The sequence below is a fragment of the Rattus rattus genome, chromosome 8 (genome assembly GCF_011064425.1).
Source record: "Rattus rattus isolate New Zealand chromosome 8, Rrattus_CSIRO_v1, whole genome shotgun sequence".
Taxonomy (NCBI): Eukaryota; Metazoa; Chordata; class Mammalia; order Rodentia; family Muridae; genus Rattus; species Rattus rattus.
Genome location: NC_046161.1, coordinates 58,989,951 through 59,061,172, shown reverse-complemented (window position 1 = coordinate 59,061,172; position 71,222 = coordinate 58,989,951). Strand labels below are relative to the sequence as shown.

Sequence of the window (71,222 nt, the reverse complement as noted above, 5' to 3'; positions counted from 1 at the left end):
TTCCAGTGACAAACGCCAATTTTGGTCCTACATAGAAGTTTCCAGATTTCCTTGCCGTCCTAGCCATGCGAATCTCAGTCTGGTCCATCTGTCTGCACTCCTTGTGAGAGTGCTTTGCCTTCTCATAGATGAGCTTCTTCCTTGCCTTTCGAGGTGTCTTCAGGGCAAACTCCCTCAGGAGCCTCGCCTGCAACGCTGCGAAATTCCTTCCCTTTTTCTTAAGGGTTTCTAGCAAACTTCTTTTTCTTCTCTGATACAGCCTCCATGGTTCCAGCCGGAAAAGGAGAGCAAGCTGGGAATCTTTTTTTTTTTTTTTTTTTTTTTTTAATTTTAGTTTTTTTTTTTTATTTTTCGTTTTTTTTTCCCTTTCCCGGTTTCCGGGCAACCTTCCCCCTAATCCCTCCTCCTCCCCTTCTTTATGGGTGTTCCCCTCCCCATCCTCCCTCCATTGTCGCCCACTCCCCCAACAACCACGTTCACTGGGGGTTCAGTCTTAGCAGGACCAAGGGCTTCCCCTTCCACTGGTGATCTTACTAGAATATTCATTGCTACCTATGAGGTCAGAGTCCAGGGTCAGTCCATGTATAGTCTTTAGGTAGTGGCTTAGTCCCTGGAAGCTCTGGTTGCTTGGCATTGTTGTACATATGGCGTCTCAAGCCCCTTCAAGCTCTTCCAGTCCTTTCTCTGATTCCTTCAACGGGGGTCCCATTCTCAGTTCAGTGGTTTGCTGCTGGCATTCACCTATGTATTTGCCATATTCTGGCTGTGTCTCTCAGGAGAGATCTACATCTGGCTCCTGTCGGCCTGTACTTCTTTGCTTCATCCATCTTGTCTAATTGGATGGCTGTATATGTATGGGCCACATGTGGGGCAGGCTCTGAATGGGTGTTCCTTCTGTGTCTGTTTTAATCTTTGCCTCTCTATTCCCTGCCAAGGGTATTCTTGTTCCCCTTTTAAAGAAGGAGTGAAGCATTCACATTTTGATCATCCGTCTTGAGTTTCATTTGTTCTATGCATCTAGGGTAATTCAAGCATTTGGGCTAATAGCCACTTATCAATGAGTGCATACCATGTGTGTTTTTCTGTGATTGGGTTACCTCACTCAGGATGATATTTTCCAGTTCCAACCATTTGCCTACGAATTTCATAAAGTCATTGTTTTTGATAGCAAGCTGGGAATCTTAACTGATGTCTACCATCTCAATGTATATGTATGTTGTTATATGTATACATTCACATCACCACAAATGCAAACGTGAGAAAAATGAGGCTGGAATGATGGCTCAGTTAAGAGCACTTGCTGCTTTTGCAGAGGACCCAGCCCCCATGTGGCAGCTTACAATCACCTGTAATGACCCAGTGTCCTCTTCTGGCTTCCATGGGCATTGGGCGTACACGGGTGCAAGGAGGCCCTCGCACACATACAACAAAATTAACGTTTTTAAGAGAAAGTTATCCTAAACCCTATGAAATAACACACACATAAAAGCTTACAATATAAATAAGAAGATGGCAACGATTAAGTGTCATGCTCAAACCTACATTTAAAATCTCCTGCCTTTGGCTGTAGGGAATGTGGTTGCTGTCAGTTTCTAGCCGTTCATGACTTTAGGTTACACCTTGGCATTCTAAAAAGACACTGAGAGTTATACAGTTCAAAGAGGATAAATTTTTTGTTAAGTGGATTATATCTCAATAAAGCTATGGGGGTGTGTGTGCAGTATATACCCGTGTGCACATGTATGCAGCTGCACTTCCCATGCAGGTCCATGTGGATGCCAGGGGCTGATGTTGGGTGTCTTCACCAATTGCGTCTCTGCTTATTTTTAAACACAGGATCACCACTCCCTGAAATGGAAGGCAAACAATTAAGATATGTGACTTCTGAGAGAGACTTTTCTAAGAAATTACCATTTAGGGGAATTTTATTATCTGTTGAGAAAAAAAAAATTGACTTGAGGTCTCAATAAGATGACTAAGGGATGATCATGCTGGAGAGATGGTGTGGTGATTATGAGCCCTCCATGCTCTTGGGGAAGACCTGGCTTTGGCTCCCAGTGCCCACACAGAGGCTCACCACCATCTGTAACTCCAGCTCCCGTGACGTCCTCTCCTGATCTCTTTGGGCACCAGGTATGCACATGGCACACAGACATAGATGTAGGCCAAACTCTCATCCATGTAGAGTAAATAAACTTGAAACGCTTTTTGAATATTAAATACATGACTTAGTAATAAAACTCTGTAGACAGCACAGCTTCGCACCCTTCTAATCACCCTTCACTGCCAACTTCAGAGTACTTAAGATTTTTGAGTTGAATTATGCATGCCTTTGTCTTCCTCAGACTATAAGTGAAAAAAAATGAATGAAAAATTTAATGGTTACTACTGAAATATTTATAGGCAGGAGGAGATTATGTCTGGGATTCGTTTCAAGAAGCAATGGGCAGGGCACGTCGCTGAGAGTGGGTGCCGTGGGCTTGGCCACATGTTTATGTTTTGGAGGGCTGGCAGTTAGGGGCTCATTATTTTATTCTGTCTACTATGCTATATTTAAATTTGCTGGATCAGGTGGTGCACATTTTAAATCCTAGCACTAGGGAGGCAGAGGCAGAGGCAGGCAGATCTGAGTTCATGGCCAACTTGGTCTACGTAGCAAGTTCCAGGTCAGCCAAAGCTACACAGTGAGATCCTATCTCAAAAAAATAAATAAATAAATAAAATCAACCAACTAACTAAATTAGTTAAATTTCCCACAATAAAGTGTTGTTGTTTTTCTTAAACTGGCTGATTGCGAGTATTTAAAAAGATATATGTATGACACAGCCATGGGGAGGCACTGCTCTAACCCTAGCCTTTGGGAAATTGGAGGATCAGAAGCTTAAGGCTATCTTTGGTTACATAACAAATTCAAGGCCACATGAGATGCTGTCTCAAAATAACAACACTATGTATATTTATTCTATATCTATCAGTAAATCAATACCTTTTTAAATGAGTGTGTGATGCCCACAGAGTCCAGGAGAGGGAGTTGTACCCCCTGGAAATGGGGTAACAGATGGTTGGGGTGCTAGGAACTGAACTCAGATCCTCTAGAAGAGCAACAAGTGACAACCACCGAGCCATTTCTTCAGCCTATTTTTCTCTTTAAAATAATAATTAATAATAATATAATCATCATTTATCTGATAACCATTGTTAAATATCAAATTATTAAATAATGGTTAAATCATTTACTATTAATAGCAGAAATTAATAATATTAATATTTATTTAATAGGATAACTGTTTAATATTAGTGTGTGTGTGTGTGTGTGTGTGTGTGTGTCTTAGCTCATTTGTGCTTCCCCCAAAGATATTTCTATGTAACATGTATTGAGGCTGGTTAGATGGGGTTTAGCAGTTAAGAGAGCACAATGTTCCCAGTACTCACATCAGCTGTCTAACAACCTGTAATTTAAGCATCAGAGGATCCAACAGTCTCTTCTGGGCTCCAAGGGCACCTGCTTTCACACTTGCAAGCACACACACTCACACACATATATACAATTAATATGTGTGTATGTATATATATATATATATACACATATATATATATATATATTAAAGAGACTGTCTATAAGATTATGTCACTCAGATTACCCAAGATACAATCCACAGACCACATGAAGCTTAAGAAGAAGGACGACCAAAATGCGGATGCTTCAGTCCTTCTTAGAAGGGGGAACAAAACTATTCACAGGAAGAGATATAAAGACAAAGTTTGGAGCAGAGACTGAAGGAAGGCCATTCAGATACTGCCCAACCTGGGGATCCAGCCCATATACATACAGCCACCAAACCCAGATAATATTGCTGATGGCAAGAAGTGCATGCTGACAGGAGCCTGATATAGTGTATGTCTCCTGAGAGACTCTGCCAGAGCATGACAAATACAGAGGCGAATGCTAGCAGCCAACCATTGAACTGAGAATGAAATCCCCATTAGAGGAGTTAGGGAAAGGATTGAAGGAGCTGAAGGGGTTTGCAACCCATAAGAACAACAATACCAACCAACCAGAGCTCCCAAGGACTAAACCACCATTCAAAGACTACACATGGACAGACCCATGGCTCCAGCTGCATATGTAGCAGAGGATGGACTTGTTGGGCATCAATGGGAGGAGAAGCCCTTGGTCCTGCCAAGGTTGGACCCCCCAGTGTAGAGGAATGTCAGGGTGGGGAAGCAGGAAGGGGTGGATGGATGGGTGGGGAACACCCTCAGAGGAAGGGAGGGGAGGGGTAAAAGGAGGGGAGAGGGAGGGAGGGGAGAAGGGGGGGGAAGGGGAAGGGATATGGACAGGAAACCAGGAAAAGGGATAACATTTGAAATGCAAATAAAAAAACCTAATAAAAAAAGACTATGTCACATTGTTAAAACTATGTGTGGAAGAAAAAGGAAGATATCAGAAAGTAGGAGAATATAAAATATAAAAAGGCCAAATAAAAAGTCATATACAGCTGGGCACTGGTGGAACAGGCCTTTACTCCCGGCACTTGAGGGACAGAGGCAGGCGGATCTCTGAGTTCAAGGTCAGCCTGGTCTATAGAGAAAGTTCCAGGATAGCCAGGGCTAACAGAAAAAACCTGTCTTGAAAAACAAATGGAAGGGAGGAAGGAAGGAAGGAAGGAAGGAAGGAAGGAAGGAAGGAAGGAAGGAAGGAAGGAATAAATATAGATAGGAAAAAAGATATCATGGTCATGAACCAAATGTTCAGAGGTAGAGTGGGCTTTCTTGAGGGACTCACAAAGGATATTAGTATCCTTTAGTTCTCAGCTTTCTCTCTGTTGTGCCCTGTGTCTTCAAAGGTAACAGTTTTTGAAGGCTGTTGTGGAACGTGGAGCGCTGAGCACAACAGCTGCCATCTTTATTAACTCAGCTGTGCCTGAGAGCATGGCAATGGGGCCTGTGTACTGCTGACTGTACCACACAGGAAGAAGGTGTTGACAGAGTCATTGAACCTTCTTCTGAGTTTCCAGCCACCCCTTGGAGTCATTGGTATGCAGTTCTGTCCCAGTTTCATGGAGCCTAAGAATCCAGGAAAGTGGTAGAGTATATGGGCTAGAGGAGGCTACTTGAAACTATGGGGAAGCCATCATCCATACTGGGTGAAGATTTTACAGTGCAGCTGCTTTGGGGTACCCACCCTCCTGTCATAGTCTTCATCTGTGTGCTGTGAGCATGGCTCAGTAAAGCATTGGCTCCCCAGAAAGAAGATTTGTGGACTTGAGCTTTGGTTCGTTATTGAGACTTCGTCAGGACAAGGCAGACATTATTTATGTCTTTTCAGAAAGGAATTCTCACAAGGACATTATGTAAAGTGGCATAAGCCAGACGTAAAGGTAAAAATATCGTATGATCTAATTTGTATGAGGTACCTAGAATCTATCTGTCGAAGGCACAAAGATAAACAGCAGAGCAGTTGTTGCCAGGGTCTGGAGGGAGGGGAGAATGAGGTGTTGAGTAATGTGGATACAGTTTACTTTAAGATGGAAAAACTGTAGAGTAGAATGCACAGTTTAAAAAGGTAGCTAAGAAACTGGGTGTCCAGCTGGAGAGATGGCTCAGCGGTTAAGAGCACTGACCGCTCTTCCTGAGGTCCTGAGTTCAATTCTCAGCAACCACATGGTGGCTCACAACCATCTGTAATGGGATCCGAAGTCTCTTCTGGTGTATGAAGACAGCTATAGTATACTCACATACATTAAAATAAATAAATAAATCTTAAAAAAAAAACCGGGTGTCATATGACGTTTCACACCTATAATCTCAGTACAAAGAAGGCCGAGGCAGTAGAATAACAAATCCAAGGTCATCCTGGACTGCACAGGAAGGGGAAAGCCAGCCTGGAATATGTGAGACTGTTTTAGTTAGGGTTCCAATTACTGCAGCAAAACACCATGACCAAAAAGCAAGTTGGGGGGAAAAGGGTTTATTCAGCTTACATTTCCACAGCATTGTTCATCATCAAAGGAAGTCAGGACAGGAACTCAAACAGAGCAGGATCCCGGTGACAAGAGCTGAGGCAGAGGCCGTGGTGGGATGCTGCTTACTGGCTTGCTCAGCCTGCTTTCTTATAGAATCCAGGGCCACCAGCCCAGGATTGCCACTATCCACAATAGGCTGGGTCCTCCCCCACTAATCATTAATTGAGAAAATGCCTTAGAGCTGGATCTCATGGAGGCATTTCCTTAACTGAGATTACTTCCTTTCTGATAACTCTAGCTTGCTTCAAGTTAACGTAAAACTGGCCAGTAGAGAGAAGTACTTCGAAGACACAGCTGACAGAGTGCGTGTTTAGCATATAAAACCCCTGGGTTCTATCTGAAGAAAAGCTAAGGTGGACATTTTTTGTATATTTTACCATAATTTAAAAAATGTGAGTTGGTAAGATGTCTCAGCAAATAAAAGCTCTTGACGCTAAGCCTAACGTGGTGGTTTGAATGAGAAATGCACACACGCATACACACACACACACACACACACACACACACACACACACACACACACACACACACACCTTTGTCTGTGTATTTAAACAGTTGGTCCCTGGCAGAGGTGCTGTTTGGGGTCACTACAGGTCCACTGGGAGGTTGAGCCTTGCTGAAGGAAGAACTTCTCTGGGGATGGGCTTTGAGGATTTATATAGCCTTATCCCATTCCAATTAGCTCGTTCTGATTCTTGTGTGTGGTTGGAGATGTACTATTTCTTAGCTTCTTGATCCAGCCGCCTGCTGCCATGCCTTCCCAGCCATTATGGACTATTATGAGACTGTAAGCCACAATGAACTCTTTCCTCCAGAAGTTGTGGTTGGTCATGGTGTTTCATCACAACAACAAAAGCACTAATACAGGAGATAATCCAATGTCGCTCATGGCTGACTCCAGCGGGAGCCTGTTCCAGCTGTGGCTGTAGCTCTGGGCTATCTCTGTGGCTGTAGCTGTGTGTGTATCACTCTTGAGGAATTGCTCGCTCCGTAGTCCCTGACTTCTTGCTGACTGGATCATAGCAGTATGGCTATCGGTGTTCTGTTGACATCACATTCTAGGAATTTATTGGACACTTGTTGGAGAAAAAAATTGTTTGTCTCAATAATTGAGCATATTAGAAATGTGGGCTGAGGGTATTAGATTTTCAATAATGTAAGGGACACCTTTTAAGTGTGCATTAATGTAGATTTTGATTTTATTTTAAAATTATTTTTTATTATTTTTAGTTTGTGTGTGTGTGTGTGTGTGTGTGTGTGTGTGTGTGTGTGTGTTCAGGTGTCTATTGGAAACTGGAGTAATAAGTGGCTTTAAGCCACCAAACATGGGCACTGGGACTGAACTCTGATCTTCTGGAAGAGCAATTTTAATAACCGTGCCCTCTCTTCATCCCAATATTAATGGGGTGTAGAATTTTTAAAAATATGTATAATAATTTTGAACCTTGACTCTAATTCCATCTTACGTGGGTATGAACTGGTTTCTGTTACATTAATATAAACTACACTTCAAGACATGGAACTGTGGGTAAGCTGAGAGAAAATGGCCCTTGGTTACTTTTGGATTGTTTCCAAGAGTTAAGCTCCCTTTCAGAAAACCAGATCTTCTGCCACAGACACTTGTGGTGTTTGAATCATAGATTTGGTTGCAATTCACACTGCATAATACAATTCACACTGCATATTCCAGTGTCTGTGAAATCAGGACGTATCCTCCAATCAATGATACTGCAGATTCTGTGAACTACAGTACTGGTCTGCTTGAAGCTCTCTCCTAAATTCCTCATGGGCTTGCTTGCTCCCTTCTTCTGCCTTCTTTTTTGCCTTTCTCCTTTTTTCCTCCTTCCTTCCTTCCTTCCTTCCTTCCTTCCTTCCTTCCTTTCTTTCTTTTTCTTTTGAGACACATTCTCATTGTTTAGACCATGCTGGCCTAGAATTCAGAGCTGCCTGCTTCTGTCTTTTGGCTGGAATTAAAGGCCATGTCACAATCCAAGACATCCTGCTCTGGATTCTTGTAACTGTCTCCTGCACCCTCCTTTGTTCCTCTAAAATCTGTTGTCCTTAGAGCAGCCACACTTTCCCTTTTGATACATAAATCAGAAAAACAGATCATGCCACTCCCGTGCTCAAAATGTGATGTTTTACCATTCAGTCCTTTTACCTCCTCTGATCCATCTCCTACTTCTGCTTTTATTTATACTACTGCCTCCTGTCTGCCTTCTGGTCCATGCACAGAGCACACATTTGATAGACCAACTTCTGCTTAGAGTCCCTTTCTTTTAATTAAAGATTACTACTATTACTAGTATTGCGTTGCTATTGTTGTGTGTATGTGTACTCTTGCTCACATGGGTGCCTGAACCACACCACACTTGGGGAAGAAAGGGGATAACTACTACATGATCGGGCTTTTGTAGTAAAGGCTAGGACCTTTACCCACTGAGTTATCTCATTGGCCCTTATGTCTTAGAGTCTTTGCACTGTCTATTGTCTGTTCCTGGATACTTTCCCCTGGACACTCTACATGATTAGTTCCTTCTCCTCTTTCAGTCTTTGTTCCAATATACTTTCTAGTGAGCTCTGCTGCTTTGACCACTCTTTTGAGCATGTATGTATGGTCAGGGGTGTGTGTGTGTGTGTGTGTGTGTGTGTGTGTGCGCGTGCGCGCATGCACGCGTGTGTAGTACTTTTGTGCCCAGGATGTAGATCAGTCAGTAGACTGCATGCACTTGCTTGCAGCTCATCTGTTGGCATCTACTTCCTCAGGACTCCATCTTATACAGCAGACCAGGTGAAAGCCTGGCCTGGTGGCACTGAGCGACTACTAGACTCTTGGACTTCCCACTCACAGCTGCCCAATTCTTCATGCTCTAGCTTTTGGCAATCCTGTCTCTATAATTTATCTACTCTATATACCTCACTCACTCAAGTGGAACCTAGCTCTTTGAAGAGTCTGGAATTTCACTCAGAGGAGTGAAAGAGAACAAGTCTAGCAGTTTGAATGCTTGCTTTGGGGGTATATACCTGAGAGAAAAATGGTTGAATCACCTGATAATTATTTAACGTGTGTGCAGCTATATGTATCTGTGTATGTGCATGTATGTCTACAGGCCGGAAGTCAACAGTGGGCGTCTTCCTCATTTGCTTTTCTACTTTGTTCGGTGAGACAGTGTAGTCTCTGAGAAAGTGGAGCTCACCAATTAAGCCAGACTGGCCAACAAGTAAGTTCCAGGGATTCTCCTGCCTCCGTCTCTCCAGAGCTGAGATTACAGGTACATAGCTATAACATGGGCTCAGGGGCTACGGACTCAGGACCTCATGTGTGCAAGCACTGTAGCCATTCTTACAGGCCTTTAACTTTGTAAGAAAGGAAACTTGTTGGGCAGTGGCGGTGCGTGCCTTTCATTCAAGCACTCTGAGAGACAGAGGCAGGCAGATCTCTAAATTTGAGGCCAGCCTGGTTTATAGAACGAGTTCTAAGGCAGCCAAGGTTATACAAAGAAACTCTGTTTCAAAAAGCAGGAAAAAAAAAAAAAGAAAAAGAAAGGAAAGAGAGAAAAAGAAGAAAGAAAGGAAAAGAAAGCATTGCACGGTTTTCCTTAAGCAAAGCAGGAGGCTTTCAAGGCTTTCAAGTCATCCCATGGCTCCATCCTTTCCCACACTCTCGAGGCTTTTTGCCTTTAAAACGTTAACAGCCATTCTAACCGCGTGAAGGAGCAACTCTTTTGGCTCTGATTTGCATTTGAAGCCATTTACAGATCTTTAAATGACTTCAAGTCCTTTGCCTCCCTTTTAAACCAGGCTGTTTGTCACTTTAGTTTTGCCAGTAGAAGTGTATGCTCTATACTCTCTTATGTTCTTCCTCTTAGTTTTTCTTTGGTTTCTTTCATTCATTCATTCATTCATTCATTCATTCATTCATTCATTCACAGAATGAGTTCCCCTCTATTTTTGGTTGTCACGGAACTTGGCGTAGATAAGGTTACCCTCGAACTCACAGACATTTGCCTGACGCTGCGTCCTGAGCGCTGGGACCACGTTTAGCTCTTGTTTTTTAAATTTTAGAAAGTATTTATGATTAGCGTACGCACTTGGTGTGGGTGCACATGTCACGGCATGCAGTCATACCAAAGGACAACTCTGTGCAGTGATTTATTCCCTCTGCCTTTATGTACATTCCGGGATTGAACTCAGGCCTTCAATGTGGCAAGTGCCTTTGCCTGCTGAACCATCTCAGTGACTCTGGTTTGTTTTTTGTTAAATCACATTAACTTCTTTGTGTGTGTGTATGTGTGTATGCGTGCACGCGCGCGCGTGCGTGCCTGTGGGTGCACACGCACATGCGTGTCAGCCATGCTGTGCGTGTGAAGGTCAGAGGACAGCTATGTGGAGTTGGTTCTCTCCTTCTACCGTGTGGGTGCCAGGATCCAACTCAGCCTATCGGGTTTAGACAGCATCTTCATCCACAGACCATCTTGATGGTCTTGTGCCTTAGCTAGCTTCACTGGTCAAGTTGACAGAGCCTAGAGTCACCTGAGAGGAGACCCTCAGTTGAGGAATTGCCTAGATCAGGTTGGCTTGTGGACATTCCTGTAGGGGATCGTCTTGACTGTTAATTGATATAAGATGGGGAAGCCCATAGTGAGCAACACCATCCCTTGGCAAGTAATCCTTAACTGTCTAAGAAAGCTATCAGGGTAGGAGAGAAATCTAGCTGAGCATAATAAGTTGCTCTTTGAGCCATCCAGCTAGCAAGTAGCATTCTCCTGCTGTACATCCTGGCTGTGAAATCAGTTTCTTGGGTAGAAGTAACACAGTCTAGGAGAGCAAACAAGCTTGCCTTCCACTTCTTGACCTGAGTTCCTGCCTTTAGTTCCCTTAATAATGGACTGTGATCTGGAATTGTAAGCTGAAATAAATGCTTTCCTTCACCACCCTGCTTTTGGTAAGAGTGTTTCAGCAGAGGCTGGAGAGATGACTCAGTGGTTAAGAACACTTGTTGCTCTGCCAGAGGACACAAGATGGACCCCAGTACCCACATAGTGGCTCACAACCATCTCACAGTTCCAGGGGAGCAGGTCCTTCTTCTAAAATGGACTTCTTGGGGACTAGGCACACATGCAGAGAACAGACATACAGCCTGGCAAAGCACTCATACACATAAACTAAATAATTCTGAAAAAAGAAAAAGAGAGACAACTGTTACAAAAGAAGCTCCAAATTATTCTGTTTTTTTTTTTACAATATAGAAAAAGTATGATTGAGCGACATAGTTTAAATAATAAACTGCATATAATAGATACATTTTAAGCTTTATATATCTCTTACCAATAAGTATATCATCTTTTCTTTACCTAGACTGACTAGGGTTATAGTAGTCCTCAACTTAAGGATTTTTCTGATCTTGCATTCAATGTCACTTTAAAATACTCTCAATAAAAATATTAGAAATATAGAAGATAGATTTTTTTTTACCCCTTGGTGGGCCGGACAGTTGGCTCATCAGGCAAAGGTACCTGTACTAGACCGAGTTGGGTCCCTGGGACACAAGAACCAAGTCTCACGGTTGATCTCTGATTTCCACGAGGCGGTATGCGCCTACATCCATCTATGCTAGTGTGCATATGCACATGTGCACACACAAAATTAAAATGTAATAAAACAATTTCATGCTGTCAGAAGCTCTGCTAACTCCTGTCCCTCTCATTTTTTTCTTGGAATGGAGCATACACATGTCATCTCATTCTGGAGGACAAGACAAAAGCAGAAGTTACAGGCTAGCCTGAGACACAGGAAACCTTGTTTCAAAAAAAAAAAAAAACCTAAAAGAAACAATGGAACAAAAAGTCATATCATAGGGGGTTAGAAAGATATTCAGTGGTTAAAGAGCACTTACTGCTCTTGCAGAGGACCTGTTGGTTTTTTCGTTGTTGTTGTTTGTTTTTTTCTTTTTTTAAGATTTACTTATTATATATAAGTACACTGTAGCTGTCTTCAGACACACCAGAAGAGGGCCTCAGATTTCATTACAGATGGTTGTGAGCCACCATGTGGTTGCTGGGAACTGAACTGAGGACCTCTGGAAGAGCAGTCAATACTCTTAACCACTGAGCCATCTCTCTAGCCCCAGGTTTTGATTCCTACCAGCTATGTAGGGTGGTTCACAATCACTTATGACTGAGCTCCAGAATCTATAGTCAACTCATTGGGCACCTGCACTTGTGTACATACACATATACACACACATTTAAAAATTAAATATTTTTAAAGTTATTATTATTATTATTATTATTATTATTATTATTATTTCTATGTGAATGACTGTTTTTGCCAGCATGCATATCTATGCACCCAAAGGCCAGAAGCCAGAAGAGGGCATTAGATCCCCTAAAACTGGAGTTGCAGCCATGTGCTCCTACACATGGCGCCTGAGACAAGATAGAAAGGGACAGTTATGGGGACCTGGGGAGGCAGAAGGGCTGCCATTCTAGAGTCTGACTGAAGTCTCTCTCTCTAGCTAATAATGAACAATTCCAATGCAATTAACCCTTGCTGTGAAGGTCGCCAATGTGGAGGTGATAGTCTTTATTATTGTGGAGACACTGTAGATTTATTAAGGGAAAGTAAGAAAGAGAAAGAATGCTTCCTCCTTTTAAAACTATATTTTTATTTTGTGTGTGTGTGTGTGTGTGTGTGTGTGTGTGTGTGTGTGTGTGTTGTAGGAGTCAAAGGACAGCTTTTAGGAATCAGTTCTTTCCTCCTAGGTCTCTAGGATTGAGCTCAGCCCTTCAGGCCTGGTGGCAGGTGCCTTTACCTGCTGAGCTGTCATGAAGGAGATGCACAACACCTCTGAGACAGAATCTCAACAGAGGGGCCTAGAACTTGCAATCTTTCTGCCTCAACCTCATGAGTGCTGGCTTCACAGGTGCTGCCATCCCCAGCTGTAGGGATGGCCTTTATTGTGTTATGTTTTTCCTGTTTTGTGACCCTGGCTGGCCAGGAACTCACTATGGAGACTAGGCTGGCCTTGAATTACAGAAATACTTGCCTCTGCCTCCCAAGTGGGATTGAAAACATGTGTAGCCACACCTGGGCTAGCGATGGTCTTTACAACCTTTCCTTTACAGAGAGAATGTTAAACAGCAGTGGACTATCCTTAAGGACTAAGACTTGATTAAGTATGGCCACACTCTTCCACCAGATCTCATAAACAAGGCTAAAGCTTTGTTTACCATGAAAACATCCCAAGTTCCTCTGTAACCCTTCTTTGTGACCTTGGATTTTACCCTCTCAGTTGAGTTTATACTCACCAAATAGGAGCAGCCTCAGATTCCTCAGCAGATCTCTATTTTTTTAAAAGAGTTCTCTCTGAGACGTTCCTAGTCGTGCTCTTGGCCACACCTTTCCTTCTGAGACCCTCACTTCCTTTCAAGCATAGAGCTTAAACTCTATATTAAAATCTCTTCTAACAAATTCTGATTGTCTCATATTGGCTCATCCTGAAAGGTTTTTCTGCAGCAAAGCCAAGAGTCAGCTTTTCTCTGAATCCTAATAGATAAGGGAACTCCTCAGACAGCTGGTGGCAGTGTGGAAGAACGTCTAGTCCCTGCTGACAATCCTCCTTTCCAACTTTGGAAAGACCGTAAGGACTACCCTGAGCCTATTCAGATAATCAAAGATAATATTCCTGCTTAAGGTCAGTTGATTAGCAATTTGAATTCCATCTGAAGGCTGAATTCCTTTTTCATGACCAAACATCTGCTTCCTAGGAATTATTAGGTGACTATGCCTCTGTGTGAGGAAGTGGGAGTGGGAGGGGGCGGAGGAGGACAGCAGGGCTAGCCTGGGCTACATTCTGCGAGTGAAACCACCTCAAACAACAATAAGAACAAAACAACTCTGAGGAGACGCTGTGGCAAATTTCTTGAGTCTTTAACACTGATATTTGCTAGAATGGAAATTGTCATTCTTCTTCCGTTAAAATTTATTTAATCGGGCTTAGTTCGAAGGCCAGAAAATAGGACTCAAGATCCTGATGAATCCTTATGAGGAGGGTGGGCGAAGTTCTCTTAATGACATCTGGAGATAGTGTGAGAGATTTCTGGAGAGATTGAGTGGGTGAGGAGAGCGTATCCTTAACTGAAGCTGAGGGTATAAAATTCCAGCAAAAGGAATCAAGGAACAAACTTCCTTCAAGGCTAAGAAAGAACTAAGAGTTTAATTACTAGGTCTCCATGTAGCAGACACTACTGAATTGAAAAGATTGATTAGTGCAGTCTTCATAGGTAAAGGCTATATGTGGTTCAATCCAAAAGCGGATATAACGAGGTTATTCTATTATTTGTTATGAACTAATATAGTCAAAATGAATTAAGAGAAAAAAAGAGCAGGTTCCACCGAGATTTGAACTCGGATCGCTGGATTCAGAGTCCAGAGTGCTAACCATTACACCATGGAACCAGCACGAAGGCAGCATAGCCTTCGGGTTTCTAATACTAACAAAACTCCGCCCCCAACCGGAAGTCAGGCCTGCTCCTCTCTTCCCTGAATGTTGGGTGAAAAACAAGCCAAAGGCTCTAAGGAGCGTCTTAAGATTGTTTTTCCTGTAAGAGTTCCCAAGCCGTGTGAGAATGTGGAGTCTACTTCAGCGAATTCCACCCTGCATAGCTCATGGGCGGGGTGCCTTTTCTCCGGAAGTACTTTCTGTGAGGGGCTGGGGCCTTTAGGAAGTGACGCAGACAGGGCGGGGCTCTTCACCGGGTCCGGCCGCTCAAGCTCTTCGCTCGGGTTACCCCTGCAGCGACGCCCCCTGGTCCCGCCGCCGTTACCACCGCCGCTCCCGCCCCTCAGCTCCTCGGCCGCGCCATGGGCACCCGCGACGACGAGTACGACTACCTCTTTAAAGGTGAGGCCGTGGACCACCGATAGCCCATTTGGGGCTGGAGACACTCCCGGGGGACCCGCGCAAGGCCAGCCCTGCCCAGGACAGAGTCCGCCTGGGCGCTTCCTTCCTGCCGCCCCGACGGGGGTCCCGCCGCTCGTCCGGGTTCCCGCGCCCTTGGGAGGCCTGTCAGGCCGCGGCGCCCCTCGCTGTGTGTCCTCCCGGATGGCTGCGCTCCTCACGGCGGTGCAGTTCCTTCGGGCGTCTCGAGCCCCTCCTCTTGGATGCTTGCTGCTGGTCTCACATCCCCCTCTGACAGGCCCCTGCCTTTGCTAAGTACCTATATTGGGACGCCCACTGTCTCTATGGGTTTTTGTATTTTCTTTTCTGTTCGTTTCCCTTTCCTTCCCTCCTCGTGAGCCTTTCCTGGGATTCGGCCAGATTGCCCGTCCCAGGGCCCCCACCCCCATCCCCGCAGACCTCGAGGTCAGTACCCGCGGACTGTCCCCTCCTTCCCCACAGACGGGCAACTCTGAGTCTCTCCTCTTCTCGTAATGTTTAGCGCTCCGGTGCAACCTGGCTTGTGGGAGGGAGAGAAGGGGAGGGTAAGAGGGGCTGTCCATCACTCCTGGCGTTCGTGCACTTGTCGCAGTGTCCAGGCAGGCAGATGACTTCCCACCTCGCGGGTTTTTTTTTTTGTTTTTGTTTTTTTGTTTTTTACCCCTTTCCTTCTCTTGTCCCTGCCCAGCTAATCAGACCGGGATAACTCTTTTATTTGGCTTACGAGAAGGGGCTGCGGATGGGTGGTGGCTGTTATCCCTGCCAGACCTGAAGGCCCAGTTTCTGAACAGGAAAGGTTGTGCGCTGCACAAATACTAGCTAGCTTATCACTGTGGACTGGTTGCTTCCTGCTGCAATACTGGGAGGATCCAACAGGAAGGGAAGAACCCTGGTTGGCCACATACCTTTCCCAAACGGTGGGAGAGGGTTATAGTGGTAGCGTGCTCTTTTAGTCAAATCAAGAATTTATTACAGGGTGGGGGGAAATGTGGAGCCGGCAGACGAGAACATGGATGTAAATAGAGACTTGCTTATTGGTCGAGTCTGCGAAGAGGCCGAAGTGAAAGGATACAGTTCTCAGTGAAAAGAGAGTACAGTGAACGCTTTCTGTTGATGAATGCCTTCTCACTTTCGCAGTCTTGCTCTGCTCCTGAATTAGAAGGGCGGCCATCAGTAATTTGTTGAACAAAGATCATTACCAGAGAGGAAGAAGCCCTTGCTAGCAAAGCTTTACTGTGTAGGGTGGAGTTTCAAGAGTGTTAAGTGTGGTGAGTGTTCCTGACTTTGCCACTGGGTGCTAAGAATGATTGACTAAGTGAAGAAGCAGGAAACATTTCCAAATACTTTACAAGTCTTGGCATATTAGCTGCTGGTACACCCTTATCATTATTTACTCCTCGAAATATGCTATTTATAGGGTAAGTACCTTCAGTGTCTACCCTTACTACCATCTTGGAAAGAAATGTATAGATAAGAAGGTACCAAACTTTAAAAATACAACTAGAAAAGCAGGGTGTGGTGGTACAGGCTTTTAAAATCTCAGCATTGGGGAGGAAGAGGCAGGCAGTTCAGTCCAACCTGGTCTACAGAGTGAGTTTCAGGATAGCCAGGGCTACATAGTGAGTCCCTGTCTTTAAATAAATAAATAAATCAAAATTAAAACAAATAGGCCTGGGATGTTTATTTAAGGCATCTGAGATTATGTGAAATTACCTAAATCCTAAGGTTTAGTCAGTCAAGGGAGGCTTATTTTTAAGTACTTTGTAATGGCATTTGGTATGCGAAGGTTGGTTATAGAAAGCTGTTTATTTTTCCCTAAGAATGTTAATTGATCCTAGATTGACTGGAGGAATTAAAGTTTAATTTTTAGATTAGACCATCCTTTGAACAATGAGAAAACACAGGGGTTTTATGTTTCTTTGCCTTGTGACCTTGGAAAAGTTAACTTTTTTTTTACATTTTACCTTTTGAGATTATGATATAATTATACTATTTCTCCCTACTCAACTTTTTGAGCCTTGGTTTCCTCAGTAAAGGAAATACTGTGAAACTTTTTGGGGAATGAGATAATAAAATTTAGCTCTTGCGAGGACTCAGTAAATGGGTATGAGTGAAGTGACAGTTCTTGTCAGACTTTTGAGCCATAAATCTTTATAAAAATTTAAAAATTGTATTTATTGATTTGTGTATGCTAATGTGTACTATAGCACATGTGTGGGTAAGAGAACACATTTTGGAAGTCAGTTTTTTCTTCTACCTAGACAGTCTCAGGGATCCAATTCGGGTCATCAGCTTGGTAGCAAGCATCTTTACCCACTGAGCCACCTCACTAAATAGTAAATCTTTTTAAATTAAGGAACATGTAAGTTGTAATAAAGACGCACAGAACCTAGGAACTTCTGAATTATTTCATGTCTATGTGGGTTCTGGTTTTATTTTTTGTATACTTTGCCATGTGAGACTGGGTGTTTAAAAATTCTGCTGAGATGAGTTTCCACTTTTTAGAAACTGCTACAGGATATGAGTCACTCTATTTTTTATTTCAACACTGATTACTTAGCCAATTTTTTACTTATACAATTATTTTAAATGATTTCGTTCTACAGAGATTTACTCCCTGAGATGAACCATAGCATTTCTACCTTTGGGAAGACTAATCTAGCACACTTAGAGTTAAGGAAACTGGGGTTTGTACATGGAACATGAGCGTGTTTATTATGTGGAGTGGATTAGTCTAACTGGGAATGTAATGTGGGCAGATGAGGACAATGCTAAATTATGAATTCTTGAAGATTAATTTTTACTTATGCTTTGCAGTGAGACTTTGGGAGTTTTATTTCTTAGAAGCATGGCTGTTTAAAACCTGTTAACCTTGTACATAAACCAGTGTGGTTAAGGTGCTGTGGGGCACAAGTGAGATAGCTGAGTAGCAGGACAGTCAAAGTGGCACAGCAGGGTGCAGAGTCTCCCTCTCCTGGCTTTCTCTCTTGAGTCTCATTGAAGTCCAGGCCTCATGAGTCATCAGCTGATCGTCAGTAGCACCGTCTTGAAGTTGAAGCTTGGTACTTTTCTTTCACAACTTTGGTTTAGCAACTCAGATTCTGATGAATCTGGAAAAACTTATCTAGACTTCAGCCTTATTGATGCATTTTATTTTAAAGACTTGGTGAGGGTTGGACTGTGAATGTGGTTGAGAATAAAAATCTTCCAAGCTTTTGAAAGCCAGTGTGAAAATAGTGATTTCAGTTGGTAAATTTTAAAGCTAATATTCTGTAGGTGAAGTGAGAAGTTAAATTTTAGTCCAGAAATAAGCGTACTAGAGAAATATAAAACTAAATGTGGGCTTAGCTTGGTGGCTTATGCCTGTGATCACACAGTACTTGGGAGGCTGAGGCAAGTGGATAGCCATGATTTTGAAGTCAGCTTGGGCTATAGAATGAGACTATGTTTCAGAAACAACAACAAAAACAGTAGCAAAATTACTTAAATGTGGTTAAAGATAGAAACTAAATTAAATATAAATATATATATATATATATACACAGACATACTCTGCTTTTACAGTATTTAACGTTTTGATATTTGTGGTGTGTATAGTATATAAAGCATGTATGTAAACAAATTAATATTATTAGGTTGAGCTTCAGTAGATGAGGCTAAGTTTTGTGGGGGCATTATATTTAGGAATTATATTGCCATTCAGTTTATAGATATTGTTATGTCCATTCAGCCTAGGATATTAGTAATGGATATATAAAAATTTACTGGAACTTCCTTTAATTTCTTTTTGCATTTATTTATTTACTTATCTATGTGACTATTTGAATGTTGGGGGGTGTGCTATGGTGAGTGTGGAGGTCAGAAGTCTGTCCTTTCTTTCTACCACCAAGTTTGGCAGCAAACTTATCTGCTGAGCTATCTTTCTGGCCCAGAAATTGATTTCTTCAGTTGTTGGATATGAATGCACAGTATCCCACACTTTTGAAAAACAAGGGGCTGGTAGTAAATAATAACTCAGTGATAAATCATGTGCTTAGCATTGGCTTTAGGTTTTTAGATTCCCAGCGCCACTGGTGTATATGTGTGTTGTGGGGGGGGGGCAATTAAATGTTGTCATCTTAATGAAAGTATTTTTGCCTTGAAATTGTTTAATTTTGAGTCCACAAAGGTCTATTAAGGTTTTTTTTGTTTTTTTTTTTTAAGATTCATTACCAATGACCAGTGAATTCTCTTTTGTTTGTTAGATAATTCCAGCCAACCAGCCAGCCAGCCATCAGCCAGCCAGCCATTGAACCTAAATAGATCACTTCTTGCTTTGGTTAGAAAAAAGAAAGAGCTCCCCTTATCATGTCACATTTCCGTATCTTTTTTTTCATCCTTACAAAACTGGAATCTTCAGTCATTTAAGACATCCTTTTCCTTTGACAAGTTGCTAGTCTTTGGAAATTTTGTCAGTAACTAGTTGATATAACTATTTTATACTATTAGAACATTTGTGAATTTTGAATTGTTTACAAACTATTGCTATTTTTTAAGTAATAAAATTAATTGGTGTCATGGTGGGGGGTTGTTCACTTAGTATGGTATAAAGATTTGACCTTGATGAGATGGCAAATTTAGTCATTAGTTAAAAGTAGAGGTCAAAACATGAGGCAGGGAGCTGCAGCGATGGCTCAGCGATTAGGAACACTCGCTACTGTTGCAGAGAGAACCTTCATTCAGTCCCAAGCACCACAACCATTCTTAACCCCAGTTCCAGGTGACATGACAGGCATGACTGTAAAGTACATACATGCACGTAGGCAAAACATTCGTACACATGAAATAAAATGAAAAACAAACCCAAAATGTAAGGATGGCTAATATTTTAAAACAAAACAGCATGACTTAGTACTGGAGCTTCTGTAGGAAGTGTACACTGATTTCTGAAGGTGTTTCCCACCAAAAGATGGTGTCACCCACGTGCCATGCTCACCTTTGCTTTTTGACTTCAAATTGTGAGTGGTTTCTGAAGTACTATTTGAATTGAAGTGTCTGTGAATTAATTAGATGTCTTCTAATCTCTGGTTTTTCCTTCTGCACTATTTCATACCTCAAGTGAGTGAGTGTTGATGCTAGTGTGTGACCAGAAGTGATTCAAAGGAGATTTCCAGTCTCCTTCCTCCCAAAGTCTCATTTATTTAAGTTTTTTTGGAGGTGGGGGGAATGGGCTCATGCCATGGCGTTTATGCATAGAAGTCTAAGACAATTGAAGGAATTGATTTTCTCCTTTTTACTGTGTGGATTCATGGGATTGAACTCAGGTCTTTAGGCTTGGCAGTAATTGCCTCCACCAGTGAACCATCTTTCTAGCCTAAGTTTCTGTATTCTTGGAGTGACTGAGGATTACTATTTAGGAAAGGTGTAGGAAGTTTTGGCTGAAGCCCAGAGTGGGTTCTTGGCTGGGACCCTCTCCCTGCTCACACCCAGGAGTTGTGATCTGACCATCTAACTTCTTATACTAAGAAACAACAGTGAATGTATCTTATTAATAAGGAGGCTCTATTAATGTTGCTGGGATTCAGCTTCATACCTAGTAGTGGTGTTCGGAAACCAGCCTCTAATAATTCTGTAAATTCAGAATACATTGTTTCTGTTTTCATGACCTTGACATCATTTTTCCTGGTATCCAGTAAAAGCATTTAATGTCTGTTTGCTAGGGTACTCTCTCTGACTGACTACAAAGACAGAATTATCTTCTTTGTTACATGGAGTCACTGCTGCTGGGATTTCTTGCTGAATCAGCTGGTAAAGGAAGCCAGAAAGATAAGCATTTGATAATGCATGACTGTTCTAGGGATAGCTGTGAGTACCGTGACAAGAAAGGTGTGCTCTCTTTTTCCTTTGGCTAGAGTGCAGTCAGCCTCCTTTCTACACACACCACCAAATCCCAGTCTTTTGAGTAAAACATGACTTATTAGTCTGTGGCCTTAACCTTGCATGTTGATTTTCTAGTCTGATGCCTAAATCAATTAACTAGTTAAAAAGCATTACTAGTCAACCGTAGAAATAAATACAGTGTTCGCTAAAATACCAACAAAAAATTAATGCAGGGAAAATGTTATCTGTTCAGATTCTATAAACCTCCAACCCCATTTTGATCTTTAGATTTATGTTTTAACCCAACTTGTCTGAAGTTGGGCATGATGGCACACACCTATAATCTTAGCATTGTGGAAGCTGAGGTAAGAGAGTTTTGTGAGTTCTAGACCAACCTAGGTTCCAGATTGAAACCCTCTCTTAAAACAAACAACTTGTTTCTCAGTTTTCTGTTTTACCCAGCCCCCACCACCACTCTCCCCTCTCCCTGAGAGACAGTGTTTCTCTGTGTAGCCCTACCTGTCTTAGAACTTACACCTGTAGACCATACTGGCTTCAAATTCAGAGATCCACCTGCCCCTGCCCTTGCCCTTGCCCTTGCCCTTGCCCTTGCCCTTGCCCTTGCCCCTGCCCCCCTGCCCCTGCCCTGCCCCTGCCCTGCCCCCTGCCCCTGCCCCCCTAAGATTAGAGGTATGTGCCACTGGCTGGCTCTGTTTCTTTTTTGTTTGTTTGTTTTGTTTTTTTTTTTGATATAGGGTCTCACTTTATAGCTCTTATTGGCCTAGAACTCACAAAGATCTGCCAACCTCTGCCTTCTAAAGTAAGTACACTTCTTTTTTTTTTTTTTTCTATTTTTCTTTTTGGGAGCTGGGGACTGAACCCAGGGCCTTGCGCTTGGTAGGCAAGCGCTCTACCACTGAGCTAAATCCCCAACCCCCAGTAAGTACACTTCTAAAAGAAGTACACCATGCCTGACTCTGAAATTTTTCTGTGTGTGGGTGATTTGGTCTGCAGTTATGTCTGTTAACTTCTTGTATGCAGTATGGGCAGAGACCAAAAAAGGTCATCAGATTCTGGAACTGAATTACAAACTGTTGTCTGGAGTTAAAGTATTGTAAGCTACCTCTGGGTACAAGGACTCAAACCTTGGTCCTCTGAAAGAACAGCCAGTGTTCATAACCATTGAGCCATCTCTCTAGCCCATGAAATCCCCCCTCCCTTTTAAAACATTTCTTAATTACATTTATTAGAACTGGAGAGGTGACTTAGTGGCTAGGAACTGGCTGGAACAGTTTCCAGCACCTATATTTGGCTGTTCACTACTATCTGTAACTAATTCCAGCTTTCTTCTCTTCTGGCCCATACACATAGCATACATACTCATGTTTATAAACATAGAAAATTATATTCATTCACTTGTGTGAGTTCTGTAGTAGTATATATTTAATCTCAGTTGGGGATTTCTACCCCACCCTAGATCATTTAATTCCCAGATAAAAGACACAAAACTTGTATATTATAATAAGCCTTTAATGCACTAGCGCTGGGCAGATATCTACCCTCTATACAATTAAAATCTACTTCCCTGTTAATAACCTTGAGTTATAACTTGCCATGTTCCATCTAGGCAGCTCTTAACTCCAAGTGGTCAGCCCTCATGGCCATGTTTACATGACTCACCTATCATGTGCCATGTTCTCTCACCTAGTGGTCTCTCCTCAGACCCCAAATAGAACCATAACTCTGCCTCTCTTCTTCCCAACTATAAGCTATAGGCATCGTTATTCACCAATCAGGGATAACTTGTGTTTGGGGGGGGGGGCGCAAGGTCACATAGCATTGCTTGGGTCTATACCTTGTCCCTGGGGGTAACCAGTGCCAGTATTTAGTATTACAAAACATAGCAACAGACCAAACCTCAACTGAGTTCTGTGCTCAAGTGGAGACTAGGGCAACTTTTGGAGTAGGCTCTCTTCCACTGTGTGGGTCCTGGATATGGAACTCTGTAGTCCTCAGGTTTGGTGGCAAGTGCCTTTACTTGCTTGCTAAGTCATCTCACCAGCTCTAGTGGAAGAGTTTCAAAGTAGTCACACTTGAGGTGAGAAGTTATTTGTAAATAAACTGCCTTCTATAAAATTCACAGGAAGTATAATCAAAATTCATTTTGAAAATTTTTTCAAGTCCTAAGTGAAAGTGTTTGCCCTCCTTGCTTTGGCTTTGACTCAGTATGTCAGAATGTGAGCTTCTTAGGGCTCCTGTTTGTCTGCAGAGAGGTGGGGTGCCCCTGTGCTTTCTGCCAGTCTGTGAACTGTAACTATTAAAGATGACTATAGTTTCTATGAGCAGAGCAGCAAAGCTTGGACGTCTCATGCCTCATGTTTTAAGTGTGTTTCGGCTCTCTATCCCCCCAGTTTTTACTGACAGTAGTAGAACATACACACTTTCCTACTCGATGCACTCGCTGACATCACACGTTGTTATTTACTTTTCAGAATGCTTTCTAAGGTAGTGAGGTTGGTATAAGTTAAAGGTAATTGGTGTTTGCATCGGTGCCTACAGTGTCCTATGATAAAAATGGCATAATTGCATTTTTAAGGGCTGGGAATATAGCTTGATTTGTCAGGCTTTTACCTACCTTACATGAGTAGGGCACTGGGTTTGAGTTCCTAAATAGGAAAAAAATAAAGAGGGGGATTTTTTTTTAGATTGGGTGCTATATCTGATCTGTGCTAAATAGATGAAATGTGAAAGTCATTATGAAGACAGTAATAGATTAAGAAGAGTAAGTGATTGGTTTTAATTGATTGGTCATGGATGTAAACTATTAAGCATTATGCTTCTTTAAAAATCTTTGGTTTGTTTATTTTGAAGCCAAACATCCTATTAAAAGCATGTTAGTATTCTGAATGTGCTTGCCTTCATCCAACTTATATTATTATTATTTTTTTTTTTTGTCTTCTTAGTTGTCCTTATTGGAGATTCTGGTGTTGGGAAGAGTAACCTCCTGTCTCGATTTACTCGGAATGAGTTTAATCTGGAAAGCAAGAGTACCATTGGAGTAGAATTTGCAACAAGAAGCATCCAGGTTGATGGGAAAACAATAAAGGCACAGATATGGGACACAGCAGGGCAGGAGCGGTACAGGGCTATAACGTCTGCGTAAGTTCATGGTTTTCAGTTCTGGGTAGGTTGGTATCAAGTGAATTGCTAACCTTTTTTAGGTATTGGGAAGGAACAGTGGTCTTCCCTTAACCTTACAAGATGTTCCACCTGCCTTCAACCACAGATTGTATTGAACCCTATATGTTTCTCTCTTTTTTTTAAAATTCATTTTATTTTTATTCATGTTTTGCCTGCATATGTGTATGTGTACCATGTTCATGCTTAGTATTCATGGAGGTAAGAAGATGGAATCAGACCCATTGAAAATATAGTACTTTCCAATGGCTGCGAGCCGCTGTGTGGGTGCTAGAATACAACCTGGGTCCTCTACAGTGACAGCGAGTACTCTTAGCTGCTGAGCCATCTTTGCAGCATCCTGTATCTTTTCTCTTAATAGACCCTTTTTTCTTTGTCATGTCCTAATTGCTTTTGGGGGCCATTATTAAATAAACTAAGGATTATTTGAACACAGAAAAGACCATAAATACTGGGAGGGCTACAAAGTGACTTTAACAGGCAGGTAGTTTATATAGTGTGGGTACATTGGAAAAAAGAATGAGTCATGTGCTGGCCTGGATAAAGGGGAACACTGAGGAGTTTTGTCACAATACTTAAAATGGTGGCAATTTAAAGCTTATGAATTATATATTTCTGGAGTTTTTCATTTAATATTTTTGGCCTGTGGACTACTAGGTATAAAACCTCATATAAGAGATGACTACTGTCTACCATATCTGGGGTGTGTGTGTGTGTGCACACGCGCGCATGTGTGCATGTAGATCTCGTCTCACCTTGTAGCATGGTACTCATTATGTAGCCCAGGCAGGCCTCAGGCCTCCAGCACCCAGGACAGTTATGTGTCACCACCCCTCATGTGATATTAGGAATTTTCAGAAATATATTTACAAGTTTGTATTATTATTTTTAAAAATCTCTTTGTGTGTGTATTCATGTGTGTTTTTATGGATGAGTATATGAGAGCACAGAGGGAGTGTATGTTAGTGTGCATTTATACCAGTTACTGCTGTGTGGGTAGAAGTCAGAGTACATCCTTGGAAGATGGTCCTCACCCTCTTCCTTGTTTGAGACAGACCGTGTTTGTTTTCAGTGCTGTTTATGCCGGGATAGCTGGCCTGAGAACTTCTGGGATTCTCCCATTTTAGCACCCCCACTCCTCAACTCCCCCATATCACAGTAGGAGGATGAGGATTACTGAGTGCTGCCATGTCAGCTTTTACATGGGTTCTGGAGATTTTTAACATCTAAGCAGATCTTCATGCTTGAATGGCTTTACCCCCTGAGCTATCTCCCCAGCATTATACCATCACATTTTGGGTTCTTTCTGGTGGTCATTTCTATTTTGTGATTGTCTTCTGAGAGTTACATATGTTTCTGTTTGCAGATACTATCGTGGAGCAGTAGGTGCCTTATTGGTTTATGACATTGCTAAGCATCTCACATATGAAAATGTAGAACGATGGCTGAAAGAACTGAGAGATCATGCTGATAGTAACATTGTTATCATGCTTGTGGGCAATAAGAGTGATTTACGTCATCTCAGGGCAGTTCCTACAGATGAAGCAAGAGCATTTGCAGGTTAGTAATATAAACTCCACAGTAGTACAGTGCTTCTGCATCTCTCAGTTTGAACAGTACATCTCTCTTCTTTAACAATGTTCTATGTGAGTCTGAAAAGTATTATGTCAAGGAATGTCAGAGACTGACAAGGATGTCCCTACTTAAAAGCTGAGCACTTTGGGCTTCTTATAGGATCTGCTTATTTCTAGCTGCCTTTCTGGTAGAGGAAACTACCAGAAGAAAACAGCACTGCATCGGCTAGGAAGTCATGATGTTGTATTAGTGAAAATATTGTGAGTATTTTCCTGTAATTTTAAATTTTTCAAATAGAACAGAATTCTAAATGAATATGTTTCTAGCTATGTAGTTGCTAGGGAGGATGGTTAGGGGTGGAAATAGTGGGATGTTTGATAAGTTTACTAAATTTTGAATAGTTTCATTCATTATTATTGGTGGTATTTATATGCAGAAGTACTTAGAAGATAATGAAAATTTCTTAATGTTACTTTTAACTTACTGAAGTAAAAGTAAAATAGTGTTCTTATATTATACCAGAAGTTGGTACCATTTAGGTTTTTTTGTTTGAGATACTTTCTCATGTTGCCCAGGCTGGTCTTGAATTCCTGGCCATGCTGAGCTAGGTCTTAGCTTTTTAATCTTCCCTTTTGTGATTACAAACTTATCAGATCTGCTGTTTTAAAACTTGGAGAAAGCTGGGCAGTGGTGGTGCATGCCTTTAATCCCAGCCCTCTGGAGGCAGAGGTAGGCAGATCTCTGTAAGTCCCAGGCCAGCCTATTATACAGAGGAGTTGCAAGACAGCCATGGCTACACAAAGAAATCCTGTCTTGAAAAATCATAAAAACAACAACTACCAAAAGACATCTTGTGGAAAATTGGGGAGGTAGGTCTGTGATAGGGCTTGCCTAGCATTGGTGAGGCCCTGGTTTGGATCACCAATCACCAGCACTATTAAACAGTAATCAAAATTTACCAGACTGAAAATTTTGTTTCTCTTCACAGAGAAGAATGGTTTGTCGTTCATTGAGACATCTGCTCTAGATTCTACAAATGTTGAAGCTGCTTTTCAGACAATTCTAACAGGTGAGGCCTGGGTTTTCAGGTTACAGGTGGGAACTGGAGTTTTAGGAAGTGAGTTAAATAAATTAGTTATGATTGTTGTGCCATCTGACATGACTATCATTAGACAACTGTAGCGTGAGATCCTTGTTTCGCACAGCTACAATTCTTGCACGCTCACTTCAGCCATTGTGGATTCATTTGGGGAAACATTCTTGGAAGGTAATTTGTTCATTTCCTTGTGTTCAGACCTCAGTCTATACTTCATGTCAAAGAGACAGAGTTATTGTTCTTAGGTATGTTCTTCTCCTTTTAAAATGTACTTTCATAAGGTAAATACTGAGATCCTGACCATAGAAAGATGGAAATGCCTCTTGAAGTTAGAAAACGTTTGGCTGGAGAGGTGGCTTAGCATTTAAGGGTACTTTGAGTTCTTCCCGAGCACCTGAATTGTGTCTCAGCACCCAGGTGTGGGGGCTCCCAGCTGCCTGTAGCTCTAGCTTCAGGAGATCCCCATGCTTAAAAAACATCTTAAAAAAGAAATTAGAAAAACCTAGGGAAATTACATCAACAATTTTAAGTGGAGAAAGAAAGCATGGATACCTCTTCTGAGATAGCAGGAGTGTGTTCTTTGTACACACAGTCAGCCCAGTCCGCACGTAGGAAGGCTTGAATGAGTGCATGGCCAGGGACAAAGTTCATGCTATTTCGGAATGTGAGTAACCAGGTCAGCTTCTTGGAAAAGAAGACATTTCTTCTGACTCATATTTACTTTGGCTTTATTAGAATAAACAAATTATTAGTATATTTGATCCATTAGGAAGTACTTTCATAGATTGTTTTTCAATACACCTAAATTATACATTACTTTTAAGAACTTATGAATTAGAATCTAGTCAACACATAGTAAGAGTCTTATGTGGTGTTCTGATAAATTGATATGTAGAATTGTTTAGTTTCCTATTGCAATGTAACAAGTTTTAATGCTGTATTAGCACTTGTATTAGAGATGACCAGAATTTTAACTTTTAAAAAGTATTTTTTTATTGTTTAAAGAAACTGTGTGTAGTAAGCCCAGGCATTTAGATTATGGAGTGAAAAGCCTGATTCTTCCACTTATTTTTGGAGCTACAATATTGAGCAAGTTATTTATTCTTTCAAAGGCTTTAATTTCTTCATCTGTAAAAGTTGGATATATATGTTGGGCTGGAGAAGGGCTCAGCAGTTGGGAGTACATAGTTTTCCAGGAGACTGGAGTTTGGTTCCCCATACTCATACCAGGCTATGTAACCACCTGTAACTCCAGCTCCAGGGCATCTGACACGTCTTCTGGCCTCCACATACACATGAGAACAAGAACACATAGATATATACATGTACACATAATTTAAAATGAAGTTTCTGATACATCTTGATGAGTTACTATTGTCTTCATGAGAGAGCTTATACTTTTCAGTTTCTGGAGTGTGATTTGATATGGCTTAATTGAGTTTGTTATTGCTAGGTAGGCGTTTTTGTTGTCTTGTTTGTTTTGTCTTTATTCCATAGAAAAGCCTGAACTGTCACTGATACTTCAGTATTTCCCCAAAAAATATGAGTTAATGCTTGTCAAGGCATTAACTTTTCTTGGTACATAGCAGACATTTGATAAATCAGTACTTAAGTAGCTATTAAGGAAAATCAACATGTTAAAATACATGGAAAAAAACAACTTTTAAAACTAATATAAATATTGGTGATTTGAATGTATTTTATTTAAAACAATCCTTTTTCGTTGTTTTGATTTGTGTCTTAGTTGCGTTGCAATTGCTGCAGTGTAACCTTGTGACCAAAAAGCGGGTTGGGGAGGAAACGTTTTATTTAGCTTACACTTCCAGATCATAGTCCATCATTAGAGGAATCAGGGCAGGAACTCAGGGTTGGAACCTAGAGGCAGGAGCTGATGCAGAAGCCATAGAGGGCTTCTGCTTGCTAGCTTGCTTCACATAGCTTACTCAGCCTGCTTTCTTACAGATCCCAGAACTACCAGCCCAGGGATGTGCCACCCACAATAGGCTGGGCCGTCCCCCACTGATCACTAATGGAGAAAATGCTTTACAGATGGATCTCATAGAGGCATTTTTCTCAACTGAGGCTCCTTCCTCTGATTATTCTAGCTTGTGTTAAGTTGACATACAAAACCAGCCAGTACAGTTCAGTTCAGTTCTGTTTTGTTCTGTTCTGTTTTGTTTTGTTCTGTGTATTCCTGGCTGATCTGGAAGTCAGAGATCTACCTGCCTTTGCCTCTGGAATGCTGAGATTAGAGGCATGCACCATTACCAGCATAAAATTGTTTTTTGTTATCTGAAGAATAATCTCTATGGAGCTGGAGGCAGTTTGTGGCACCAGCAGCGTTTTTAAAAAATCTGTTCTGAGTGATCTCGCTGCAGATAGTTTTAAGTTTGCAATATTTTATTGAATATACTGTATGCCTGCAAGTCCCACTTTCCTTCTGTTTTCCACTGTTTAGGCCAGGCCAGGCTTGAATGTTCAGAGATCCACCTACCTCTGCTTTGGAAGTGCAGAGAAGAAAGGCATGTGCTACTACACCTGGCCTAATTTTTAATTTTTTTAAAAATCACGTTTTATTTATTAATTTATATAAGGTATGGGGCCATAGTGTTCACAGTGTGGTAGCCAAAGGACAGCACCTTTTAGCATGTTTGTCATGGGGCAAGTACTCAGGTCATTAGGCCTGGTGGCAGGTTTCCTTTATCTACTAAGCCAAAATGTAAAATTATTGGAAATGTTTTGTAGCAGATCCACACTTTGCTCATATCTGAGTTGTCTGGTTACTTTTAGAAGTAAGTCACTAGAGCCAAGGTGGGCTGATCAATTACTGCAGTCCTGCTTTTAGGTGCAGCTTTGTTTTTTCCACCTCAAGTTCACCAGGAGATTGGGTGGGGGAGGGGCAAACTGTTAGGGATCCAACTCTGTCCCAGCTGAGTTCATCCCTAAGAGATGATTTTAAACACTGTTTTTTATATCCTTTTAATTTTAACTTTATATTTTGGCAATTTCAGAGTTGATTAAATCTTACAGTAATAGCATAAAGAATTTGTGAGTACTTTTACTCCATTTCCTTAATTATTAGTGTTTTTTCCTTCCCATTTACTTCTCCCTTCCCTATGAAGATAAACACACACACACACACACACACACACACACACACACACTATGTGTAAGTAAGTGCTGTGTGTACTACCCTTTATCCCTAAGTCATTTTTATTGTTGCTGGGTATTTACTAGAAACAAGTACTTTCTCTGTCAGAACCATAACATGATGATTTAAATCAATAGTTTGATAGTACATCAGTCTTTAGCTACAAACCTTACTCAGATTTTGTCAGTTGTTCAATTGATAAAAAAACAAAAAAAGAAACCTGGGCTCATACTCAATGCTGTTCAGCTGTCTGGTTACTGCTTGGCAATAGTCCTTTAATTTTCCTTTCTTCATCAACCTTGGTATTTTTGAGAGGGACAGATCAGTTGTCATTTCTTGGATTGAGTTTATCCAGTGTTTCTTTATGGTTAAATGCAGGTTTATAGCTTGTGGTCTGAACACCATAAAGGTGGTTCAGCTCATCATGTAAGAGGCTCATGATAATGTTCTTTGTCTTACTAATTGGTAGTTCTGACTTTGAACTTCAGTTCAGGTGCTTTTAGCCAAATTTCTCTGTGTAATTAGTAAATTCAAGGGAAATTTCTTTTTTTTTTTTTTTGGTTCTTTTTTTCGGAGCTGGGGACCGAACCCAGGGCCTTGCGCTTCCTAGGTAAGCGCTCTACCACTGAGCTAAATCCCCAGCCCCTCAAGGGAAATTTCTAAATTGAAGACTAAACTCTTAATTCTATGGCTGAAATAATTTTAATGTAACATACTGGTTCTTTAAAACAAATCTAAAGCCATTTAGGGGTACACATCTGCAGTCCCAGTACTTGGGAGGCTGTATGTATGTGAGGTCAGCCTGGACCATATAACAAGACCCTGTCTCAAAATAAAATAAAAATAAGGGACTAAAGTTGTCAGGTATTAACTTCATGGGAATATTGAAAATTGTTAATTTTTCATATTTTTATTTATTTCTGTGTTTATGTCTGTGTATATGTATGAAGACCAATGCAGGAGGCAGGTCTTAACTTCTACCATATGGGTCCCAGGGATGAAAGGAACTTGGATCACTTTTACTCATTGAACTCTCTTGCCAGCCAAGAACTGAGTCTGTTTTCACTAGGGGCAATAGTAGCTTTGTTCTCACTTGCTGCAGAAAATGTAGGACTATTTCAAATGAGAATCTTTTTTGACCTTCAAGAAATGTACATGATGAACAGGCGATTTGAAAAGCATAATAAATAAGAAGCTTCTGTAGAGGCTGGCGTGGAATTACCCAGGCTCCTCCTGGGTTTTAAAACTTTTGAGGAACTAAAGATGTTTTTAAACTTTTTTTTATTTTGTGTATGCTTACTTGAGTGTATGTTCGTGTACTACATGCCTGAGGAGATCTGAGAGGGTGTCAGATCCCCTGGAACTGCAGTTGTAGGTGACTTGAGCTTCCTTGTGAGTGCTTGGAACAGAACAGTGCTCTCCGCCAGAGCAGCCAGTGGTCTTAACACCTGAGCCATCTCTCCCTCACCCATGGAACTAATGACTTATATAACCCTTCTTGTTCTTTAATTTGGAACAGTTGTGCCTAATTTCCTTAGAATTATTTTGCCAGCCAATCCACGGTTCAGGTAGAGTACAAAAACAGACTTCATGTCTTTTTAGGTAGTTTGTATTTAAAGCTATAATATATTAGGATTATGTCTAGATCTCCTATAGCAGATTCTGATAGAAGAATAGACAAAGCAGGATTGCTTTTTTCTAATTGTTCCTAACCTTTGGGCATCTTGAAAAGGGACTGCATGGAAATTAACTGACCACATTCGTTTGGTTCTAAAGGAGAACAGGCCCCTGAGAGTGAAATAAGGAACCTACTTCTGACTTATCACATTTCTGCCCCCTCCCCCATGCTGAAGTAACCCTTTATAATCAGACCCTGCTGAACAGTTCATGTTTGCTATTTTCTTATCAAAGAAAATAACACAAGAAATTTGAGTACATTAGTTGTAAAACTCTTTAGAACTGTTTAGACGGGATTTAATTCCTTTTGTTTATTGCCTTGTTAGTGTTTTTCAAAAGTAGATACATTTTTGGTGACAAGAGAAAGCACAGCAGTGGCACCATTTCTAGAAGAATGCAGCACTTGTAGACTGTCACAGAACACTGCTCAAGTTTCTTGCTTTGTAATGAGATCTCTTTAATTATTTACCTCTCTTTCCTCTAAGAAGTCTCCCTTTGTCTCTCTTTCAGTGCTGTATGCATTCTTAATTTATAGAGGAGTTTCTGGTGTTTTGGATTTGTTTTCCTAACTTAATCTTCAGAACAACTTGTAAAGAAGTTAAAACTTAACAGGGATCACATATTTAATGTTTTCTTTTCAGGAAGATGATCTATCTAGTTAGGTATTAATTGATAACGTAAAGAGTGAGTGGTAGTGAATGGTATAGTTTAACCACAAGTAGTTGATTCTCATTATTCCTTAGTCTCGAGCCTCAGTCAGGGAGCTCTACTTCTTTGCCCTGGACAGATTCCTGTTCCATTCTTTTCTATTTTCTTCTCCCTCCCTCCCTCTCTCTCTCTCTCCCTCCCTCTCTCCCTCTCTCCTTTCCTCTTTCACCCCTCATCCCTGTCTTCTCTTCTTTGAGATAGTGTATCACTGTGTAGCTATGGCTGTCTAGAACTTACTCTGTAGATGAGGTTGGTCTCAAACTCATAGAGATCCACCTACCTCTGTGTCTTAAGTGCTGAGATTAAAGGTGTGTGCCACCAAATCTGGCTTTTTTTTAAAGACAAGTTTTTAAATATTTATTATCTGTCGTGGTGGGGCTCATTGAGTGCCACAGTGTGAGAGTGAAGAGCAGAAGTCAACTTGCAGGAGGTAGGCAAGGTTCTTTCTACCAGGTGGCTTCTGGGGATTGTGCTCAAGTTGTCAGGATTGGGGAAAGGTGCCTTTATCCACTGAGCATCTCCCTGGCCAACCCTATCTTTCCCCCAACACCATACCCTTTGTAGTGTTGTTTTTAAACTTTAATCAATAGCTTGTGTTTATTGTATTCTTTCTCTCCTGATGCTGTTTCACCTTTGAACCACTACCAACCTTCTCAGACAAATGAGTGCTTTCGTTAGTTTATCTATTAACACGTGTGTGCGTCCGTGCGCATGCTCACTGAATGTGTGCTTCGTGCGTGTGGGTGATGGAAGAGGTCAGAAGAGGGAGTCAATTGCAAGCCACCTGCTGATAATTGAACTCAGGTGCTCTGGAGGACTAGCAGGTTCTCTTAAGCACTGGGCCATCTCCAGCCCCACTTACTAAGTTACTGTTGCTTTACTTTAGGGAAATTGGTTTTGTTAATTTATTTATTTTTAATTTATGTGTATGAATGCTTTCATTTATGGATATGTGTACCACATAATATACCTAGTGCTCATGAAGGCCAGAAGGCATTGAATTCTATGGAACTGCAGTTACAGTAAGCCATCATGTGGGTACTGAGAACCAAACCCAGGTCCTAGAAGAGCAGTAAGTATTCCTAATTGCTGTGACATCTCCTCAGTACCAAGAAATTGATTCATCCCTTGTTGTATGGCTTCCTGCTTACCTAAAACAGAATAGTTCATACTAGCCTGTTTTAGTAATAACCATCAATGTCTGTTTCTGACCTGTGACCTTTTTTTATTACTTTGAAATAAATCCCACATAATATGTCATTTCATTTGTGAGTATTTCAGAAGATATACCTAAAAAATTGGGACTTAAATAACAACACAGCCACTAAGAAATTCATAGTAATTCCTTATGCCATCTGTTAATCTAAGCAATAATAAACAGACATGACTTTTTAAAAATCAACAATTTAAAATAGGATCCAGATAATGTTTGATAACGTTGCTACATTATAGTTGGCTGATGTGTTTTGCAACTTTTTTTTTGGTGGGTGAGTGGCACAGGATCTTTCTGCATACATAGCCTTGGCTGTCCTAGAACTCAATATGTTGACTAGTTTGGCTTCAAACTCAGAGATCTGCTGTCTGCTTCTGCATTCCCCAACCCTGCAACTTGAGTGTACCACCATGTCCAGCTTTTTTGAAACATTTTGACCATGTAACTTTTCATGTTTTCTTTTTTTTTAAAATGGTGTAATTTTAACATTTTATCTCATACAAACAACGCATGTTCCTACATAGTCACATTGTAGGTCTAAAAACCAAGTATGTCTGTAGTGTTTCTAATGGGCAGCTCTTATTCAGATTTCCCAAGGGTATTAATACACTTAATTAACAAATATTTATTGAATTGCCTTTTGATGTTTTTAATGACAAGGTCTCACTCTATAGCCCTGACTGGCCTGGTACTCACTCTGTAGACCAGGGTGTCTATGAGCTCACTGAGATCTGCGTGCCTCCATCTCCTGATTAAAAGCTATGGCTCCATGCATAGCCTCGGGTTTTAGTTTTTATGTAAATAGTTAGCTACCGAATACAGGTAGCAGGGATAGAACATTCATGCTTATCTGAGTCTGCATTTGTCCTATTTCTGCTTGAGCAAATTCACCAAGAGTTGTTTTGTCAGGGACACATGGGACCTGCATAGGAGGAGTACATTATGTCTTTCCTAGTACATCTTACTGGAAGGCTGATTATATTCAATTGCCCGTTTGTAGAGTTTCCCTACTTTTTGATGATATTGCTTGGGAAGGAACACTAGAAGGCAAGATGGATGCCTGTGTTCTCTGTTCTTGAGAAGTGGATTGTTGTTTGATTAGGTGGTGCAGTTCAAGGCCACTTTCAGGGAATTTACTGTAGGAACTGAGAGACGTTCAGTGATACATACTTGGGTGAGTAGTTCCTCAAGCATCAATTCTGGGGACCTAAAGCACCAAATAAAGCAAATAGTTTTAGGCTTTAAAAGATAAATGTTTAGTGGAGGACTACAAGATAAATCTTGATACATGTCATGAAAGTAAAATAGTAAAGGTGTATGTTAAGATGATCTCTTTTGAATAATTAAGTGTAATTTAACCTTAACTCCAGACGTAGACAGTGGTGAACAGAGGGCCCTTTCTCTGCTGATGTTCTTTCGGATTTTAAGGTTTGAGAAGTTGTGTTCTTCCCTACAGGACCAAGAAAACAGCTAGGTATATCTGATAGTGTAGATTTGTTTCTTTACAAGTGTGAACCTTTGTGGAGGACTAAGTATATATTTTAAGGATTTAATTCAGATCCATGCCCATAACTATGGAAGTGTTTAATGCAGTTTAGTTAACGGCTGAAGTTTCCCCTCTGAAATGGTGGAACCCTGTTACTCTCCTTACTGTAACACAAATTGTTAAAAATAATGCTTTAACTCTAGTTAATGGCTATTTGAAAATAAAACCTTACTTTTTGAGACAAAGTCTCCAGTACCCCAGGCTGTCTTTTGAACTTGCCGTGTAGCTGAGGTTGGTCCCGAACTCCTTATTCTTCTGCCTCCACCTTCCAAGTGTTGGGATCACAGATGTGCACTACCATGCTTAGCCTAAAAATAAAATGTAAATGTGTATGTTTCTGTTCTGTGTATCTTCTGTCTCTTTGACACAAAGTCTTCATGGGTTTACACACACTGTTTCTGTTTCTTTTGTCATTCAGAGATATACCGCATTGTTTCTCAGAAGCAAATGTCAGACAGACGTGAAAATGACATGTCTCCAAGCAACAATGTGGTTCCTATTCATGTCCCACCCACCACTGAGAACAAGCCAAAGGTGCAGTGCTGTCAGAACATCTAAGGCGCCTCTCTCCCCTAGACGGCTGTGTATAGTCCATTTCCCAGGTCTGAGATTTAAATATATTTGTAATTCTTGTGGTCACTTTCTGTGTTTTATTACTTCCTTACACTTAAGAATCTTCCCATGTCTTAAGTCTTTGATTTGGCTTTATAAAATCCTCAACTTTGTCCTGAATGACTGCAGTTCTTTTTCATGCTATGGCTTCTCTAGCCTTAGTTTAATAAACTGAATGTTTGAAGTCCTCAGTTATTGTTTACTCTTCATCATGGAAGCCTGTCACTGTAGGACAGAATAGAACTCGATCACTTGAAGTTCAGACCTCCTATTGGTCCTGATTAAATCTAAGACAACCTTAGAAATAAGCTATTGTTTTGCCTCAGAGCAGCTTGTAAGACATTCTCTCTAATACAGTACATCTGTTGACAGATCTAAGGATTGCCCTGTAAACATAACAGCATTTTGAGAGCTTGAAGATTTCCCATTGCGGAAGTCAGTTTCTAAAATGCCTTAATAGGTCTGTGTTGTAAATTTTTTCTTTAGTTTTTGTAAGCATCAAAGATTATGGGGATTTTTTTTCTGGAAAAGAATTAATAAACACAAAGGACTGTTATGGTTTGCATAGGGCGTGGTTATGTGGTCAAAGTTACCCTGCTGCCTGGTAGGCTAGTAGACTTCTGTCTGAGGTGTCTCTGTTGCAGTGATCGGCAGCCAGAGTAGCTTAACCAGTCTCCTTTCCTGGCAGTAGATTGTGTGGTATTTTTATTGCTTGTGCAGTAACTAGCTTATGCTGGTAATATCACATTTTGAAGTGTTAATTTTGTTTTTAAACCCGTCTAGTAAGTGAAATGCAACCTAATTTTATCACCATATTCACCAACCAGCATGGGTAATTATTTTAACAATGCTTATATTTGAGTTCTGCAGTGTATAATGGAGTATAGTTCAATTAATCCTTTGGTTTTAGTATGTCTAAAGAATACAGTGAGAAGTTAATTTATGCTCAAGTGGTACCACTTAAAGGCATGTGTTCTTTTAGTATGTAAAATGAAATAGTACCTTGAATTTAAGTAGAATGTACTTAGGCATTGTAGGGTCCTGAAATAGATTTTTCCACTACATAATTGAAATCAATGGAGCAACTAGTTTCACATTAAAATGTACACACTAATACTTAGTTTTACTTCCTTGTGGATAATATTAAGCACTTACTCTGAAGTTTTCTGAAAGTTAACTGCAAAGACATTATTAAGGATGGTGGGATACCTGCAAAAGCTATGTGGGCTTGCATAGATGACTGTGTTTCATGGTTAAATTTTCTGTCTTTTGCAGTGCTCATGATGTGTGGGGAGCACAGAAGGCATTGCTATAGTCAGTCATTTTGTTTTTCTTTTGTAGTTATTTGTTTTAGTGTATTGGTTATAAAGATACTGTCTATTTATAAATTGCTACTTTGTATTTTATGCATGCTCTGTATTTTGCCTATTTTTTTTAGCTATTGATTTGGAGTATATTCTCATCCTAATAAACAGTTATAGGGGGACAATTTCCAGTGTTGTCAGATTACATTTTTCTTCTGAATGCTTTGGATGTAGCCATGAAAATCTTGCTACTGATGAGTGAGAAGATAAGTCCTTGCATTGCTGAGTAAGCTTGGATTGGGGGCAACAGTCAGTTCAGGTAGACTTTAGATCTGCAGTTCAGTTGTACTCTTGAGAAAAATATTTCTAAAAATGGTGGTGACACAGTCTCTGTACTTTTTTTCTAACAGTGTCACTAGCACAGCAAAAGCTTCCATCTCTACTAAAGTTTACAATAAATTTATAAAACTAAGAAAAAGAAATTATGTAGTGAACGAAAATGACTTAAGAGTAGTTTTTTTTTTTTTTTTTTTTTTTTTTTTTTTTTTTTTTTTTAACCAAGAATAGATTTAGATGCTACTTGCACACGGTGGATTTTGGGAGACCTCCAAGCAACATTAGGTATTAGAAAGTGACATTGTTTGCATGTCAACCAGAGTTCATGTTGCGTTAGAACTCGGGAGACAGTGTCCCAAGTAAGAAGCATTGCAGTTTTATTTACTTGGACAATTTTAGACTCAAGGCAGTTTGGAAGTACTTTGGTGCTTGACTCTATTTTTCATTCATTTTAACTCTAGGTGTTTTTCTTAAACCTTTTATATTCTCCTGAAAAGCCAGTTAGCCATCATACCTGGTCCTTGTTATTCAGAAGTGCTGTGCCTTTTTCTGCAGTTGTCTCTATGTCAGGATTAGTTATCTTTAGCCATTCTAGTGAGTATGCTAAATTAGAATTGTAAGCAGAGGTTTCAACCAGTGTGTTCTTTGCCATATATCCTTTAAATTCTGGAGTTTGAGTCATGCATCTGAGCTAGTCTTAGTTCTTTGATTGTTAGGAAAATGAATATTTTAATTTTTGCCATTTCTGATTTATGTTTATAAAATCCAAATGCTGTCAATGGTGTGAGCTGTTGTGATAATTAATCTCTTTAATCTATTATAAAGAAAAAAGTTCCATTTGGACATTTTTGGCCAACATGAGAAGCAGAAAAGGTTCGGTAATTAAAATTTTATTTATGTTAGTTTAAAGGGTTTTGTAAAAAATTATTAACTAAGGAGAAAAATGGATCATAATCCTGAAGAACATTCAAAACTGCCAGTCATGCTTTTTATGGCAAAGACAGGATGTCACTCTAAGTTCAAGGCTCACCTAAACAAGGCTGTATCGCAAGCTGTTGACACGTGGAGTCATACAAAGAAGGAAACACTGTCTCAAAATGAAACCAAACCAAATAAAGTGTGGCTTTTGTTGTACAAAGAAGGACAAAAGGACAAAGGCTACTAAAGGAGCCACTTCCACATACTTTTAAGAGCTAGTGAAGTATCAGAAAGGGCATCCTGACAGGACACCAGAGAGAAAACAGCCTGAGCTTTCTCCTGGTTGAATACATCACCAATACAACAGAGTTGCCAGTCTGATAATATTTTAAAGAATAGTTTTGTTCTTCTATCTTGTAGGTGTTGATAAAATGACACACCATGCTAATCTCTTTGAGAGAATATTAGCGGTATCCATTTTCCTGAAAATTGGAGTGTTTGAAAGAACATTGTATCTCAGGCAGGTATTAGAAAATGTGCTGAGCTGGACAGTTGTGGAGCACATCTTTAACCCTAGCACTCCAGGAGGCAAAGGCAGGCAGATCTCAGCATTCAATGCCAGCCTGGTCTACAGAGTGAATTACAGAATAGCCAAGGCTACACAGAGAAACCCTGTCTCAGACAAAAGACACACACACACACACACACACACACACACACACACACACACACACACACTTGGAAGAAAAGGAAATGTGCTAAATTATTCATGAATTGGAAGATTGAACCAATGGGTCTAACACAGCAGTCAGCTGCTTAAAAAAGAAGGGTTATAGTCCCAGCTCTTGTCCATTTTATCTCTTACTTCATATCCTTTGAAGTGATGATATCCTTTGATATCTTTGATGTGACTGAACTGGATCATTTCTGGGTCATGTGTAGGTATTAAAATCAAATTAAAAATTTACTCATATTAAATCTAAGAAATTAATAAAATATCAGGTAAATACTTTAGAGAAAATGATTTTGGTCTTAACATAATATCTTAATAAAAATCTTTTATCTTCATCTTAATTCTCATTAAATAAGTTGCAAGTTTTAAGAACATTTGAAAAACATCAGTTTTAATAATGTGTCAGGACATCAACAGTGAAGGGAGAAACATTTGATCAGCTTCTGAGTCAATTATAAATTGAGAACTCTTTGTTTTATATTGTTTAAAAAAATCTGGGTTTTTTGTTTATTCGTTTGTTTGTTTTTTTATAAGGTAAGATCTCATGTAGCTAAGTCTGATCTTGAACTGGTGATACTCCTGTCTTCACCTCTGCAGTTTTGGGATTGCAGTTATGGGCCATTATACTTGGCTTACATTCTTGGAGAGAACGTTTAAAAACATCTTGCATACTTTTAAAGAATCCATCTCTTTCAAGGGTCCCTACAGAGCTCTCTGGTACTAGTGACTAAGCTATGCTAGATGGCACATAGCATTTGGGAGGTAGAAGCAGGAGGATCAGGAGTTGAAGACTTTCTGTGTATCCCACCCCTCAATAAAACAAGCGAAATGCTGTCCAATGTGTGGGTTAATATTATTATGTGAATGCACCTGATTAAAAGACATTTCAGGGCTATTGATGTGATCTAATCATTAGACTTATTTTAATTCCTTTTCTTATCATGTCTTAGGCACAGAATTGATTGGTAGTTCACAGATGTGAACATAAAATGTATATATTGGCTGTTAACTACTCTTATCAGTACTAGCTAGTACTAATACCAGTACTAGTGGCCAGCAACATTCCTTTTGTATTTTTGAGTTTGCAGAACCTAACCTTTCCTCAAACCATCGACTCTCAGATCCTCTTACCTCGTCTCACTGAGGAGATATCCTACTTTTAGCATCCATTCCCTCACTGACAAGCTCTAGTCAGACATTTTCATAAATCTCTGAGGAAGTAGTGTGGTTCTTTTTCATTTCTTTAAGGGATTGCTGCCGCCTGTACCAGCCTCTATGCCAAAGCCTTTCATCATTGGGATCCAGAAACGTTAAAGAAACACAGACACAGGCATACACTCAATGTACTCACCTACACTTATGCCTGCACCTGCCTTACATGGGACAGTTTAAGAAGCAACACAATTTCATGTGTAAAAAATGTATTACTTTTTTTATTTATTGGGTGTGGGATGGGGCCTGGCACAGTACATGATTGGAGGTGAGAGAACAACCTGAGGGAGTCCGGCTCTCTCCTTCCATCATGTGGAACCCAGGGATCAGGTTATCTGCCACGCAGCAAGCTCCTTTATCACTGAGTCATCATGCTGACCCCGGAAACTGTTTTATAGGCTGACTTTATGTGAACCAGCTCTGGAGGAAGTCGGGAGGGTCCTCAGTTAACTCGTTTTATTTCTTTTTTTAAACATAAATAACAGTACTATGTAAGATCTCTTTCCTATCCTTCCTCTTAACCCAGGGCTGCAGGATAGACAGTTTGATAGGTAGACAGTTGTTCAGGTGGCTGGTGCTAGGATGAGGAGGGAATCTGGCAACTGAAGCCAAGAGCAGAGCTGTGTGGGGTTAGTTTGGACCACTGCTCAGTGCTCTGTAAGTCAAGGAAGAAACTGCATAATCAGCACCCTAGGGCCTCCCTTCATCTCTGCCCTTTTGTAATCACATTGTAAGATCCACAGGGAGGAAATAGATTTTGTTTCTGTTTATATTCTGACAATTAACTATTCTGTATTAAAATGACACAGAATTGTAGTTATATAATTCTATAAATATAGACATAAAACTTTACAAAGCACAAATAACATAACGAACTCCCATGTAGCCATCTATTAATCCATCCTTCCTTAGAAAGGTTTCCCATCTCCCATTGTTGCACTGATCAGATGAACTCTTGTGTGTTCCTCTCAGTAGGAGAATGACTAATGGACTGTCTGGATGCGAAGGGCACCACCTGCAGCCATTTGTTCTTGACTAAGTTTGTGATACTAGTGATAGAGACTCACAGAGTATTACTTTACCCTTTGTTCAGTAAATGTGTCAACCTCCAGCCCTGGAGAATTACCTGTTAATTGTCCCTCCTGAATGACATTTAACTTCTGAGTAGCAAAAATATATTATTCTTGGTTAAACATTATATTAAATTGAAATAACTTTGTGTGTGTGTGTGTGTGTGTGTGTGTTGTGTGGTGGACAGGTGGTGGTGGTGGTGGTGGTGGTGGTGGTGGTGGGGGTGGTGGTGGTGGTGGTGATTGAACTTGGGGTTCCACACACTTTCAGTGTTCTGCTGCAGAGCTAGCATTTCTGACCATTTGTTTTAATTTGATACAGGTTTTCACTAACTTGCCTAGACTAGCTTTGAATTCCAAACCCTTGAATTTCCAGCCCCTTGAAGGGCTAGGATTGTGGAAGTGTTAACCCATAACAAGTTGAAATATTTTGAGTTGACCTAGTGTGAGGATAATATATATACACCTTTGAAAGTCTGAAGAACAAATTAAACTTAATGAATTCCTTTCAGAAGTTATTTTTTATTTTTATTTATGTATTTGTTTAGAGAGAGAGTGTGTGTGTGTGTGTGTGTGTGTGTGTGTGTGTGTGTGTGTGTGTGTGTGTGTGTGTGTGTGTGTGTAAATCAGAGGACAGCCTGTACCTTATCCCTTAAGGGTCCTGGGTGTTGAGCCATCGTCATCGTGCCAGCCCAGTAAACTATTTTTGGCATCTATATTCTAAGTTTTTGTGATGCTGGGAACTGAACCCAGGGCTTCATGCTAGGCAAATGTTATGTCACTGACTGAGCTTTGTGTGTATTTTCTTAAACAAAACAAACCTGCCTTTTATTTTTGAAATAAAATCTCCTAGCCTAGGCTACTCTTGATCTCATTATGTAGCCCAAGCTGCTTCAACTTGAAACTCTCCTGCCTTAGCCTCCTGGATAATGGGATTGCAAGAGTCTGTGGCACATGCCTGGCCTTCACTGTTTGTTTGTTTGCTTGTTTTGAGACAGGGTCTCACATTGTAGCCCTGGCTGGCCTGGAACTCTTGGCAGTCCTCCTGCTCCAGCCTCCCAAGTGCTGGGATTATAGTTGTGATCATGATGACTATCCTACAACCCCCCCCCCACCTTATATTTTAAACCCAGCGGTGTCTCAAGATTTGGTTTAAAATGTCCTAAATGATGCATATGCTAAAATCTATTAGTTAAAAGCTATTCATGGGATTTTATATAAATTGCATAGTTTTTACACTTGCACTTTGTGCCACTGGAGCATAACATAAGCTGTAGTAGTTGCCTTTGAGTACACATCCTTGGAAAAACAAACCTAATACTGGTGTGAATGGGATTTTAAAATACAGAACATGAGTTAAGGAGATCCTGTTTGTTAGTTTAAAAATAACATTTTGCTTCATTTTTCAAACATCTATTGTGGTAATTTTCATTCTTCCAGCTGTTTAAAGTCACCATACCAATGTAGGTTAGTACTGTCTTAAACATAAAATGTTAAACATTAATGTTTCAGTGCAACACAACAATAGACATTCTTGTAACATTAGTTTGAGAATCCATTTTATTTTGTATAAGGTACATCCTCTGCACAATGAACAAATATATTACAAATCTGTGGTTTAAAAAAGTATTGCCATTTCATAGTCTCTCACACTATTGTACAGTAACTGTGTTTTCTTTGACTTGTATACATATTAATTTACTGGATTGAAAATTTCATTTTGAAAAATAAGTGAGCAGATCTTTCCAAATCGTCTATAGAATGCACAGCACACGTGTTGAGGCTGACCGCAAATCTGTTTGTGAATGTTAGAAGTTCCTAACAGTTGCTCTGCATGATCGAAATGTCCTAGTGCTAACTCTTAGCTATGTGAAGGCTGCTGCTGTCACCATACTTAATCACGTCTTTGCCCTTCCCCTTCTCCTCTGTATGCCTGACTGAACTATGTACTTGAAATGTAGTGTTACACTTGGAGAGTTGTTAGAGCTCTGCTCCCACTCTGTGTCTCTCTTCTTTCATGTGTGGGTAATAAAGGTGCCCCGAGAGGGCAAGTGACTTAACAAGAGTAGTGCTAACTTCTCTTGACTTGATGCTGTAGCCATCTCACCTCTTGCTGGATACTTCGTGCAGAGTGTAGTTGGCAAGAGAGAAGTGAGACTTGGAATTCGCATGGTTGCAGTTTGCCAGGTAGCAGTTACTGTACGTGCAGGATAAGGGAAGAAGACAAAGCCTGGGATTGAGACACCATTTCTCCTTGCTGCTTGGATTTTGCCATTCTTCTTCATTCTTCCTTTGCAAAGATAATAGAGCACTTGTGGCCCTGAAATACTGAGGTGAGTTTCTTAACTGTATTTCTTTATACATATGTATGAGAAGTATTAACTTAGGTCTACGAGTAATTTCCTAATGTTTCTATTTTAATAAGGCTTTTGGGAAAGTTTACTATTGCTGATCATTTGCTTCCATGCACACATGCAGCATTCATGTATGTGTTCCTCTAATGCTAATACTGGCTTAGGCCTTGAGTGAAGTGAGCAAAGAGATTTGCTCATATATTTATTTTCTTTCTTTTGCTGATTATTACACAAACTAAGGTTATCATCCCCACTTCCTGTAGCAGTATCTAGCTTTACAGTCTTCCAGTCCCTCTTCCGTAAACCCTTTTTAAGTAGTTTTTACTGGCTCTAGACTTATTCCTCTTACAAACATGGGATGGCACAAAAGTGGCCATTAACTTGCAGCTTGCCCTTTCTGTTGTTAATTCCCGTGAAGAGGTCCTATAGGACTTGGGGGTTAGCCGTTCAGAATTGTCCAAGCCTCAGTTTTCCGGCTGTTACCCGTGCAGTGGAAGGTATGGACTCATCTGAATAGGAGATTGAAAGCACCAACTAGTGGAATACATATTTGCCCATCTCAGGCAGTGGCCTTTTATGTTTTTGTTTTTGTTTTTGTTTTATATTTACTTCATTTAGTTGCATCAAAAACATAATATATGCTAAGCAACATAAGCTTGCCTTGCCCACATTTGTGTAATTTCTTCTACACCTTTAGGTCCCACACTACATTGGCACCATCTATGAAGAACTGCTCATAAACAAGTCAAGGAACTCTAAGTAACTTGAGTGATCCAAATAGTGTTGTTGGGGAAACTTCATTCTTATAAGCCTAAGCTTTTTTTTGTTTTTTACGATGCTGGTGATCTCAGTAGGCAAGGCCTCTCCCAACTGAGCTATATTCCCAGCCCTGTGACCACTTTCTTAAAACAGCGTCTTGGTTCTCTGGTGCACATACACTGACTCAGGTGTTGGGTGAATCCAAGCAGCGCAGCCAGGCCAGGACTGCCATTCATCATTCTTGAACTTTGACTTGGCAAAATTTGGTACAGCTGACATAGAAATCATTCTAGAGTAGATGAAACTGCTCTTTTGAAACATTTACTTCCCCCCTCCCCGTTCCCTTCCCCTTTCTGTTTTGCCTGATATCACTGATAGGGCAAAAGAAAGTGATCCTGTCTTTATTAAAGAATTCGGCTATATTTTAAACTCTTACCGTGGCTATTAGAATTCGATGGGCCATACTTAGATGAACACAGACTTGGCGATTAATATTAGAACAGTTCATGTCCTCATACCAATTCCCTTAGATACTGAAACAGATGCTGAGGATAACAGCAATCAACAGCACATATACATTTCAGGTCCTCTAAAGTGCCCCTCCCGTCCCCAGTGTCCTTTTCCTCCTAGGAAGGTTTGCAGAACCTAAGCTACATGCTCTTAAGCGTTGTTTCAGAATATTAAATACATATCTTTTAGCTGATGTTGATGAACAGTGGCATCTTAAATGTTCTAAAAATCATATCCAGGGCATTTAGGGCTGAAGGTTGATAGGATTTGCCTTTGTGCACAACAGACTTTCTTGAACAGTTACCCCAATCCCTTTGGAAGTGCTTCTTTCAATCCAGTGAAGGAACTAATAACACACAGCTCAAGGCAATCTGTACTGATATTTCAAGTCTTGGATTGTCTTCTTTCAGAGTCAAGAAAATAGTCAGCAGAGCACACTAAGAAAGAAGCGTATCCCTCTTACTGCTTGTCCTGGGAGGGCCCATGGGCAGGGCTCTGTCTTACTGGGAGGAGGTCATAGTGACCAGGAATATGGCTGTTCCTAGGTAGGTCGTATGGATTCTGGATATAGCTGGAGTTATGACCTCGGCCTTCTTGGACCACACTGACTGTGGGCTCTAAGGAATATAGTGAAAAATGAGTTCAGAGAATAGATTAGCTTTGTTGTCTTGGTGGGAGGGAAGAAGGTTCTATTCAACTTGTTGGGGAAAAGAACTGTGGGTATACGTATACTTCTGAGAAATACGGGATTAGAATGAAGGCTTGCTCAAGAGATGGAAAAACCTAAGACAGTGTACTGTCAGAATCCCAGTCTCTGCTCAGCAAGAGATTCAAGACGTCCTAGAGGTGTGGGTCTTATGACTGCATCTAGGATCATAATTGAAACTGGGGGAGGTGTAAGAAGTGATTTAGAAACTTGTAAACAGCTGTTCTGATTGTTTTCTTTTTCAACCTTGGATTTGTATTAACAATAGTTGAAGTGTTGTATACTGGTTCTCCACCCTCACTGTTTCTACTGCTTATCAGTTGTGATTTGTAAGCAGGGTGGCACAAGACAAGATTTTGGTTTCCTGCATTAGAGGGAAGGGCGGTCCTGGGACAGAGTTTCTCCTCAGGTTCCTTCAAATGCAACCGAACAGAGGGTGTGTTATGGAGATAGAGTGAGTGGAGGAGGGCTTGTTTTCACTTGAGATGCTGCACTGTTGCCCTGATTTTGCTAAGTTATGTGAGACACCTACCAACTTCATATATATTTTTATTAGATGTTGACAAGGATGGCACATCTGTGTACGGAGACCCCATGTGCACAGGTGACTTCATTTCTACATAACTGCTTTCTGGAAGCTTGCAGGTGAGGATGGGTGGATCCTTAATTGTGGCATAAGGGTTTTCACTGCTGTTCAAGGAGCAAGTACTAGAACTGCACACAGATTCTTTCATGTAATCTGCAAGGCAAGAGAGATTTCTTAGGACAAGCATGAACATAGGATTCATTTAAATAGCAGAAACAGACATCAGTCAGCTTTGTGTGCTTTCAGGATCCTGGGGCTGGAAAAGACCATGATACTAAAGGATTAAGTCTTATTAACTGTCTTATGGTATGCTTTATCAGGCATTCTTTTCTCACAAAAACATGTTTTTGGAGAACAAAAAAATGGCTGGTTATTGTCATTAGATAGTAGCACAAGATATTTACAGTGTATTTTTACAGGTTATCACTTAGTTTATACAAATGCTCTCTGCCCAAACAGATACAGTAACTTCGCTAGGGTGATAAACTGGTTAATAGCACTGCAGAGCCAAGACTTAAATCTATGCTCTGGGACTTCTTTGCCCCATATTTTCTGTGATATAATTCTTTGGAGTTGTATGACTAAAAGTGTTGATTCAGAAGCAGCAGCATATCTGTCTTTTAGTGTGAATGTCAACAGTTTAGCAGCCTTAAGCAAATAGCAACATCCCTGTCTTCCAGGAGCTCATGCTTTAGTGCGCTGACTGAAGTGTGTAACAGCTATAAAAAGCCCCCAGTCTCAAGTTGGCCTTTGAAATGTAGCTTTGTCTCAGCCCAAAGTATGGTGTAGGCTTGTCTCACCCAGTCTTGGGAATGTTTGAGTCATGCTTGTCTGTCATTAGAGCTCAGTTGCTCAAGGGTGCAGAGTGATGTCAACATGAGATGAAGTGACAGAAGCTCTACTGGGGAAAGAGGTTCCTTAGTGACTTGGAGTCACAGAGAAGGGACTCCCTCTTCAATTGCTGCTCTCCTTCCCTTTGAGGGTGAGGATCTGTCTACGAATTCTAGGACTTGCCTGGAAAAAACAATAAATAAGTCTGACAGTTGTGACCCTTAGCTGTGGGGCACTGACAGGCAAGGTGTCTGGAAATAACCCTGAACGGCTGGAGCTTGACGGTCAGGTGTGACCTAAGAGGCCTCTCACCTCTAAATGTCTGTGAAAGTCAGTTGGTGAAATTCTTAAGGAATCTTCTAGACAACCACCACAGCTTGCACTTCAGGCTGCTGTTATCTAAGCTCCCTGCCCCACCTTATGATTTTACTGAAAATGTTAGAGTGAAAGCCATGTGACTTATGGCTGGCTATGCAATTGGCTGAAATAACTGCAACGTGTGCCACCCTGAGTGTCTGTTCTCCAGCAGGTCCAGTAAGGAGCATTTATTCTGAAAGCAGGTAACTCTTATTCTAACTGGCAGCAGCTCCTTGGTTTTGTGTAGAAGTGCATTCAACTGTTTACTTCAGGTTCAGAAGGCTGTGACACAGGTAGAGCAGTAACTTTTCCCCTTCCTCCCACCTCAGTGCTTATTGAGACTTAGAGTGGGGAAGTAAACTCCTCAGGGTCCCACTGCCTCTCAGTTCAGCTAACACGTTGAAAGAGAGATTGGCTTCAGTCTGGTTGGTATAAGGCTGACCTTTGTAGCACCTGACTCAGGAAAAAAATCATCCTTGCTAGATAACAAGCAGTCTCTGCCAGTTCTAGCTAGGACTGAAAGGTAATAAATAGGTTCTATTTCTGCTGGTAGAAAAAGGTGTCCTGGGTTCTGCATTGCGACTTGCTTCAAGCCATCTAAGTTTGCCTCTCAGTACTTCCTTAGTCAGGGGAGTGATGTAAGCCTGAGAACCTCCCAGTCAGGCCCAGTGTGGTTAATCTAAACTCATCTGGCAATGAGAGGCTCGGGGCTTCTTATTTGAAAGCTGTTCATTATCTATCACCACTGTCTTGATCGTATACTTTGTGGAATTGAGGGATAGCTTGTTTTGTGTAGCACTGGAATGAGTAACTTCATTCCAGTTAGGTTATTTGAAACATAGGCGCTCAGCGTGATTTGGGAGGCAAAGGCTAGTAAACATCTTAGTTTAAGGCCAGCTGGGTTCGCAGCCAGGCTAACTAGGGCTTTTATTTATGGTTAGACATTGTCTCAAACCAAACAGAAAGAAACTTAGTACCTTCGAAGGGGGTTGGAGGCTGAGCAGGACGGGACTGCTATTGCTATTACTGTTTAGAAATGAGGAAACCAGAGTTCAGTTTATTAGTCTAATTCTTAGTGCTTGGGACTCAACCACTATCTTATCTGACAATCAAGATTTTCCCCCTCAGGAGATCTAGTTACCCATGTAGCTCTTTACAGCTGCTTCAGTTTATCCTTTTTAGCAATACCAAGGCCTGCTGAGAGGAAAGGCTAAGCTTTGAATTTAATGACTGACTGAGTAGTGGGAAAGCCTTAGAACCTCACCCAGCTGTAGTTTCACTGGAAAGTGAAACCAGTGGGATCTCAATATTTGAATAACTTTTGAATGTTAGCTTTTATCCATTTTGGTGTATTCCTTTTTCCTGAGCTAAGCTGGGGGGGAGGGTACTAGGCTCAGGGACAAGGGTCTTCCCAAAGTTTGCAGGCCAAGACATAAAAACCCATCGAGAGTGGTGGTTGTGAATGGTGCTGAATTATCCCATCTTTCCTGAGAACTGGAGGAGATGGGGCAAGACAAGCTGGAAAAGTCAGCTTGAGGAAGCCAAGCGTTTCTCTTGTTGAGTCATCCACCTGCCTGCTATGAGGGCAGAGTGTGGGGAAAATAACCAGCTGGGCTAGAGTATTTCCTTGTCCTTTCCTTTCATAGCCACGCCCACTCCACTGCCTTCCTGTCAGGGCACTGTGCAAAGAAAGGGGAAGCCTGCAGTCCTCCAAGTGCCCCTGCATTTACTCTCCTTGTTTCCTCCTCTGAACCATCTGTAGTCATGCATATTATCAGTCAGAATGGGTTTCTGAAAGGAACATGTTCATTGTTTTGAGGAAGCACAAGTCTAGAGAGGAAATGACTTCCCAAAGTTGCTCTCTGAATGTTCTAAACCTACTAAGACTTGATATCAATTTAAGCCCAAGTTTATTCAAATGTCTGCGGGAACCCAGGCATTAAGTATCTGTTGCCCACCTCTGAGCTACTGCTGTCAATAGGAGGCCTGCTGCTTCTGTTCTTGGAGTTAAGTTCACATTCTTCACTTCAGTGAGAGATGGGCTATGAGGAGGGATGGGACAGAGGATCGGAAGTCCAGAGAATACTGTCCAGCCACAAAAGGAGTTTTCAGGATGTTACTGGTTTCTAAATGTCTGAGAAACCAAAACTACTTGGAGAGGCATGGAACTTAGGTGGCAAGGGACACAGGTTGGGACATGACAGTACAGCTCAAGGATTCCCAGACAGAAGGTGAAGTCAATTTTTTTTCTGTCACACTTTGAAAGCATGACAGACAAGGAATTGGACACGAGACAGTTTATTGTACAGTCATATTGCTGAAGCAGAAATGGAGGACAGGTGCTTAGCTGTGTCAGCAGTCTCCTTCAACCTCCCAGGGTGACAGAGTTCCCATTACAGAAAAAAAAAGTGGATGCTACCTGAATTAGGGCTTTTAAAATGTCAGAGTTGTAAGGGGCCTTAGAGGTGGTGCTGTTACAAATGTGCTTTTTAAAGAGGAAGAAGCCAAGACCCACAGATACTGCTGTGTCTAGTGAGCACCATACAGTTGGACTAGAACCCAATCTCATTCTCTGCCCACCGCACCCCCCCCCGCACCCCCAAGTTTGGAAAACATCCAGACTCTTTAATTAGTCCTGCTGGTTTGGCCTTGCCCTTGTTGCTTTAGGAGACAGTTTAAATTGGTGACATGAAGTAGCTGAACTAGATGTTTGGGGATTTAGCCCCCAGGTAGGATTGTTCCGTGTGTTTTATAAGCTTTTCTGTAAAGTTCTACACTAATATTTCACTTGCCTCTCTTTGAACTCTTACTGTATCATGTTGGCTCCCAACACTTGATGGTTCATTTGCCTACACAGTTCTCTCTAATTTGAAAGCTGATGAGAGGCAGTGACGAATCTGGCTGCTTGCCTCTTAGAGCCTCCCATGCACTTAGATGATCCCATAAGACAGGAATGCAATGATGAAGGCAGAGCCTGGCTTTCATTGGCTTTGTTTTACATTTATGGTTTAGAGTTTAAAAGTAGTTACCTGAAACACCATGCACAGGATGACAAGGTGTATAGGTGAGGTGTGCTTATATGCTAATCTCAGGGCCTGTCTGAGCTATTCTCCATTGAGTCATACTTCTTCACAAAGCCTCAAAGGCCCTGGAAGAGCTTTCTAGTCCCCATTCCACACTGAGAAAGAAACTGAGGCTTTGGGTCACAGTGACTAAGTGGTATAATTGCTCTTCTGTTGGCAACCTCACATACCGAAATGGTGTTTGCCTCCATTTGGATGGTTTAAGGCAGAACCCTCAGAAACTTGTCATAATAAAGCCCCCAGGTGATTACTGCCTGTGGCTGGCTTGGAGTTTGGGAATGGCCTCCCTCATCAGACAGGTCTCCTGGGTTTTGCACATCCTAAACCAAGCTGATGGTCACTCAACCTGGATGTTCTCTTGCTTGTAGAACACAATGCCACCTGGGTCCTGCTCATCCCACTTCTGATAGCCATTTCCCCATGAGTTGTGAACAAGTTGTTCTCCTTGGTTAGGAGATGGCCATGCTAGGTCTGAAAGATCAGAACAGAAACCTGGGAGAGTTTAGACAAATGATAGTTGGGTAATAAAATGCATAAAGATACTGTGAGGTACTCCTTGCAATTGCAGAGTGCAGGGTCCCTCTATCTACTGCAGCAGAATCTGCTGTAGGTGTAAAGCTCTGTAGTTTGAACACACTTGCCAGGTGATTCTTGTGTAGTGCTGTATTTAGAATATCAGTTGGGATCTTTGCTGACTTTTATTACTGCTCTTTCAATTTGACTGAGACTTTGAGACATTTCCCAGAGACACACATTGGTACCAATTTTATAATATACAAAAGTACTCCCATCCAACTTTATTGGACACCCAAGATAACCTTGTTAGATGATAAGACAGGCATGAGTCAACAGGCATAATTATCCCAACCTTGCAGATGAAGAAACAACCTTAGGAAGCACAGGGTTAATAAGTGACAGAGTTCCAAAGCTCTCTGCCTAGCTCACATGTCCCAGCATTTAAACCTAGGACCTTATCCAGGGACTGGACTTGATCTTTGTTTTTTTTGTTTTTTTGTTTTTTTTTTGTTTTTTTTTTTTTTGGCTTCACCTGTAGATTTCCTAGAGGGATGGTCCACCTTGTAAGTAGTTCCTGTGGTGTAGACATCTGTCTTGGCTTCCCTGCTCTTGGGCGTAGAGATCTCTTGAGGGTGAGGGCCATACAATGTTAACACTGGGTATCGTTTGCATTCCTTGTGCCCCAGGAAGGCAGCAGGTACAGGGTGGTGTTCCTTGCCATTACAATGACAGAAGGCCTCTGGGGCAGGTAGATTGATTTTATTTCAGATTTATAATCAATTTGACTCATACTAATTGGTTGGATAATGATGATCTACATTTCTGAAGACATTTAGTTGACAGCTATAACAAACCCACAAGTGTTTGCTAAGCAGGTGCAACTGCAATGGAAAGATGAATTCAGTATTATTAAGAGTGTTCCTCCTAGGCAGAGCTGCCCAGCGGCTCTGAGTCCGGTGATTTTTTTTTTAAGCTTGTTTTTTTTTTTTAAGGGGTTTGGGGTTTGCAGTTTCTCTCAGGCAGAATTCCTTGCCATCTCAGATCTATAATCCCTTGCTAAGCCCTGTGTAACAGGACATCAGGATTAGATACTCTACCTTTGAAGCCTTTGTCCATAATGTATGTGTTCTGACGTCTGTCCATTCCACAAGTGCCTGCATAAAAACAGAAGGAAAGAAATACAGGGTGAGGTTCCCTAGACAACTGGTGTCTTCCTCCTCCCTGTGCAGTTCTCTTCTTTACCAAGCAAATAGTTGTTTGCTCCTAGCAACTATTCTAGATTCGATCTATTCTAAATAATTCTGAACACAGAGGGAATCTTAAAAGGATCGTCACATTAATGAGCTCCAGCACCTTCTTTTCTTTGGCTTTCCTCTTAACCTGCCCCTCGCGGGATGCCATCTGTGATCTTTGCAGGTGAAGTGCCAGGCTCTGGAGGCACAGGGTAAGAAATGAAACCAGACCAATGCTTAGCTGGAGGGAAAGATGCAGACAATTCTGATTCTTTCTCTTGCTTTGGAGATAAGGTTTCTCACCTGTGAGCTCTGATCCTGCCTTTCCTGGATCTGGGGTGCTGGTGAGAAGTAACAAGTAGGTGGGGCACTTGATGAGTATCTTTCCAGGAAGATCGTCATTCCTGGCCACAGCTGGTTTGCTCAGTTACTCATTTTGAAGTGGGTGGAGAAGGAGGGCTTTGTTCTGCAAGTGTTTTTCAGCCCTAAGGAATTATTTCTTCATTTTGCTGTTAGTTAGCTGTTTCCTCGGTTCCCAGAATGCACGGTCCTCAGCCCTAGCCAGGAGCAGGACATGAACTTGGGTTGATTGCGACAAGTACTCCTAGGGATGGGAGCAAGTCTGGCCTTTCCATGTTGGGACAGTAATGTTTAACTTACGGTTAGTCCCCTTCACTCCGTTGTGTTTTTCCAAAGGTGTGTGTGTGTGAGTACAAGTGCTCTGGAGTTTCAGGTGATTATGAACTGTCTAATATGGTTGCTGGGAACCAAGAAGCAGTATGGATTCTTAACTAGATATAGCCTGGTCTTTAACTGAAGACAGTCCCAAAATATATTGACTCCATCTAACTTGCCCACATTTTTTACACCGAAGACAAGCCCACTGATACTCGGGTCCTCCCTCCACATAGCGTTCCCATGTTGAAATTGCAGGAGTTTATATCTATCTTGGCTACATGCCTTCCTGAGAGATAAAACAAAACTGAGCCATTCTAAAAGGCCTGTAGGTAGCTACACTGTTCAAAAACATGCAGCAAGCCATGCTGACCTGGATTTATCATGTATTAGTAGTCATTGAAGAAAGGAAGGTACCTATAATGTTAGCCGCCACCACCCCTTCTTTATAGAACAAGAAACAGAGGTATTCTCTCCTAGTGGCCACAGCTAGCTGGCTGTGAGCCAACAAATGACAGTGTGATGCTCTGGCTACAGTGGTTGAAGGTCTATGGGACAACGAGAACTGGGTCAGAGCTCAGATGATGCCTCATGCTTAGACCCAAGGTGGAGTAAAGGTAGGGATCATACAAGTCCAAGGGGTATTGAATGCTTAGCCATAGTTGAGGAACACAGTCATCAGGGTCCTTGCAGCCATGCCTACTCAACAAGATAAATTCTGAACCTTCATGCTTTCTGGACCAGAGACCTGTAAAGTTGACTCAGTTTCACTGGAGCAAGAGTACCTAGAGCCTAAACTCAAACCCAGAGCTGTCTAGCATACTGAGGCCCTTCCCAGAGTACCTGCTCTAGAGGAGCTACTTGTAGAAAGGCCACATTCTCTGTCCATTCATTATATTTCTTTGATACTCAGTCTTGTTACTGATGCATGTTTCCCCTTTTGGGACTTAGTTGTCACATGTCTTTTGACAGCTCTCTCGGTACTAGGTTCAAGCTTGGTATTTGAGTCCAGAGGTATTGAGTGGTAGATGTTGCCTGTCCTCTCCTGGTCTCTGCTTGGCACTCCTACCTCATTTTCTAAGGTGGTAAGTTTGGGCCACTGTTAGGTCTGGGGCCCTTCTGGAAATCATTGAGCTTTTTTGTCCAGAGAGCCAACCTTCTGTTAACTACACCATGTGTGGGTTGCATATTGCAGAATAAAGGGAATATAGCTAGGCTGTGTCCCCTCCACAAGCAACCCCAATTTGTCTACCTCAGCTAGCATGGTGGGATGAAAAGGGTATGGGAAAGATTGGGATACACTTCCATCTTTGGGTAGGGCATAGGGCTGTAGACTGGTCATGGGAAGGCTCCATAAGGACAGGGATGGGGTGTAGAGCTCTGGGGGTGGAAGGAAGGGCTGGGGGTCTGACCTGGTGAGTGTGGCTCAGCATGGCGGCTGAGGTGTCTAAGTTCAATGTAGAAGTCCTCGGGCGGGTACCTGGCCTCCAGGGCACTGATCTGGAAATGGGAGTCTAGTGAGAGGAATGACAGGGAGGAGCCATTATTCCCAAGGCCTGAATGGCAGGAGAAGGGGGTGGGAAGCAAAGGATGGGGCGAGGGGCAGGCCAGAAGGAATCAAGGTCTTCATGTAACATCCATGGGGCTGGGGCCTCTGTCTTTTCCTCCTCCCTTCCCATTCCATCCACCCTCTACTAGGGCAGGAGGAAGAAGCCCTTGGAAAGTGCCAGGTAGAGGATCCTTCTCCATGGTGGCAAATACACTTTCTGCTTCCACCTGGGAATCTCTATATCCCATCCCTAAACTGGGCCATAACCACAGGGGAAGGAAGCCATGCTCAGGACTCAACTCGTTAAATTTGCGATGGGGCAGCTCCCCTCAGTACAGAGATCAGGGTGGGGCTGGTGGGGAAGATGACTCAAACCACTACTGACCTAACACGTTCACATAGCTGTAGGGGGTCCAGCCTGCTGTGTCTCTGTCAAGGGACTTGTTACTGAGCTGTTTGGAGAGGAGACCCAGTTAATAACTCATGCCTCAGCTGCCCTTCCCCAAGGTGGTGCTCGGCCCAGCCTCAGTGAACCCATCCCTGAGATGCTCCTGAGCTCCTAGGCCCTGGATGACCAGACGCTATGTTCTGTGACAAGCTATCATGCTATAGTTGAGGTCAGAGAGGACAGAATGTGCCCAAACCAAGTACTCAGGTGCCTGTGGCATACATGGGTAGAAACAGGCATGTGGGGCTATGCTGTAGAAAAGGAGGCTCTTGTCAGTTACCCATGTATAACAGGGCATCTCCAGCACAGAGGTACGGCTGCCTGCAGTGTTTGCACCCAGGGCCATATATGAGAGACTTTCATGTGACCAAGAGAAAGTTCCAGGCATGAGACTAAGGATGCAACACCCTCCCTGTATTCTCTCTTTGCTGCCCATCATGTGAGGCAAGGATGCTATTTCAGACTTGGACCACACTCAGATACACAGGAGCCAGAGGCAAAGCTATCTCTAGAACTCAGATCTTAGCTGCCTGTCCCCTCAATGGCATCATGTCTACCTTTGGTACAAATGATCTACCTGCCAAGAGGGGTTCTTGTCTACATGGGGCCAGCCTCAGCCCCTGTGAGGTGAGCCAAACCAGAGGTCACCAGTTGGTCTCCTCTGCAGAACTTCAGTCCTCTACTGAAAGAATGGCTGACTCTTAGAGGAGTAATGACATGGCCTAGAACCTCATCCCTGGCTGGTGCCTCTAGCCACTTACAGCTTTGATAGCACAGCTGTAGTTAACCAAAGGCTGCTTGTTGGGCAATTACATTTCCTAGTCTCAGCTTCTTAAGCTTAAAGCCATACTGAGCTTGGGAACGAGAGTCTTGAGTAGAAGATGGCAGGCAGAGTGGCCAAAGCTACTGGGCTTCTAGGTACCCTGCATGCAACCTGCTTGTTTCATAGAAAAGCAGCCCTAGGGCTGTGGGCTGATGGTCAGTCTTTAGGGAACAAATGGAGAGGATCCTCAGAGCTGCAAGGAAGAGGGCTAAAATATGAAAGCTATGCTCCTGGGCCAGGATAGATGGTACAGGAAGCCAGGGATCCTGGGATTGTCCTACCATTCTGAGTATGTGTGTGGGGCATACATTTAGGTGGGTGTTAGGAAGTGTGTACAACAAGAACCCCTCACAAACCTTATCTTTGGGCTGTTGATGTCTGTCTTTCACTCTGCCTCTTACTGGTCCATCAAGGGATGCACCATATGCTCTCTGCACACATATGTGATGAGACATCTCTCTCTAAGGTCTGTAATATTTGTGACCTATTCTATGACCCAGTGCTGTGCTTGGAGCTGTCAGGGACACTGGTCCACCCCCCACCCCCTTTCAGCAAGAACACTACAGTGTTTGGGTTCACATTGGATGTATTGATGAAATCTATGCCCATGTTTAAGAGGCATCAAGTGGTTGATTGAATGATGAGTTACTTCAGTTTATTGCTTTAATACATTGCAGTAATCTTGGTGAGTATATGTATTGGCATACGACCAAAGTGACTATGTGGTATACACAGGTGTGGGATAGGATGGCTACATGTGATATTACTATCTTCTGGTAGGTACTAGTAGTTAACTACACCTGAGGTACAGGCATGTTCCAGTGAGTGGACAATGTGGTGTGGTTTCATGGGATAGATCTTGTCTCCATACTCTTTCCCTGTTAACACGATTCAGAGGGTTCTCATGGCCCCTGAGTCCTAGGACTGCTTAGCCTTTATGTGGGGTGCAGTTCCTTCCTGGGCAGAGGGGAGTGCTAAATGGGAGAGAATAGTGGGTGAGGACTGGGGAGCCAGGGGGCCAGTACCTTGGTGGGGCTGTTCCTGTCCAGAGTGCTGGCCTGGCTGGTGGCAGGCCCCCCGCACGCCAGTGTGTGGTAGCTGGCATTGGAAAAGCACTGGGCATGGCTGCTACTTTGAGACAAATCTGGGAAGAGAACAAGGAGCCATATTCCATCATATACCTGCCCTTGGTTGAGATACCCCAAAACAAATGCTGGGGTTGTGCAATTTTGAATATCCCCTGCAAAGAGGCAGCTAATCTCCCACATCCTCCAAGCTGTGTGGCATCCACTAGCCACATCCTACAGCAAGCTTTGTTCTTACTGATGACCTCCCTCTTGCAGCTCACAGACCAGGCTTGCTCGTATAAGGTGGCATGGCCAGCTGGAAGCTGCCGGTGCTGGCTCTAATGGCTCTATGCCTTCCAGCTGCTATTTTTGGTAGATTGACTTTCTCTTGATTTCCCTTATGGTCAGACCCTAGTAATAAGTACTTAGACAACTCCATTTTTGTTGACCCCAGCTCTTCTGAGGATTCTACAGGACTGGGAAAAGTCCAGCCCTTCCTGCTCTTTGTCATAAACTCCCAAAGTTCTGCGAGCCATGGTCTTCATCAGAGGATGTTGCTTTGATTGGCCTCAGAGTGGCTAGGAGGTCTCTGAATGCAGCATCTATACTGGGGCCAGCTCTTTCTGTCCTATTCCTGGCATAGAGCTATCACACAGAAGGCAGCACTTAGCAGGAACAGCACATGTAGTCTAGGTACTCTGAACCAGCTATGAGCCATTGGAAGAGACCATTCTCAACAGTGCAGACCTAACCAAAACCAGGGCAGTTTGGGAGCTTCTGCCGGTCAGCTAAATCTGAAGCACAAAGCCTTCTTGTCAAGGTGCCAGTGCAGGGGAAAGGAAAGGATCTGGTGCAGTTCCATACACACCTCAACCAGACTACCACAGGGTGCCCACCGGCATTTCTAGGCCCACGGAACTCTGGCACATCTGCCAGAGGGAAGCTTCCTGAACTTGTAGACCTCTCCTATGTGAGGCACCACCTTTGTCACTCTGCTTCTGGGGCACTCCTTGGGAATGGCCGGAGACCCTCCCAGGGAAAGCAAAAGTGGATAGGGCACAGCTTACCAAGTGCCCTGGCTTCACACCGGGAACCATTCTCTGGGGTGTTCAGACCTACTTACTATGCATGTTCCTGCAGGCACAGCCGGCTGAGGAGGATGGGGAAGTAGGGAGTGGCACCCAGACCTAGCTGCTAGGAGCTTGGGCTCCAGAAAGCAACACCCGTTGGAATGTCACAGATTTTTCCCACCCCATTGTCTCTGAGGTAACCATCCCCAGGCCCAGCCACCCATCTGCAGATATAACCACCCATGTTGAGCCAGAATGTGGATGTTCCTGAGAAGACCACATGCTTCCTGCCACGCTGTATGGGTGAGAAAAGATGCTGGGGCATAGCCTGACCTGAGAGAGAGTAGTCTGTGCTGGTCATCCTCATGGCCGGGGTGTAGGAGACACGAGGAGCCAGCTCACGGCCTTTCTCTTTCTGCCGCCTCCGTCGCCAGGCAAACAGGCCCAGCAACACCACAACCAGGAACAACAGGAGGATGATGCCTGTGACAGCACCCACTGAGTGCCGCTCTGCTCCCAGAGCTGGACTGATCTTGGTGTATGGGTTCAGCTCATCCATCATGAGGGCAGCTGTGGGCAGAGGGAGGCCTGAGCCAGAGGTGGGCCTGATCCCAATATTTCCATCCTGCCTTTGCCCCTTCAGCCCTGCCTAATCCCAACCCTCACAGTGCCTCTGTTTCTTCTAATGCCAGAAAGTGATGGAGTCTCAGGGTTACAAAAAGAAAATGTGATTTAGGTGTGAAGCGAAAGTAAAAGCTTACTGAATATTTTACTCAGGTCCACACAGGAGCTCAAGTTACCCGATTTACCATGGCAGGCCTACAAAAAGGGAACTAATTATTTTTACCCTTTCTACTTGGTTGGAAAGTAAATAAATAAACTGAGTCACCAAGGTTAGGGAACTAGTCTAAGTTCACCCAGCCAGAAATTCAGTCAGGAAAAACTGGTTTCAGCTACTCTTCCTGCTCTACCAGCCATGTGGCTTTAGAAGGTTTATGGGGACAGCAACTCCAGCTTCCTCGGGGAGTCATGAACACCAAATGACAGACTGGCCTTGACAGCTGGGAGCACTGTGACTATTACTGCCCTAAGACACCTCTTGATTATACATGTGTGGCTAGGTCCCTCTGTGACTGCCCTGGCGAAGGTCTGTTCCCTAGCTGTGCAGCATCTAGACCTCCCCTTGGTTCTCTGCTCCTGGCTGAAGAAAGCAGGTTGTCACTACTAGAAAGTTGCATTTGCCTCGGCCGCATGGCTTCACATTGCAGAGTCATGTGTCTGATGTGGGTAATTGAGAGCCTATTTTCTGTTCCCATCTTCTAGAACTAACAATAGCCTCCCATGTCTACAAAACAAAGGGATTTCCCATGCACGAAGCCATCATTTACAGAGTGCTCACATGTGCCAGGCACTGTGCTGAGACCCTTCTTGAGTTGACTGGATTTGATCCCTCTCAGCTGTACCATGCAATGTCGCCTAGGCATAGAACTAGAGTCAAGTTGAACCCTTTGGACAAAGGTTAACATTTACTTAATTGAATGTGGAGTAAAAGACCCAGCAAAGAAAATGACATGCCCAGAGACACCTATCGGGATGTGGCAGAAGTCAAACTAAGCAGGTGTTTCCAACTTAGCCTGATGTCCTTTCCCAGAACTAGCTTGTGGCTCATTCTTGCCTCGCTCCTGAGGAACTACCAGAGGATATGCACAGAGAAGCTGTGAAGAGAGGCTTCCAACTATGAATAAAAGGTAGTGTCATAAACTCAACTGGTGTGGTTAGAACTCTCCAAAGCCACCAGTAGTTGGGCCCTTTCCACCCCTGTCCAGGCACTCTGCCACCTGTGTTACCTTGGTCACACCTGATTCCTTTGAATCCCGGGCTGCAGTAACAGGTACCAGTGACATGGTCACAAGTGGCATTGTTCATGCACTCACATAGCTGCTGACACCCATATCCAAAGGTTCCAGGGGCACATCCTATATGGCATGCAGAGTGCAAGTAGACGGTGAGACACAGCCACACTCCACCCCTCCACCCCAGGTGGGGAAGCTCACTGCAAGAGGTCAATTCTGTCCCACCCACAGTGAAGCCTATTGGATATGGATTGCCCATTGTGCAATCCAGTTACCTGGGGATGGGTAGAGTCAGAACACACCTCTCCCTCCTGAACTCATTTAAAGAGCTGGAAAATCCTGCTTTCATCTGGCCCCTCCTTGCTCTGCCCACCACACCCCAGCCCTATCTAAAGTGGAGAGAGAGCCACACAGCATGAGTGTATAGGGTTAGCTTTCAGTCTTCCCCAGAAATCATCCTCAAAGTCTGGAGTTCAGGAGCCCGGTGCCCTGGATGGGTGTTGGGTATGCAGAGGATGGGGTTGAAACAACTTTCCCAGGTTAGTGCAGCTTACTCTGTTCACAGTGGCGCCCAGAGAAGCCTGTTCGACAGGTGCATTTCCCAGTGATGTGGTCACAGCTGGCTCCATTCTGACACTGGCATATGTGCCCACAATCCTTCCCAAAAAATGCTGCAGGGCAACCTGCAACAAGACCGCAGGTCACAGTTGGTGTGGGCTCAGGGAAACTGAAGAAATGTTGCCGGGACCAGGCTGATCTGCCGCTTCCTGCCCAGCATGGGATAAAGGCCTGTGAGGCCCACAGAGACATCTGTACCCACTGAAACTTGGGCTAAAGGGGAGGAGGGTAGGGACAAGGTGATCCATGCAACTAGGGCTTCAGCCGCAGAGGACAAGCTTGGGTCTCTTTGCTGTGCAGCCCTGGGATTTCTTCCCCATGGTCCAAAGGTCTGATCTTGATTGCTGGGATGCCCTATAGCCTTAACCTTTCAGGACTTTGGATGATCCTGAGGTGTGGCTGGTCCCGAGACCAGCCTCTTCCCTCCCTCTCTGCAAACCAGGGCTATTCGCAAAGTGGCCAGTAGGCTGCAGCATATGACTGGGAGTGGCTGGGAGGCAGGGCTTACGCTGCGTGCAGAAGAGTCCGGTCCAGCCAGGGGTGCAGTGGCAGGCCCCATCCTCGGCGCTGCAGCTCGCCCCGTTGTGGCAGCTGCATGTGTGGAAGCAGGCAGAGCCCCAGAACCCAGATGGGCAGGCTGTGGGGGGTGGGTGGGATGCAGAGGGAGAGGGCGGGACAAAGGAGCAGGAGGAAAGGAAGGGGAGGCGGGTACACATCAGAGCCAGAACACCTGGATGGACCCAGAGGGGCATCTCTTGGCCTTTGGGGACTTGATAATGCTAGTCTCAGAATCAGCTCTCCTCTTGGCCTCATCCCTGGGATTGCTATGAGAAACAGATTTCTGCCTAGTCTAATCTGGGTGACTTAAGGCAGCCCTACTGGAAGGGCTTCTGTGCCTCCATTCATAGAAGGATTCACAGGGACGGCTGGAGTAACACCAAGAGCACTGATTTCTCCACAGGTGGCAGGGACCCTCTTCTCTTTGGGTTCTTGTGCTGTTGTTTGAGATTGAAGCCTGTGGCTTACACCAAAATGGAATTTCTCCAGGTTCAGCCATTTAACTGGGACCTCCTTACAGGTACTATGTACAGACAAGGAGTTTCACAGGCCAAGGCTGGGGACCCTTTGGGAAGGGTTTTTTGCCTTGGTGTCAGACTGTAGCACCATGTTCAGGCTTAGGGTGCTCAGGACATCACTCACAGACAGTGGCCATCCCATGGGTGCTCCCATCCTTCCAAGAGTGGCTGTCCTAGCCTGGCCACTCACAAACCAGTTTTGTTCCCTCCTCCCCATCCGTATTCTGACTGCATCTTTTACAGAGAGATGCTAGTGGAGTGTGAGTCCTCACAATTCACAGCATTAATGGCACTGACAGTATTGATGCCTTTAATACCTGCAGTAACAGTCTCCACGGTCAGTTCTAGTAACTCAAGTTTGACGTAGCGCTAAATGGGACTTTCAGGGTCAAAGAACAGTGACATGGCTGAGTGGGTAAAGGCACTCGCCACCCAAGCCTGTGGTGAACCTGAGTTTGATCCCTGGAACCTCCATAAAAGCAGAAGAGAACTGGCGCTATAGTTGGTCTCTTGTCTCCACATTCTTGCTGGGACACTTGTCATACACACAGAAATAATAAAAATAAATAAATGGGTCTCGGGTGGATACTCTTGTCTGCAGGAGAGTTCAGCCCTTTGGTGCCATGGCAGGGAGAGGAACACTTTAGAAGCAGCAGCTTACCCTGTGAGCAGTCCTTGCCAGTCCATCCAGGGAAGCATTGACAGGAGCCATCAATGGGGCTGCAGGTCCCGTTGTTGGCACAGGAACAGAGCTGGGCACAGTCCTGCCCAAAGTGCCCTCCAGCACACACTGTGGGCACAGGGAAACCTGGCACCAGACTTCCTTCCCAGGCTCTAAGAACCACCACCCACACAGCCGCACCCGACTTCCCTAGGCCACAGTCATGACACCCTGGGTATGGTCTGGATGGGAATGAACACCTACGGTGGAAGTTGCCCTTCTCCACAGTGGCACCCCAAGAGGCCCTGCTCCAGGTCCTTTTACAGAGACAGGCTGAGGCCCATAGAGGGGATGCCAGCTGTCTTGGGTCTCACGGGAGGAAGTCCTAAGAGGGAGTTGGCATCTCTGGACTGGTGGCAGTGTTTCTAGACTGCCTCCCAGCCATCTGCTTACCCATGGGTTATTCTCACCTAACCTCCTAGACACACGGGCCACCACACACCCCTTTAAGGATATTCCAGGCCTTTCTTCTCTGTGCTTTTCAATGGCTAATGCCAATCTAAATTCCCATGACCCTCAAAGTCCAGCTATGGATGTCCTGCCTACGAGACTCATCATAAGTGTCACCTCCCTTGGAACAAAAAGATGGAGCAAGACTTAAGACACTGACATCCTTGTCATCTACCCTGGTGTTCTCCGGGAGCCTGCATCTAGATCTTTCTGGTTTTCTTAGTGTGTAGATGAAACAATGTATATCATCTTCAGACCACTTATTGGGGAATTCTGTTAGGTTTTATCTGAACTTAGTCCTAGCTGCTCCATACACCTTCCATCTTCTGAGTGGCTACGTCCCCATCTGAGGCTTCAAGTAGCTTCTTCCTTATACTCTCCTATTACTGAGACTTGACAGCTGTTTTGGGTCAAGCCTGAGTGGTGCCCCCTACAATGCCTGGAGAGAGAACAGGCACTCAAGCCACAGGGGCCAAACATCACCCTTCTCTCCTCTCACCCCCACCTCCCAGGTCCTCTGGCCTAAGCTTTGCAAGGGCAGGGAATACCTCATTTTCTATTGTATCTGACTGTTCAGTAAACACTGAGGATGTAGGCCTTGGATTCAAAACCTTCTAGAAGGCTCTATTACTGCAGCCATCAGAGACCAGGAATATTTTTTAATAGTTATTTAATGTGTTGCTGTGCAAGTATGCTCACATGTGAGCAGATGCCTGTGGAGGGCAGAAGCAGATACCAGATCCCTCGGAAGTGAAGTCAGGGGCAGGTGTAAGCTGCTGACATGGGTCCTAGAAAGTGAACTCAAGAAGCCTTCTCATCCACTGAGCCATCTCTCCAGCCCTCGTTGGGTAGGTAGTGATTTCTCGGAGGACAGCAGCCTCCTTTGGCTCAGGTCTCAAACCACGGATGCCATCCCCTGTTCCTTTACTCTGCCCTCAACTGCCAGCCCAACTGGTAGCTAGGGTCTACATGCAGTCTGTACCTCTGGGGACATAGCTAGTGTGGGGACAGACGGTAAAGGCAGGTAGACCCTGAAGCTTTGGGTCTGGGTCCTAGTTTTGTTATGCATTCAGCAAACATGCATGGCTTTTACATATGCCAGAAACTGATCACAATGTTTCACAAATACTGAGTTCACTTAATCTTGCTAATGCCTTCATCACTGCTCACCATCACTGAAGCCCCTTGACACATATGGAGAGGTTGTGGTCTCTTCACAGTTACACAGCAAAGACTCCTAACTGAGGACATTTTAACAAAGCCCTTCACTTCACACCCAAACCCCTAGATCTGCTTCCACAACAAGACTAGGACATGAGGGGTTGGGGATTTAGCTCAGAGTGCTTGCCTAGCAAGCACAAGGCCCTGGGTTCAGTCCCCAGCTCCAGAAAAAAGACTAGGACATGAGTCACCACTCAATGGCCTCAGGCTTTGGTTAGTAGCTACAGGTAGGTTGGCTGATCTGGGCTCTGGGCTTCCCCTTTTCAGGCCAGTCTCTGGCCTCCTGTTTGCTGCTCAGGCTCCCCCTGCCTCTGGGACATGCTTTATTCTGAGGGCCCTGTTCATTATCCTAAAAGGTGGTGTGATGGTTTGCATATGCTTGGCCCAGGGAGTGGCACTATTAGAAGGTGTGACTTTGTTGCAGGAAATGTGTCACTGTGAGGGTGGGCTTGGGGACCCTCCTCCTAGTTGCCTGAGGATGCTCAGTCTGTTCCTGGCTTCCTTTGGGTGAAGATGTAGAACTCAGCTCCTCCTGCACCATGCCTGCCTGGATGCTGCCATGCTCCCACCTTGATGATAATGGACTGAACCTCTGAACCTGAAGCCAGCCCCAATTAAATGTTGTCCTTTGTAAGACTTGCAATGGTCATGGTGTCTGTTCACAGCAATAAAACCCTAACTAAGACAGGTGGCTTCCCTGCACCCTCTCTGTTGTCTGAGTCAAAGGACTACCAGCTTGGTGGGAAGCCCAGTGCTGGAGCTGTGACACCAGCCTTCGCCCCACAACTCTGCACTTATCTAACAAGGCAGGCTTCTCTTTGAAGTCTTCCCCCTACCCAAGGCAGACAGATTCACCCACAGAGCTGCTAATGTGATCGGTCTAATGCATTAATTGCGAGACTTCTTAGCTGAATCAAGAGCCAGGCATGGGAAGGGGAGGAGGGGGCTGGTGAAAAGAAAACATTGGGTTATATTTAATCTATGTTTAATGATTCTGGGGAAGCACTGTCCGTAATTTGTAACTCACTGGAAAGCCAGTCATTAGAAAGTGTCAGTTCAATTTTTTACAAGGTTTGAGACTTAACCAGGGCAGTTGCCATTAATAGCAAACTCCATTAGATCTATATGTGGAAAAGACTCATTAGGCCAGCGGGCAATAAATCAGACGACATGGGCTGTGAGGGCTCCTTCTTGGGCTTCATAGCTCCTAATTTAGACTGGGCCTGGTTCTATTGATGGCCAGGTCTCCTATGTTTAATAAATAAACCCCAGCCTGTCAGGTGGTGATTAAAGCATCCTAAGAGGACTGCAAGCAAATGAAACTGTCACATCTGTTTCCCAGGGGGCCAAACTTCTTATGACCTCAACTCATCATGGAGTCAAACGTCTACTCGGGCATATTAAAAATAGCCCAGCTCAGCTGTGATGATGTAGCAGAAGAATGGGCTGCCCTGGAGGTAGTGAGCCCTTAGTCAAGAGAGGTGTTTAAACACAGGCCAGGTGAGACTCTTGCCTTGGTGACTTTGAAGATCCCTTTATCTCTAAGTTCACCTTATTCTCACATCTCTTCATTCTCACTGACCGTGGTGTAAACTCTGCAAACTAGTATCCAAGCAAGGCCACATTCTAAGCTGTTAAGTGATCCCTTAGTCTCCCTCCCAGCAGATAGAATCTTGTTAAGTAACCCAGGCTGGCCTTGGACATGTAATCTTCCTATCTCAGCCTCCCAAGTTCTAGGATTACATGGGGTATATACTACCATGGCTGGATCACTTTTTTTTTTTTTTTTCATTTTTTTTTTCTAGCAGAATGAGTTCATTTCTGCCACTTGATAGCTGTGAGACTCTAGACATGTATGTAACCTCTCTGAGCCTGTCCCTTCAGCAGCACAGTGACCTTTTTTCTTTTCCAAGAACATAAGAAGAGAATCCCTGGACCCTTCCTTCTCTTCGCCCCTTTGTTCCCTGCCCTGGCCTCCCCGTTAGTTACAGGTACCTTGGTTGCACAAGGCTCCAGAGAATCCTGGCAGGCACTCACAAATGCCACTGACGTGGTGGCAGGGCCCCCTGCTGTGCACGCAGAGGGGACAAGGCTGGGCGCAGCCATGGCCGTAGAATCCTGGTGGGCAGACTGAGGGTGTGACAGAGGGGAGATGGTGGTCAGAAGCTCATTAGGAACCTGGCCTAGCCACCTGTCCCCCCATTCCAGCAAAGAAAGGCTCCTTGAAAATGGGGAAGTTTGGGGTGCCCACACCTGGAGATCCATCCCTTTTGAAGAGAATTGTGGGATGGCCCTGATTTTACCTAGACATTGAACTTAGGGACAGAACAGTCAGTACATGGGACAAAATGGAGTAGAGGGGCCTGGCCTTCCAGAGGCCAGCACTACTTCTGACTGGGAGGGGCTCGGTGAGTGGGAAATCAGAAGTCTTTGTGGGGTGTGGGGCTAGCCTTACTTCTCTGACACAAGGGTCCTCGGAAGCCAGGGGCACACTCGCAGCTCCCGTCCTCTGGGGAACAGGATCCTCCGTTCTCACAGCTGCAGGACACTGAACAGTTGGGGCCCCAGCGACCTGGAGGACATGTACTATCACAGCGGATGCCTGTGGAGCAGACACAGAGGCAGGTCAGTGGGAAGAGATGAGGACAGTGGGAAGATGGAGGGAAATCCAGTGGAGATGGGGCTCGTGGGAAGGGCTTCTGGCAAGAGACGATGCCCTTCCAGAATCCTCAAAGGCAAAAAGAACTGGCCAAGCAACAGCAGTCAGAAAAGCAGAGAATAGGCAACAAAAGAAGTCAGTATAGCTTGGAATTGAACACAGCCCAACGGCGGACCCATGACGTACTTGATGAGCCCAGCGAAAGAGGAGATGGTGGCACCAGAGCTGGCGTCAAATGCATGTCAGGCCAGTGAGATGGCTCATCTCAGTTAAAGTCTGTCTGTCTGTCTCTCTCTCTGTCTATCTCTCTCTATCTATCTCTATATATATCTATATATATTCATATTATTTTAATTACATCCTAACTATGTAGAAAGTTCAAGGCCTGCCAAGGCAACAAGAGACCCTGTCTCAAAAGAAAATGTGTGTATATATATATACACATATAGTACATATTTTATATCATATATACACACATGTATAAAAGAAACTAAAAGTGCTAGCTCTATCCTAAACATGCTGATACATGACCCTCAGTTTGCCAAACAGCAGCCAATGGGAAAATGGATGGACTATTTCAATAAGAGAGGAAACAAGATCTACAGCCCCCCTCCCCCAAAGCTCAAAGAATATTTGAGCTGAGCTGATTTCAGCTTGGAGGCTAAGTAGGAATTTTAAAACACGGGGGTGGGGGGGGCTCCTTCCAGACAGAGCAGCTTCCAGGCTGATGTGGGTGTGTTAGGCGATTGGACCAGGCCCAGGAGACCAGCCAGTCTTTGGAAGGCAAGCTTCAGAGGCTCTGGGAGCACAAGGATTAGTTTAAAAGTCATGTCTACCTTGTTATAAGGACAGGGACTGTGAGAAAGAGAAACAATGGACGACCTAGCGAACAGTGAAGGGGAGCAGCGGGACCAATTTGGAAGAGTTGAGACTGCAGGATCACCTGTAGGAGAGGGAGCGAACACAGGTGAGACAGCCAGGGTGGGGAGTCTGCAAGGGGAGCTGCCAGGAATGTCTTCCCCTCTTGTGCCCTAACTTGTGTCTCAGCCTTGCTGGGGTTGGGGAGGAAGCTTTGAGTGTCACTCCCTGGGAAATGGGTAATGGGTTCTTGTCCACTGGGAATGTGCCACACTCCCTTGCTGATGCAGTCTCTCCTTTGGAGTTTCATGGGGTTGAGAGGCAAATCGGACACTGGGAGTGGCGTGGGCTGGGGTGATTATAGGTTGACTGAAGCTTAGGAAAGGGGACTTGACACTGTTTGAAGATTTGCTTCCAATTTCCACTTTGTAGGTGTGGTTGACCCTCTGGGTTCATGAAAGAAACCAATACCAAGTATGACCATACAGTCCACACAGCCTCCTGCATATTTTCCTGTAGTTCAGGACAGCCTTGAACTCACCATGGAGCCAAAGATGACCCTGAAGTTCTGATACTCCTGTTTGCACCTCCCCGGTACTAGGATTGCAGGTGTGGGGCACCATGCCTGGTTGTGTGCAGTGCTGGCAATGAAGGCCAGGACGCTATGCATGCATCCTTCTGACTGAGTTCCGGCCTTTCCCACATCCTTTCCATCACATGGAGACATCTTAAAATGCAGAGCACAGTGTGGGGCTGGAGAGATGGCTCAGCGGTTAAGAGCACTGACTGCTCTTCCAGAGGTCCTGAGTTCAATTCCCAGCAACCACATGGTGGCTCACAACCATCTGTAAAGAGATCCGATGCCCTCTTCTGGTGTGTCTGAAGACAGCTACAGTGTATGTATATATAATAAATGAATAAACCTTTAAAAAAAAAAAAAAGAACACGGGCTGTTCTTCCAGAGCATCCAGTTGTGATTCCCAGCACCCCCAGGATGGCTCACAACCATCTGTAACTTGTTCCAGCTACATTCCCCAGAGCAAAGTGGCTCCTGAGACTAGTCACATGGGTGAGCTTCCTGTTTGATTGAGAGACGATCTCAGTGAAATAAGGTGGAAGAGAAATTGAGGATGATTCCTGACAGCAACTGCAGGCCTTTGTGTGCATACACACGTATCCTCCCTACGTGTGCCCACAGTGTATATTACATATTCTTAACCATCCCCTCTGTCCCTCCCTTCCTCCCCCCTCATATCCTGGAGAATGAGCTCTCCTGCTTTAGCTTTCGGGAGCCCCTCCCCACCACACTAATGGATAGTTACAGTGTAGACCTAATGGTGGTTCTTCACACTTGAAGAACCCATACTCAAAGCCAGCACTCACACAGCAGCAAGCCCTTCTCTGGGAAGCCTTCCTGCCTGTCTGCCCAGGGGTCCAAACATCTGTATCTCCCTGTTACAGCTGTTTCATTCATACATCTGGCTCCTACCTCCCCTGCCAAAGATGTGAAGAAGGGGGCAGTGGCTTCCTGAAACTCAGTCCTGCTGACCTAGTGGGTCCTCACAGCAGGGACACCACCCGGAGCATTTTTGTAATACTGAAAATTCAGGAGTTCGAAGTCATCCTTAGCTACCTAACAAGTTTGAGCCAACTTGGGCTATGGGAGATCCTGTCTCAAAAGTACACAACCAAATGACTTACCCACTAAGTCAAAGTTTTCTCCTAAAAATGTGGCCTGGGCCTCTCCTCCTGTTGTCACTAATATCCTGACACCTCCTTAGCTCGAGTGTAGGCTAGAACAGATAACCTCTGTGTTTTCTCTGTGTGGCCACAGGCTGACTTATTTTCAGTGAACGTCAAGAAGTATTTTGTGAGCACCTTTTATGTTCAAAGCAAGGTAAATAAGCCATGAGGGGAACTGTTGTGAGAGGGCAGAGGACATGCCCAAGCCAGATGGGGAGGTGAGCGGGGTTTTCAGGGAAGGGGTGTTTGCTGTATGGGAGGCCCAGGTTCTGCCCCTTACCCTGTCTTTCCTGCCCTTCTTCTTCATGACAAATCTCAGTGCGTCAATCACCTGTTTGAGAGGCCTACAGGACTGACCATCTTTGGAGAAACGGGCTTTGGAACCAGCAGAGGCCTAGCTGAGAAGCTGTCCAGAATTTTAAACCAGAATTTTTAAATATTGTCATTAAAGTGGGTGTCGTTAAAGTCAGATCAGCTCTATCAAAATTAAGGCACTGAACATTTCAAGGCTGTCACTGACAATGTTGGGGACAATGAGAAGGCAGGGCTCTGGTCCACACTGAGGGAGAGCTGGCAGACCAGGGGAACCTCGACCTGACATGCTGTAAATCTGTGGTTCTCAACCTGTGGTCACCACCCCTTTGGGGTTTGAACCCCTTCACAGGGGTCACCAAAGACCATTGGAAAGCACAGGTGTTTACATTATGATCCTAACAGTAGCAAAATTACAGTTACGAAGTAGCAAAAAAAAAAAATTTATGGTTTGGGATCAACACAACAAGAACTTTGTTAGAGGGTTGCAGCCTTAGGAAGGTTGACAGCCACTGCTATAAAAGAATGTCCCTGGCCTTCAGCTGTCAGAACAAAGGTGGGTAGAATCCTACAGAGGGACCAGTGGGATCAGCCCAGTCAGTGGTCACTGACATCTACACTGCTACCGAAAGCTTCCTGCAGCTGTGGTTTGTGTCACAGACCCTGTGCACCATGCGCTGAGCCCTTAACAGTACCCTTCCCTGAAGCTTAAAAGTGGCCCCAAGGTTCCCTGTGAGGATTCTAGTTGTCTGCACTTTATGGATGGAGGCTTCAGGCCATGCAAAGTAGAGGATTGCGGAAGCTCACAAGCCCAGGCTGTCTGTCTGGAGCTCTGTTTTTAGTCATCTGGTTTCCTCTGCTCAGCTCATGGCAGAGCAGACAGGAGGTGCAAGGATGCCTAAGGCAGACTTCTTCCCAGGACTGCTGTAGAAACAGCTACTCAAATCAGAGTCTAAGGTCAACTGTGGTGCTGCAGAGGAAGGATCTAGGTCACCAGAATTCATGGGCGGGTGGTCCTGGGTGGGTCGTCCTGGGTGGGTAATACACAGACAACCTGCAACTTGAAACCTGACGAACAGGAAGGAGTAATTGGGGCTGCGTGTGGCCCACTGGTGCAACACTTGCCCAGCTCCTTAGATGAAGGGAAATGGACTTTTTGGTAAGATGGGGGCAGCTATCAAGAATGAGGGGAGGACAGTGCAGAGGTGAGGAATTAGGGCAGGGAATGGTGGTGCTTGCCTATAAAACCATTCCCAGCACTTGAATACTGAGGCAGGAGAAGATACAGAGAGTAAGGCCAAACTGGGAGAAACAGTACATTCCAGGCTAGACACTATTGCACATTGAGATCTATTTGTAATAAAAAGAAATAGTTAACTTTGGCCCAGATGTCTGGAATCACTGAGTGACAAATAAGGCAGGAAAGAGGAACTAGTCAGGCCACGTCACAGGGGTTGGGGCCTTATGACGAGAAGTCTGGATTTTTTTGTCACAATTTTTGTTTTTCTGAGACAAGGTCTCATGTAGCTTAGCCTTAAACTTGCTATATAGCCAAGGGTGACCTTGAACTTTTGATCTTCCTGTCTCTCCTGGATGTCGGGATTACATGTGTGCAGTGCTGCATCTGGCCAGGACTGAGATTCTACATTAATCCCATGAAGCCATAGAATTGAAAAGACTAGTTTAGAGGTTGTCACTGGTTACCAATTGCAGAGTGGGTTCACCAGGGCAAGGCAGGGCATGAGACCTACCAGGAGATGAAGGCAGGTCTAATGAGAGATGAGCCCAGGGTATCCATGGGGTACAGAGAAGTGGCAGGGTTCCCCTTCGTGCAGCAGGTAGGTTTACGGGGTAGGCATAAGGATTGGGGTTCTGAATCGTCATATTCTCTATACATAGGCTGAATACCTGTCAGCATTGAAACATGTTGTCCCAAGAACAGAACCTCAACTGACATGTCCATAATAGAT

At 43.3% G+C, this 71,222-nt stretch overlaps 2 protein-coding genes, 1 non-coding gene and 1 pseudogene across 3 annotated transcripts in view; 1 reads left to right on the top strand and 3 right to left on the bottom strand.

The window, feature by feature from the left end:
* The window catches only part of LOC116908118, a 1,295-nt pseudogene extending 468 nt beyond the window's left edge, over positions 1-827 (bottom strand).
* Positions 828-14,414: 13,587 nt separating this feature from the next.
* On the bottom strand, positions 14,415-14,486 carry Trnaq-cug. Its single transcript has one exon. It is a non-coding gene; the product is annotated as a tRNA-Gln (tRNA).
* A 266-nt stretch (positions 14,487-14,752) lies between these two features.
* Positions 14,753-37,093, top strand: Rab11a (RAB11A, member RAS oncogene family). Its single transcript, XM_032910035.1, has 5 exons — positions 14,753-14,931; positions 23,790-23,985; positions 25,391-25,584; positions 26,588-26,668; positions 35,409-37,093. Exons 1-5 carry the CDS (start codon positions 14,892-14,894, stop codon positions 35,546-35,548), a joined length of 651 nt encoding a protein of 216 aa, XP_032765926.1. The 5' UTR covers positions 14,753-14,891; the 3' UTR covers positions 35,549-37,093.
* Positions 37,094-45,326: 8,233 nt separating this feature from the next.
* The window catches only part of Megf11 (multiple EGF like domains 11), a 321,029-nt gene continuing 295,133 nt past the window's right edge, over positions 45,327-71,222 (bottom strand). The window contains exons 14-25 of the mRNA XM_032910034.1: positions 66,136-66,282; positions 65,676-65,810; positions 61,950-62,078; positions 60,721-60,849; positions 60,149-60,277; positions 59,589-59,717; positions 58,075-58,311; positions 56,630-56,748; positions 54,719-54,785; positions 54,197-54,298; positions 51,975-52,031; positions 45,327-46,243 (exon numbers count right to left, since the gene is read on the bottom strand). Of these exons, the coding sequence (XP_032765925.1) occupies positions 46,020-46,243; positions 51,975-52,031; positions 54,197-54,298; positions 54,719-54,785; positions 56,630-56,748; positions 58,075-58,311; positions 59,589-59,717; positions 60,149-60,277; positions 60,721-60,849; positions 61,950-62,078; positions 65,676-65,810; positions 66,136-66,282 (1,604 nt within the window). The 3' untranslated portion in view covers positions 45,327-46,019. The remainder of the gene's footprint in view (positions 46,244-51,974; positions 52,032-54,196; positions 54,299-54,718; positions 54,786-56,629; positions 56,749-58,074; positions 58,312-59,588; positions 59,718-60,148; positions 60,278-60,720; positions 60,850-61,949; positions 62,079-65,675; positions 65,811-66,135; positions 66,283-71,222) is intronic.

What these genes read in the sequence shown, in the direction of transcription:
- Rab11a (XM_032910035.1), top strand. Translation starts at nt 14,892, where the DNA reads ATGGGCACCCGCGACGACGAGTACGACTACCTCTTTAAAG. An exon ending in GTACGACTACCTCTTTAAAG is followed by an intron (nt 14,932 to 23,789) that starts GTGAGGCCGTGG and finishes TTGTCTTCTTAG; the next exon opens with TTGTCCTTATTGGAGATTCT. An exon ending in TGAAGCAAGAGCATTTGCAG is followed by an intron (nt 25,585 to 26,587) that starts GTTAGTAATATA and finishes TTCTCTTCACAG; the next exon opens with AGAAGAATGGTTTGTCGTTC.